We start from the raw sequence: 71,194 nt of genomic DNA, 5'->3' as shown, positions 1-71,194 counted from the left end.
CGAGCTACAGCAAGAGACATGCTCACGCCCACACACACTCATGTGCACGTGTGAAGTCAGTTGGTGGTATTTATTGAGCACCTACTGTCTGCAGAGCACTGTACTAAGCGCTTAAAAGAGCACACTATAACAATAAACAGAAACATTCCCTTCCCACAGTGAGTTTATAGTCTAGAGGGGCATGTACATGAGAAGCAGCGTGGCTCAGTGGAAAGAGCATGGGCTTTGGAGTGAGAGGTCATGCGTTCGAATCCCGGCTCTGCCACTTGTCAGCTGTATGACTGTGGGCAAGTCACTTAACTTCTCCGTGCCTCAGTTACCTCATCTGTAAAATGGGGATTAGGACTGTGAGCACCATGTGGGACAACCTGATTGCCCTGTGTCTACCCCGGCGCTTAGAACAGTGCTCTGCACATAGTAAGTGCTTAACAAATACAAACATTATTATGTACATGTTCATTTAATCGCATTTATTGAGCTCTTACAGTGTTCAAAGCACTGTACTAAGCATGTATTTACACCATGTCTCTGGTCTGTCTCTCTACCCCCACCTTCATTCCCATAAGTGTCTACATAGTTTGTCCATGTAGGCTGCGGGGAGATGAGACCGTAAGCCCCACGTGGAACAAGGAGAGTGTCCAATCTGATTTGCTTGTATCCACCCCGGTGCATAGTACAGTGTCTGGCCCATGGTAAGCGCTTAACAAAATACCATGATTATTATGCTGATGATGATGATGATGATGATGATGATGAGGTCCAGGGCTTGTCCCTGTGGCCCCGCTGTTTAAAGTAAAGAACTCTGCAAGCCGGTCTGGGGTCCCCTGTGTCTCCGCTGCCTTCCATGGCCTGGCCTGGGTCTTTCCTGCATCCAGAATTGGCGTCCCACAGCAGAGACAATTTATTCATCATCTTCCTGATAGGACTCTCCAGGCCTTCCTGTCTGGGTCTTCACAGAATCCTGACAGTCTCTCTGGGTCCCACTCCTTGCCGGACCCCCTGGTAGTCTAATGCCCCCACAGCCGTCCTAATAATCATGATATTTGTTAAGCGCTTTTTAGGTGCCAGGCACTGTACTAAGCGCTGGGGTGGATACAAGCAAATTGGGTCAGACCCAATCTCTGTCCTGCATGGGGCTCAATCTTAAACCCCATTTTGCAGATGAGGGAACTGAGGCACAGAGAAGTAAATTGACTTGCTCTAGATCACACAGCACACGAGTGGCAGAGCTGGGGTTAGAAGCCATGACCTTCTGACCCCCAGGCCTGTGCTCTATCCACTACACCATGCTGCTTCCCATCGATCCTGGGGGCAGGCCACCTCCATTTCCTGGGTGCGTCTTCCCTGACGCCGTCCGATCCAGTCCGAATGGGGCGTGCCCACCCCTGTAGCCCACACAGGTTCCCCATCATGGTGTCAGCCCCGGGCACAGGTTTTGAGGTGGGGATGCCTCAGGCGGGTGGTTCTTCCCCGGCGAACCCCCGGATCAATCAAGGTCCCAGCCCTCTGGCAGGGGAAGAAGTTTGAGATCAATCCAGGTGGGCTGCCCTCTGCCTGCAATCTGGTCTTCTACAGGGCTGCCCCATTCACTCCGGTCACCTGCTCCAGCTGCTCAGTAGCAGCCACCAGCTCTTCCTACACTTCCAGCCCCTGCTGCGGAAACTGCGTTAACTCGAGGAGGCCGAAGGTAAGAGTGCAGGGGTGGGATGGGATTGATGGGGTGAGACAGGGGGTGAGGGTGGGGGGAGGCAGGACAGTGGGAGTGGGCTCGACACGAGATTCCCAGCTCCAACATTTGTCTGCTAGGAGACCCTGGGTAAGTCGCTTCCCTTCTCTGGACCTTAGTTCCCTCATCTGGGATTAATACTGTGATTAATCCTCATTAGGATTAAGACAAACTCTGTTCCCCAACCTGATTAGTTTGTATCTACCCCTGTGCTTAGTACAGTGCCTGGCACTTAAGTCTTCTAGACTGTGAGCCTGTTGTTGGGTAGGGATTGTCTCTGTCTGTTGCTAAGTGCTTGGAAGAGCACAATAGAGATGGAAGACATGATACCTATGCTCAAGGAGGCTACAATCTAGAAGGGGAGACAGGCAATAAAATCAGTTTACAGATCAGTGGAAGTCGTCTGAGGGGAAGGGGATGGGATGAGTATCTAGCTGCTCAAGCGATGTGGACTCAAGTCCCTAGAGTCCCAGAAGGTGGGAAATAGGGTGGGAAGAAGAAAGACTAGTCAGGGAAAGCTTACTGGAGGAGATGGGATTGTGTGGCGGAAGGTGAGGAGAGCAGCGGTCTGCCAGATGTGTAATGGAAGGAAATTCCATGCAGGCGGGAGGGTGTGGAGCAAGGGGTTTGCATCAAAAGAGATGAGGGTGAGGCAGAGTGTGTTGTCCTGAGAGGAAAAAAGTGTGCGAGTTGGGATATATAGGGTGGGGAGCCAGGCTAAGTCAAGGGGAGAGAGCTGATTGAGTGCCTTAAAACCCCAGGGTCACAAGTCTCTGCTGGACAATAACAGGGACAGGCAACCATTGGTGGGTTTTGAAGAGCAGGAAGATATCATCATCATTAATGGTAGAAAACCAGCAAGGCCTAGTGGATAGAGCGCAGGCCTGGGAGTCAGAAGGACCTGGGTTCTTATTCCAGCTCCACCGTTTATCTGCTGGGTGACCTCAGGCAAGTATCTGGCCCTCTGTTCCCTCATCTGTAAAATGGGGAGTTAGGACTATGAGCCCCCGCTAGGACTGGGACTGAGTCCAACCTGATTATCTTGTATCTACCCCAGCACTTAGTACAGTACCTGACAACATAAAAAATGGTATTTATTGAGCACTTACTCTGTGTAGAACACTATATGAAGCATTTGAGAGAGTACAAGTCTTCTCTATCCTCACCGCCAGCTCTCTCATCTCCCTTCCTACTGTAGAAGCAGCACGGCGAGGTGGATTGAGCTTGGGTCTGGGAGTCTAGAGGATCAGGGTTCTAATCCCAACTCTTCCACTTGTCTACTGTGTGACCTTGCACAAGTCATTTTGTTTCTCTGGACCTCAGTTACCTCATCTGGAAGTGGGGAATAAGACTGTGAGCTCCATGTGGGACCATGTCCAAACCGATAAGTTGCATGTACCCCAAAATTTAGTACAGTGCCTGGTGTATAGTGCTTAACAAATACCTTTAAAAAAAAACAAACAGGGGTCACTGTAATAATCGGGGAGAAGAATGAGGCAGAAGAGAAGGAGCCATCAGAGAGAGATAAGGGTTGAAAATAGCAGCAAAAGCAGTAGGGGAGAAAAGGAGCATGTTATTAAGAGGGGAGAGTGTTCGCTTTAGCAGCACAGGAAGCGGAGATGGGTTGAGAGAAGAGGGGAGAGGCTTCTCGAGGGACATGGCTGTGCAACAAGAGGATGAGGAAGCAGAGCGTTGACAGGAGCGGTGGAGGGATGTGGAGATTCGGCCAAGTTCATGCCTGATGTTTTCTATTTCACCAAAAATATTTTGGAGAGAGTGGGTGGAGGGCTTCAGAAGAGGGTAAAAGGTTTGAAAGGGTTGGCAGTCATATCCATGAGGATCAGCGAGGGAGTTTCTGAAGAGAATTCAGCGCTGAGGTCCAGCCTAGCGGAGTGAGTCTGTGGTGGGTGAGGTCAGCCCTGGAGCTGGGTGTCGGCCAGCTGTGTCCCGCCACGCGGACGCCAGAGCTGAGGAAGCTAACGCTGGGAAGGAGGAGTGGATGTGAGGGAAGGCCAGCAGCGTTCTCCCCGGGCAGCTGGCCTCTTTTTGTAATATGCTCCAATTTGCAAAGGATTCTGGATCCTCCATTCGCTTCTGGGAGAGGAGGGGCGAGCAGTGCGGCTGGTCCGTGGTCCCTCTCTCCATCTCGGCCCACCTCCTCACCATGCTTCCTCTGCTCTCGTCCTGGGGCTTCAGGTGGAAATCCCGTCCTCAGGCTCACCTTGTCCAGCTCATACTTCCTCACCTGCTCCAAATTTGCCCTCTCTTCTGCTCAGCCTCATGGCTTCTGTGCTCTCCCTTGCTCACTGCCACATCCGTTCTCACTGCCACAGCCAGTTACCCCAGAACTTTAACTCGGTCGTGAAAGCCCCAAAGTCCTGACCTCCTCCTCCTGGTGACCTCGCCAGCTACTCTCTTGACAAAATGGACTTTGTTGGCGTGAGTTCCCCAGAGCGTCTCCCTCATCTCCCCTCCCCGCCCGCCGCGTCCCCTCTCTCTCATCCTTCTCAGTCACCCCTTGACATGTCTCCCAACTGGTTGTGACATCTTCCCCCTGCAATGATGCTGCTGACCTTCTCCCTTCTCACCATCTAAGCCTGGGGTCAGGGGACACATAACACAACTCACAACTCAGGTGCATCCAAGTTTGCAGGCTTGAGACGGAGGGTGAGGGTGTTGTCTACAGTGATGGGAAAGTGAGTGAGGAGGAGAGGGCTGTGGATGGGAACGTGAGTTCAGTTTGGACATGTCAGCTTTGAGGTGTCAGCAGGACATCCGGGTAGAGATGGCCTGAAAGCTGGAGGAAATGCGGGTCTGCAGAGGAGGGGAGAGGGCCGGGCTGGAGAGGTGGATTTGGGAATCATCTGCCTAGAGATGACAGCTGCAGCCGTGGGAGCAAATGACTTCTCCAAGGGTTCTAGTCCAGGCTGCCACTTACCCGCTGGGTGGTCTTGGGCAAGTTACTTGAATTGTCTGTGCCTCATTTTGCTGATTTGTAAAATGGGGATTACATATCCGTTCTCTCTCCATCTGAGGCTGTGAGCCCCGAGCGGGACAGGGACTGTGTCTGATGGGATTGTACCGTAACTACCCCCGGTGCTTAGCATACAGGAATTACTTAAAACAATGCCACAGCCATTAGTACTGACTAGTCGTGCAGGGTGAGGGTGTTTGTCGGCAGTCCTGCACAGCCTCCGCTCTGTCTCCAAACCTGCGGTTCCCTTGGAGCCTCCTCCAACCCAAATCTCCCCACAGAGAAGAAATACTACCAGGAGTGGTACATCAGCGACACACCGGACGGGGACCGATCCTCCCCGGACAGCATCAACAGCAGAGGGGCCGAGGGTGGTGGGCGGACGAGGAGGAGGAGAAGCAGGAGCCCCCTGCAGCTGGACTCGTGTCGAGGCTCTGCAGGCAGTCGCCGGTCCTCCGGGAGCGAGGTGGGCTCGGGGCAGCGGGCGTCCGGCGAGATGAGCGTGGACGGGCCCAGCTCCAGCAGCAACGGTGATGCCCTGGGGAGAGATGACGGGGTCCCCGACGGCCACAGTGAGTGGGTCGGGGCACCTTTGGGAAGGGGCTGCCGGCGGTGGCGAACCCCCCAGCCTGTCTCCCCGCCTGACCCTTTCCTCTCAGCTGCAGAGTTGGGGCCGGTGTCGGTTAAGCCTGGGGACACTGTCTGGAGATACCCCTGGGACTGGGGCCAGTGGGACGGGTCAGCTGACGGGCTATCTGTGGACGGCCCTGCCTTTGGCTATCTGAACAACTGTGGTGGTGAGGAGGGTCCGGGCCCAGGGGGTGGAGTCGGGCATCGGGGATCTGGGGTGGGAAGAGAGACGGGCAAGCAGACTTCCCGCCTCAGTGGAAAGAGCACGGGCTTTGGAGTCAGAGGTCATGGGTTCGAATCCCAGATCGGCCACTTGTCAGTTGTGTGAATTTGGGCAAGTCACTTAACTTCTCGGTGCCTCAGTTACCTCATCTGTAAAATGGGGATTAAGATTGTGAGCCCCAAGTGGGACAACCTGATTCCCCTGTGTCTACCCCAGCGCTTAGAACAGTGCTCGGCACATAGTAAGCGCTTAAAAAATACCAACATTTTATCTAAAGTGAAAGGCTCCAAGGGAGGGTGGATTCATTGTGCAGCATGATAGAGTGAAAAGAGCACAGTCCTGGGAGTTAGAAGGTCATGGGTTCTAATCCCCACCCTGCCACTCGTCTGCTCCGTGACCTAGGGCAAGTCACTTCACTTCTCTGGGCCTCAGTTACCTCATCTGGAAAATGGGGTTTGAGACTGTGAGCCTAATGTGAGACAGGGACTTTGTCCAACCTCATTTGATAACAATAATAATAAGAAGAAGAAGAATAATGATAATAACATTGGTATTTGTTATTTGGTATTTGCTGAGCACTGTTCTAAGCTCTGGGGTAGATATAGGGTAATCAGGTTGTCCCACATGGGGCTCACAGTCTTAATCCCCATTTTACAGATGTGGTAACTGAGGCACCATGAAATTAATTGACTTGCCCAAAGTCACACAGCTGAGAGGTGGCAGAACTGAGATTAGAACCCATGACCTCTGAATCCTAAGCCCGTACTTTTTCCATTGAGCCATGCTGCTTCTCTGCGTTTGCTTGTACCCACCACAGCGCTTAGTACAGTGCCTGGCACATAGTAAGTGCTTAACAAATACCAAATGCCTGCCCCCTCTGCTTTCATTCATCCCACTAGCTGCACAGGGACAGCTTCAGGGGAAAGTGGCCCAGTTGGTGAACTAGGCAGGGGCCAGTTGTACTGCCTGGGCGGGTCACAGGGTCGCAAGGAAGAGCCCGAGCAGGCCCTGCGTCGCAGATGCAGGTCCTGCCCTGAGGTGGGTAGAAGAAGGCCCTGCCCCACATGGACTAGGGCAGATGCAGGCCCCAGACTGAGGTGGGTGGACTCTGGCCCTGCCCCTTACAGAAGTGGGCAGTTGCAGACCTCGCTTGAAGTGCATGGTCACAGGCCCCACCCCAAGTGAAGGCCAGTGGACACAGGTCCGGCCTGCAGGAGTTCCCGGTCTGGATGGCACAGACCAGCCGTGTCCCGCAGAGGTCATTATGGACCCTCTGCCTCCAGCCGCCGCCAGCTTAGTGCTCCGTCCCGTTGCCCCAGACCGGAGCTTGGTCACCAGCACTGGGTGAGGGTCCTCTGTGCAGGTATGTTCTTGTGCTCTCATATCAAAGCAAACAATCAATCCATGGTAGTTATCGAGCACTCACTGTTTGCAGAGCACTGAACTAAGCACATTTTAATGGTATTTCTTAAGCACTTACTACGTCCCAGGCACCGTACTAAGCGCTGGAGTAGATGCAAGCTACCCAGGGTGGGCTCAGTCCATGTCCCCCATGGGCCTTGCGGTCTTTACAGTAGAGGTAACTGAGGCACAGAGAAGTGAAGTGAATTGCCCAAAGTCACTCAGCAGACTAGTGGCAGCGGGGGATTAGAACCCAGGTCCTTCTGGCACCCAGTCCTGTGCTAGATCCACTAGGTCATGCTGCTTATTGAGCATTTATTCTGTGCAGAGCACTGTACTAAATCCTTGGGACAATATAACAGAGTTGGTAGTCACGATTCCTGTCTACATTTCCTGCTTTCTAGATGGGAAGACAAACATTAAAATAAATGAATAAATCATTTATGGATATGTACATAGTGGATAGAGCATGGGCCTGGGAGTCAGGTCATGGATTCTAATCCTGGCTACTCCAACTTGTCTACTTTGTGACCTGGGGCAAGTCACTTCACTTCTTGGGGCCTCAGTTTCTGCATCTGTAAAGTGGGGATAGAGAGTGTGAGCCCCACATAGGACGGGGACTATATCCAACCTGTTTTGCTTATATCTGCCCCAGCACTTAGCAAAGTGCTTGACATATAGTAAGTGCTTAACAAATACTGTATTATTATTATTAAGTGTGGTAAGGCTGAGGATGAATAATATTAATAGTAATAGAAATAATTTTAATTTGTTCAGCGCTTATTCTGTTCCACGAACTGTACTAAGCACTGGGATAGATCCAAGATAATCAGGTCCCATGTAGGGCTCACATATTAAGTAGGAAGTCTAAGTAGTCTAAGCTGAGGGTGGGTGCCCAAAAGGTATAGATCCAACAAGGCAGGGAGCACGTGGCCACCTAAAATTCCTGGCTTAGTGGCACTTGGACCAGCCCACTGGCCTCCCTCTTCGTGCCAGCCTCCGGCTCACTTGGGGGCATCTGAGTGCCAGACACACGGACTCTTTCTGAGACTGGAGAAGTCAGGAGTGCCCAGCCCCCACCGCGCTCCTTGCAGTCTCCTGCCCCATTCTGGCCTCTGTGGGCCTCCATTCCAGCCAGCCCCATCCCTGGAGGGCACGCTGGAGACATCCTCCCTTCCTCACCTCAGTTGCACTGGCAGCCTGCTCTCTCACCTCCCATCCCCTAGCAGTGAGCAAGGTTGGATCTTGCTTCAGGGGTAGCTGGGAGCAGCAGGGGTCCAGAGGGAGGTCATGGGGCTTCCCTCGGGCCCCCCTCCCAGCCTCCTGTCTCTCTCCATTCCAGTCCACACTTCACTCTGCTCTCTGGATCATTTTCCTACAAAAACGTTCAGGCCATATTTCCCCTCTCCTCAAAAACTACAGTGTTTGCCCATCCACCTCCAAATCAAACAAAAACTCTCCTCACCAATAGTTTTAAAGCACTCTGTCTCCTCGCCCCCTTCTACTTCACCTCACTACTCTCCTACTACAACCAGCACACACACTTAGATCCTCTAATGCTAACCTCACTGTGCCTTGATCTCGTTTATCTGGCTTCCGACCCCTCACCCACATCCTGCCTCTGGCCTGGAATGCCCTCCTTTCTCAAATCTGACAGACAATGACTCTCCCCACTTTTGAAGTCTTATTGAAAGCACATTTCCTGCAAGAGACTTTCCCTGATTAAGCCCCTTTCCTCTTTTCCCACTGCCTTCTGTATCGCCCTGACTTGCTCCCTTTATTCATCCCCCATCCTACAGCACTTATGTACTTTTCTGTCATTTATTTTATGTTAATGTCAGCCTTCCCCTCTAAATGGTAAGCTCCTTGTGGGCAGGGAATGTGTCTGCTAATTGTTATAGTGTACTCTCCCAAGGACTTGGTACAGTGCTCTGTGCACAGCAAGTGCTCAATAAATATAATTGAATGAGTGAATGAATTAATTACCAATGGCCAAAAGGCTACCCGGCCTCCCCGTCCCCCTATCCCCACTGCATTCTGACCTCCACACCATGAGGGGAGAGAGGAAAGGGGACTCTGTAGGGCCGAAGCATGGATGGAGCAGGTGCCTGATCCTGGGGTGGGAGGATGGAGGGACACTGCCCGGGTAAATGCCCAGGTCGGTGCCCGGGTTAGCCCATTCTTGAAACTGGTATTCCCCTTTTCTGACACCATCTCCCTGCAGGCCCACTGCAGGACGCCATCGCTGTGGTTCAGATCACGCTGCTGAAAACCACGGGACAGAGTGCAGATGCTCTCCATCAGGTAGGATGGCCCGCCCGGGCGGGTGGGCTTCAGAGCGGCCCTGCTGGGAACCGGGCAGATACAGTTGGCATCACGCCTAGCATAGCCTAGTGATGACCTACCCATCACCAGGAGAAGCAGTGTGCCCTAGTGGATAGAGCACAGGCCTGGGAGTTAGAGGGACCTGGGATCTAATCCTGGCTCTGCCACTTGTCTGCTGGGTGACCTTGGGGAAATCATTTTACTTCTCTGGGCTTCAGTTCCCTCATCTGTAAAATGAGGATTAAGACTGTGAGGCCCACATGGGACAACTTGATTACCTTATATTTATCCCAGTGCTTAGAACAGTGCTTGACACATAGTAAACGCTTAACAAATACCATTATTATTATTATCATAGTTAACGATTATCATTATTACTTTCATTATTATAACCACTACCTTGCCGAGGTCTGCCCAGGACCAGAACTCAGAGCCTTTTTCCGAGGGGGAGATTTCAGGCCCTCCTCTCACTCCAGACATCTTGGGTTCCCCTCCCAGCCCCTCTAAACAGAGGTGGCACTCCTGAGCTGGCCCAGAGGACGGTTTGGTGCCAGAGCCGGAGGCATCCTGGGCCTCTGTGAAGGGGGCAGCGGATGGATTAGATTGCTGGAAACCAGGCTGTTTGAGCCCTGATGTTTGGTCACCCATGCCAGCCAACCTGGCTAGATGCAGATGGCAGAGCAGTCTGCAGGGCAGGGGCAGGGAATGGGATGGGACAGAGCGGAAAAGCAGCTGACCTGAGGCTGGGGCGATGAGCCGGTCAATCCTACTGGGAGCCTGTCCTCAGAGGACCCCAGAGCTGATGGAGGGTTGGGCTGGGGGACGCCGTAGTCCAGAGGGCTGGCCTTACTTGACTTCTGCCCCATCCTGCCCCCCTGCAGATCACCGCGGGAGGAAGCCGGGCCTGCTGGGACTCCCACAGCTGCAGTTTGGATGACGTCTGTCTTGGCCAGTGCCAGGGCCAACTCTCGCCCCCGGGCCCCTCCCTGGCCTCCCCCGCCTTCCACAGCTACACCTTCGGCTATGTCCCAGAGGGCAAAGCGCTGGCCTCCAGCCCTGCCCACCAGCTGGCGGGGGGTGGGACCCAGGGGGACCTGTACAGGAGTAGGTCTGGCCAATGCATATCCCTGAGCCTCCTGGGGGATGACAGAATTTGCCATGTAGGCAGGGAGGTGCTGGGGCCACCTCCTACTTTGTGCTGGCGTCCCTCTCTCTTCTTCCTCTCTGCCCCATGGGGATCCCACCAGGGCCCGGACGGACCCTACCCCATCTCCGGCCCGGTCACCCGCCTCCAGTCACTTTGCTGTGTGACATGGCCGGCGGGCCATTCCAGGGAGTTTGGTGGCCGGCAGGTTCATGTTTGGGTGTCACCTGTCACATCTGAGTGGGATGGAAGGACCCCATTATCCCAGACGCGCTTGACTGCTGCCTGAGTTTCTGCATCTTCTGTTGGGATAACCAGCCAGTTTCCGGCTGCTGAGCTGGATATGGGGAAGAATCCCAGAAATCCCTTCCGGCTGCACCTTTCGGGAAGGTGTTGTGGTGTGTTGGGGTGATGATGCGGGTTGTGGGGGGGGGGCTAGATTGGTGCTCGATATTGACCTCTCCCCTGCCTCTCCAGCAAGAACTCTAGGCCCATCCTGCCTTTTTTGGAGGGGGGTGGAGTTGCCCTTTCTAAGTGACATGCCCAGTTCTGCCATTCTGGAACAGGGGGTCATAGGGTCCCATTCCTAGCGGTGTATCTTCAGAATCTGGGGCTCGGGGGCCAGCAGAGATGCCCCCTCGGTCCTGAGAGCAGAGTGGTCTCCGGGGAGACACCAGAGTCCCATCTGGGCAGAGGAATTGGCTCTACTACCCTCCTTCCTCCAGGCTATTGACTTTTCCTCCCTCTTGGGACCCAGTGTTTCCTTTCCCAGTTGTTCCTAGGGCTGCCCAGGTATGGGGTTCCTGGTCTCGAACATTGCTGGCGGGCCAGTGTTGGGGGAGTACCCCCTTACTTTCCTCCCCACCCCAGGATGACGTCCTGGCCCACTAGGGCTGCCGAGAAAGCCAGCATAGTATGGGTGGGGCTGTGCTCTAGGGGTCTGGGGTTGCAGAGAGGGATGAGGAGGGAGGCTTCAGTCACCATCCCCATGTGATTCCCAGGACACCTTGGATGCAGAGAGGGAAGGGATGGACTCTGTCCTTGTGGACCCCTGCCGCTCCCTGCCCAAAGCAACCAACTTTCTGCTCACGAGGGTGCCCGAGTCCCACTCTAGAAAGTCTTGGCTCCTGCCCATAGTTACAAGCCCACACCTCATCCTCAATGCCCAGAGACGGGCAGGGGCAACGCTGCCCAGGCCTTTCCCCCTTTGCCCACTCCCTTGGCCATTTTCTACGGAATTATTTGAGCACCTCCTCCTCCCCCGAGAAAAGCCCACAGACCCCAAGCAGACCACCTTGCTTGCCAAAATGGCCACCAGCCCCCAGACCACCCTCACAGTCTCCCTGGATCAGGCCGGTAGGGTGGAGGGGCCAGCTGCCACCCTGATATTCGATCTCCCATCCCCTTGGGAAATGGTGGTCCAGGCTGGGGCCTCAGCGGTCCACGCTCTCTCCCTCAACCTCCAGTCGAAAGGTCACATGCCCCCAGAGCCTGAAGCTACTGGTGACGGCTTCGGTCAAACCTTGGCTTTGGCCGAAGGCTAGTGAAAGCCATCCCTCCCCCAGGCCAGCCGGCTTTCTTAACGGAGTGGTCCTGGGTGCTTGCTTGTGGAAAGGGGGAGAAGGGCTCCGGCCAGGTAAGGCCGTGACACCTGGGACCCTTTAGCTTCTGACATTTGCCTCGGCCCACGGGGCCGGCGACACCGCGAGTTGTAAGTGCCGTCCGGTTTCCCCAGGCTCCCTTCTCCGGCCACAGACTGAGGAGGAACTGGGCTCTGGCACTGGCAGGCCCAGAGGGGCCTAGGATGACTGCCTCCCCACACCCCACCCCACCCCAGAAGGCCAACGAGCTGCTTTGGGGCTAAGGCGGGCCCTGGGATGGCTTGGTGGGGATTTCATTCCTAAAAGAGCAGTTGGGCGCAGGAAAAAATCTTTGCTGCTACCTTTCTTTTGAAGGGTCCCACTTTCAGGGCCGGGGGATCCCAGATGTCTGGTGAAATGGTCTCTATGCTGGACACAAAGACTCCATCTCATGGACTGTGGGGGTTTGGTGGGGGGTGGGAGGGGTCTTGTGGGGCTGTGTCTCCTCCCCCTCGGGCCAGTACCGGACACCGGACCCAGTCAGACTGTGCGGTGGGCTCGTCTCTGCTGGACAAGACTGCCGAACTACTCTACCTTCGCCCGAATCAACCTCCTCTTCATGTTGGAAACTATAAAGACGGTATCGCTGTAAAACCATTATCATACCTACCTTTGAATCTCTGCAGGTTGATCAGGGGTGTACATGCTGAATTTTGTGCCAAGAGGTTCCTCTTTTTCCTAGAACATATCGCTTTGGAGGAACAGGCCGACAACAGGCCGCGGGGTTCCCTGGTGTCATTTCCCCTCTGAAGGACGTTCCTTTCTGTGAAAGGCAAGCTGGGAAAGGATCTGCATGCCCATAAAGAAGCTGCAAACAGCCTTTTTAGTCTGGTGACTCGTTTGCTGAACGTGGTGATAATAATTGTGGTATTTATTCAACGCTTACTGTGTGCCAGGCACTGTACTGAGCACTAAGGTGAATACAAGCAAATTGGGTTTGACACAGTCCCTGTCCCACATGGGGCTCACAGTCTCAACCCCCATTTTACAGATGAGGGAACTGTGGCCCAGTGAAGTGACTTTCCCAAAATCACACAGGAGACAATTGGTGTAGCTGGAATTGTAACCCGTGACCTTCTGACTCCCAGGCATGTGCTCTAACCACTAGGCCGTTCCATTTCCACAGTAGGAAGGGGGATGAGACAGCTGGTGGTGGGGATGGAGAAGCCACAGAGGTCACTGGTGGGATACCAGAGGTAAGAGACAGGGCTGGCCTGCGTGGTTATCTGATGCTTTCGTCTTGGTCTCCCCAAGGGTTCAGTTGCTGAAAACATTGGGTCCAAGACTGGCTTGATTGGGATGAAAACAAGAACAGTAGCAGCCTCCACAAGACCTGGGGAAGGTCATAGCAGCTGCTACTGGAGCCGTCCTGTGACTGCGGTGGTGACTGGGTTCTGAGCCACTGAGAGCCAGAAATTCTGCTCCTCTTGCCGAGGTACCCTCCCGATCTGGGGCCTCGTCTTTTAGGTGGCCTCAGTGTTTTGTTTCGTCTCTCCTACGTGTCTGTCATAAGTTCCCTCTCTCTGTTTCTATTTTTAGATAGTGAGTCCCCTGTGGGACAGGAACAGGGTTTAATTCCCACTTGTGTATTCTTTCCCAGCATTTGGTAGAGTGCTCTGTACTCAGTAAGCATTTAATAGCATTCCTACTGGGGCCCTAAGTGATGAGACTGTGGCAGAGGAGGATAAAATCAGGAGCCAGAGCACTTCCAAAACCACAGAAAATGTACAAGCTGAGTGGTGGGGAGACGCCACGGGCTGTGAAAAGCTCACAACGGTTGGGCAGAGGAGGAGATGAGGAATGGCTGCCTCGGTGACCCCCGCCAGAGGTCCCGCCAAGCCGCATCTCCCTGTCCCTCACACGATCAGTCGATCGTATTTAGTGAGCGTTTGCTGTAGGCAGAGCACTGTGATAGTAATAATTATGCTATTGGTTAAACACTTGGTTATGCTATGTGTCAAGCACTGTACTAAGCGCTAGGGTGGATGCAAGTTCATCGGGTTGGACACAGTCTCTGTCTCATGTGGGGTTCACAATCTCAAGAGGGAGAGCGAGAGCCGGGGGGGAGGGGGCACGGGGAGAGCACAGTCGGTCACTCTGACTGGCCCATCCACCTGCGGATCCCCTCCAGAGCTGGATGAGGTCTAGGCCCTGAGTCCCATAGCTTCAGTTGGTCACCCCTCCCCTCAACCCTGACCTGGAGGGACCCAGGCGCCCCCCTCAAGAAGCCAGGCGCCGAGCATGTGGCTGCCATCTTCAGCCATCTGCTTATTCCTCACGTTGTTGATGCTTTTTCTGTCAAGTCCTGATTATTATCCTGATGTTTGTTATGAGCTTTTTATATGTCCAGCACTATTCTAAGCACTGGGGTAGTTAATCCCGTTGGACACTGTCCCTGTCCTGCACTGGACTTGGTCTAAGTGATGATGATAACGATAAAGGTATTTGTTAAGCACTATGTGCAAAGAATTCTGCTAAGTGCTGGGGAAGAGAGAAAATGATCAGATAAGATAATCAGATAAGAGAGCAGCTTGGCCTGGTGGCAAGAGCACAGACTTGGGAGTCAGAGGTTGTGGGTTCTAATCCCTGCTCTGCCACTTCTCTGCTGTGTGACCTTGGGCAAGTCAATTAATCTCTCTGTTCCTCAGTTACCTCATCTGTAAAATGGGGATTAAGACTGTGAGCCACATGTGGTTCAGTGGAAAGAGCACAGGCTTGGTCAGAGTCCCTGGGTTCAAATCCCCACTCAGCCGCTTGTCAGCTGTGTGACTTTGGGCAAGTCACTTCACTTCTCTGTGCCTCAGTTACCTCATCTGTAAAATGAGGGTGAAGACTGTGAGCCCCACATGGTACAACCTGATCACCTTGTATCCTCCCCAGTGCTTAGAGCAGTGCTTTGCACATAGTAAGCGCTTAACAAATGCCATTCTTCTTCTTCTTCTTATCTTGTCACTGGCCCCGGCCCACATCCTGCATCTGGCCTGGAATACCCTCCCTCCTCAACTCTCCCCCGCCTCCAGAATCTTTTCGAAGGCCCATCTCCTCCAAGAGGCCTTTGCTGACTAAAGCCCTCTTTCCTCTTCTCGCACTCCCTTCTGGGTCACCCTGACTTGCTCCCTTTGTTCTTCCCCCTCCCAGCCCAAATAATAATTTTTTATTTATTTATATTAACGTTGCTTCCCCACCTCTAGACTGGAAGCTCTTTGTGGGCAGGGACTGTGACTGTTTATGTGTTGTATTGCACTCTACTAAGCATTTAGTACAGTGCTCTGCATGCAGTAAGCACACGGTAAATTCAACTGAATGAATGAAGTGGCGGGTCTGCGATTAGAACCCAGGTCCTCGGATTAGACTCCTAGGTGCTTCCCAGTGCCTTTCATTGTGACCCTCTACCTAAAGAGGATAGGGAAGCGGAGTTGCCTAGTGAAAAGAGCCCTGGCCTCGGAGTCGGAGAAGGTAGGTTCTTATCCCACCTCCTCCATGTACCTGTTATGTGACCGTGGGCAAGTCACTTGACTTCTCTGGGTCTCAGTTTCTTCAACTGAATATGCGTTCTCCCTTTCAGTTGGAGTGTGAGCTTCATGAAGAACTCGTGTGGGACCTGATTATCTTGTAACTCCCTCAGAGTTGAATAGGTTGCTCGACACAGAGTAAGCACTTAACAAATACCACTATAATTAGTCTTATTGTTATCATTACCACCTCTCCTCCTATCCTCAAAGCCTTTTTCTCTCCCTCCTCCTTCTTTCCCCCTCCTCCAGGATGCCTTTTTTGATTAATTCCCAACACCCTAAGTCATAGCATTCCCGGTAGCTCTTTTAGTATTTAAGTATGGTGCCCTAACTCCTGCATATAGGTATATACCCATGAATAGATTGGCATTACATGTAAACTACTCTTACTGCTCCTTTTTTCACTGGCCGTCTCCTGCTTCTGCTCTCCTCCTCTCGTCGAACAAATCCTCTTTGTTTCCCCTGTGACAATGTGGTGCTCTTCTGTGCCGAATAGTACTTTTCAAGCGCTTAGTACAGTGCTCTGCACACAGTAAGTGCTCAATAAATACGATTGAATGAATGAATTGAATCATAATAAATCTCTGTGCTGTTTAAATGGTTATTGTGAGCCAAGCACTGTCCTGAGCACTGGGGAACAGACAAAATGAGCAGGTCGGCCACAGTCCCTGGCTTGGCAGCTGTGTGACCTTGGGCCAGTAATTTAACTTCTCTGTGCCTCAGTAGCCTCATCTGTAAAATGGGCATGATGACTGTGAGTCCCAGGTGGGACATGGGCTTTGTCCAGCTTAATTACTTCGTAGCTATCCCACTGCTTAGACCAGTCCCTAGCACATAATAAAGGGTTCACCAGTGCCATAAAAAAGAAGGGAGAATGTGTATCAAATCCCTATTTTACAGTTGAAGAAACTGAGGCACAGAGCAGCACTTCACCCTAGGTCACACACCAGGCAAGTGGTGGAGACAGGATTAGAACCCACTTCTTCTGACTCCCAGATCAGCACTCTGTCCACTGGGTGACCTGGCTTTGTGCTATCTCTGACAGGAATGTTCTCCCTCAGATGAAATCTCAGCTTTCTGAGTCCAAGGGAGACAGACCAAGCCTCGGAGCCCCAAGTGGGGACGGAATCGGGCCTCAAAATCCCAAGGGGACAAAACCAGGCTTCAGAGTCCCGGCTCCATTGTTAGCATCTTAAAAAGATTTGGATTTCACAAGCTGGATCAGAACTCAAGACCATGGAGATGCTGAGCCAAAATCTTTAGCCCTTACTCCATCAGTAACCTTTAAAATTTTGTTTTACTCTTCCTTTACTGTTAATGAGGCTAATTAAGAACAACTGACATCAATTAAGACTAATAAGACAGGCTTAGAGCTAGTTCAGAATGATGGGAAAGATGCCTCTTCTCTCCTCTTCTCAGAAAGATGACAATTAAGGCTGAAAGGACTCCAGCTGGCAAGTTGCTGACCTGTTTGCCCTTTGAAGGCAGGGATTTTGTCTAATAACCCTAGCGGACTCTTCCAGTTACTTAATAAAGTGCTTGACAGTGCTCAGTAAATGCTGTTCACTGATTGACTGCTGATGGATTGAAGCCTGCCCCTTAAAATAATAATAATGATAATTGTGGTATATTAAAGCACTTAATAGATGCCAAGCCCAGCTGCTGTTGTGTATCAGCGGACTCACACTGCTTCCAGGTTAAAGGCCGTCACCGATGTTGCTGCTGAGTTGGTTTTTCTGGTGAAAGTCCATAGCCCATTTTTTATGGTATTTAAGTGCTTACTATGTGTCAGGCACTATACTAAGCACTGGGATAGATGCCATAATAAAAATAATAATTATTATTATTCTTAAGCAAACTAGCAGACCCATTCGCTGCTCATAACGAGCTTAGAGGCTCTCCTTTGATTCTACATTTTCTTCCTCAGTTTTCAGCCATCATCAGAGACATCTTTTAGCGACATCTCTAAGTTAAGAGAAACTTTGTGGCACTGATTTACAATATAGAGTCACCTCTTTATTTCCCAAGGTCAGGTTTACGCCATGTTTCAATACTTTCAATTTTCGGCTTTGCTTTCTTTGCTTTTCCATGGTCTCTGTACCCTCCTAGAAGACCCTTTCATCTAAAATTGGCCTGGTTTATTCAGAGTTAAATCTTTAACCACTTTGACCACAGCCGGTGAGCTGCCACTGCCCAGATCTTAGGTGCCTCCTGGGTGCTCTTCATCTTGAAGGAAGGTGGAAGATGATGTGATAAGCCTGAGATGGGTTTTGGCACGTTCAGTGAATAAAGGCTGAACCCCGCTGTTTAGACTGCTAATGATAATAATAAGAAGTGTGGTATTAGTTGAGAATTTACTAAGTGCCAAGCACTGTTCTAACCACTGGGGAAGGTATAAGGCAATGAGGCTGGATACAGAGGCTGTCCCACGTGGAGCTCAAAGTCTTAATCCCCTTTTACAGGTGAGGTAACTGAGACCCAGAGAATTATAGCTACTTACCCAAGGTCACACAGCAGACATGCGGCACCTCAATCCAATCTCTGCACCCTAAAACTGGAAACCTGTTCTAGGGTAAGTCCCGACGGACCCTGTTTGACTTGTTCCAACCCCAAAGCATTCTGGGAGGGGAGGCCGGAGAGCCCCATGGCAGACCTGCTGTGTGGCCTCGGTTGAGTCCCAGCCCCCCAGGAGAAGTGGCCGGTTGAACGGCCATCTGTCCGAGCTGACCCCTCCCCTAATCCAGCGTGGCTCAGTGGAAAGAGCCCGGGCTTGGGAGTCAGAGGTCATGGGTTCGGATCCCAGCTCTGCCACCTGTCAGCTGTGTGACTGTGGGCAAGTCACTTAACTTCTCTGTGCCTCAGTTACCTCATCTGTAAAATGGGGATTAACTGCGAGCCTCACGTGGGACAACCCGATGACCCTGGATCTCCCCCAGCACTTAGAACAGTGGCCTGCACATAGTAGGCGCTTAACAAATACCAACATTATTATTTTAATATTAATCCGATTTTCAGCCGACCCGGCCAGTATGGTACTGAGTTCCGCAGCTCGGAAGTGGTATGTGTGTGCTTCTGGAGAGGAGAACGGCGCTGGAGAAGCACCCAAGATTCAGACAGACTTCCGAGAAGCTGCGTGGCCTTCTGGAAATAGCCTGGGCCTGGGAGTCAAAGGACCTGAGTTCCAACCCCCGCTCTGCCAACTGCCTGCTATGTGACCTTGGGCAAGTCGCTCCGCTTCTCTGGGCCTCAGTTCTCCTGTTCTTCCTCCTACTTAAACTATGAGCCCCACACAGGAGAGGGACTGTGCCTGACCTAATTCACTTGTTGCTACCCCAGTGCTTAGAAGAGTGTTGAACACATAGTGAGTGCTTAACCAATAGCATAAAAAAGTGTTCAGTGAGACATGTGAAACCCTGGGCATCAGCACTTAGTACAGTGCTTGGCATGTAGGAAGTATTTAAAAAATACTATTATTATTATTGGTTGGTAGAAGGTCTACAAGGGCCATCAGTAGTCACCCCAGTGGCCAGCCTTAAAGCTGACTCGTCCTTCCTTTCTGTCTTCTCCACCCCTTCCCTGCCTTTTCCCTCGACTCTCCCCAGACTCCTGGCTTGAGCCCCCTCCCCCCGAAACTTGACCTCCTCTACCTACTTTTTATACCAACAGTCCTTTCCCCGGAAGCTGAAGGGGACAGAAGCAGGGAGGAGAGAAGCAGATGGGCCAAGTGGAAAGGGCCCAGGCCTGGGAGTCAAAGGACCAGGGTTCCAAGCCCGGCTCTGCCCCCCATCTGCTCTGTGACCCTGGGCAAGTCACTTCACTTCTCTGGGCCTCAGTCACCTCATCTGTCAAATGGGGGATCAAGAGTGCGAGCCCTACGTGGAACAGGGACCGTGTCCAACCCGACTATCTGCTATCCACCGCGGGGCCCAGCACAGTGCTTAACAAATACCATTGAAAAGGAAACAAAAAGGAAAAAAGAGAGACAGAGTGGAGGGGAGAGTGGGGCCTGGGAACTGAGGAGGCTTCAGTGAAGAGCTTGATTTCATTGATTAACTGATTCAGTCATTCATTCATTTGTTCTTAATTAGCCAACACCCTCCTGGGTGCAAAGCTCTATCTGAAGTGCTGGAAAAGCCCCAAAGGAGCATTAGACCCGCTCCTCAAGGAGCATTCATTCATTCAATAGTATTTATTGAGCGCTTACTATGTGCTTAGTACACTGTACTAAGTGCTTGGAATGTACAAATTGGCAAAAGAGAGAGGCAGTCCCTGTCCATTGTCGGGCTTACAGTCTAATGGGGGAGACTGTCTAATCGGGGCATGTGAATGGGTTGCAGGTGTCTATAATTAAGTCTGTTTTTCCAAATCCTTTTAACGATGGGTAGCTGCAAATCCCCTTCTCCTTAATCCCCTTCTGCCTCTTCCTTCCTGGATTCTACAGCCCCACCCACAGAAACCCAGTCTCTCTTCAATGGGGCAAGTGGAACTGTGCCTTTAAAGCCCCAGAGGTTGCTGGCCCTTTTCCTACCCTATAAAGGGTCCGGGGGGGGGGGGGAGGGGCGTTATTTCCTCTAGGCTGGCGAGAGAAGATGGCAGCTGTTCTCTGGGGGGTTTGGTGAGTGGGGCCTGGGATTATCTCTTGGTTATTTTATCTTTTGTTTATTCATTCAATTGTGTTTATTGAGAATTTATATTGTCCAAAGCCCTGTACTAAAGTGCTTGGCTGATAGTCAATGCCTATTGAAATGGTGATGCTAATAGGTTGATTTTGATGGTTCAGAACTGACTTGGGTCAATTTAAGGCTGGGCTCATTGATTTTGATTACATCTGTGAGGGGGTGGCTTGCAGCGGGCTTTGGTTTTCTCTGGAAGATTCAGAAATGACATTGGTCTGCTTAGGCTTATGATACCTGGTGACTGGACTGGTTTTGGTTTTTTGGTGTGGGAGATTAGGCAAGGATTGAGGAAGAGAAGTGTCAGGTTGATTGGGACAACAAAATTCCTCTGGAATAGAGGAAATTGGGTTGTGGTGCTACGAAGTCTTGATTTTATGCTCTGTGTCTAGAGATGACAGTTTACTTTGGCGGAGAAAGGGATGGGGCAAAAACCATGGGATGCATGGGGGGGTGGGGAGGTGCATGCTAATTGTCTCTGTGTGTGTCTGTCATTGTGTCCTGTTCCATGTGCTCTTGCCAGCCCCTAGGTAGCTAGGATTTCCCACTATAAAGTCACAAAGGCGAGTGTCCTTCCCCATATGGGACCCTGCGCCTGGAATGAGGTAGAAGGTGCTGGCTGCTTCTGCAAGGCTTGTGAGCCCCCTTATCATCCTCAAAGGGTTGCACATCCAGGTCCTCTCCACTGGAACACCCCCCCCCCCCCGCCCGGCCACCCGGCTCTCCACCATCCTCCTTGGACTCAGCGCCGAGCGTTGGTCGCGGAAGCGTCGGTATCGTAACATCAGACTGTAAGCCCCCATTTCGGGCAGGAACCGAGACCCGCCGGCTGGAGAGGAGTGGAGTGACAGTACCGTCCTGCGCCCCGCTAGGGCTTTTAAATGGGAAGCCCCTCTGAAGGCAGGATTGCGCCAACCTCAGCTGTCTAGGTGGGGACTCTCTCTCTGGGTTTCCCAATTCCTCTACCCCAAGATCCAACTTGCGCCTTCACCCTTGTGGGACTCCATTGCGACACTTGAAAAGCCCAATGCCGATTTGGGGTTCACTAGCCACACACGTGGAGTAGACTGGAAGCCCGCTTTGGGCAGGGGAATGTATCTGTCGTCGACTTGTACTCGCCCAAGTCTCTTAAAGAGCGCTCTGTGCTCAATAAACATGAGGGACTGATGCGGAGCACCACAAACACAAGCACTGTTGTAGCAGCAGAAGCTGAGTGGTCCCCTCCCCACGGCCCCCCAGCACCGCAAGTATTGATTGAGGCAGAGGACTGTACTGAGCGCCTGGGAAACTTAGTTCCAAAGTGTAAATCTCTCCTTGAGTTGGAAGCTAGTCTGCAGAATATTTCCAGATGACTCGTCATGGCTCCTACTTAAATGGGTGAAATTTATATCGATTATCTTCCTCCTCTAGATGGTAAACTCATAGTGGACAGGGAATCTATCTGTTGATGGTGATATTGTGCTCCGCCCACGGGAAGTGAGGGATGAATACGAGGGACTGACAGAAACGGTTGTCCTTAGGAATTGAGGCCTCTCACCCCATCCTCCTCCTCGTCTAGTGCTCTGTCAAATAGCGTTCAGTAAACACTATAGATGTCTTAATGCAATACTGCCATACTTCTCTCTATGTACTCATTTACTCTGTTTTTCATCTACTTGTACTGCCGATTCAAGCTTGGGTTCAGTGTGCGAAACTTCATGTACCGACCTTGTGTATGCCATTCCACCTGTGTGTACCTCAGTTTGAATGTCTGTCATAGACTCGATGCCTCTTAAGCACAGGGGCCACGTATGCTATGTAGTGTTGAACGCTTGGAAGCGTTCATACTGTGGTTTTTCCAAAGTCAATGTTTCCCCTTCTAGGCTTGTTATAGGTAGGGCTGGTGTCTGTTAAAATTTTTCTAATCTATGCTCCTAAGGATGTAGTACAGTGCTCTGCACAGAGGAAGACCTCAAATCCGATCACTTGACGGAACGAGTGACTTAGATTGTGAGCTCCCAGTGGGCAGGGACTGTGTCTCCTACACCCAGCTGGCCAAAGAGGGTGCTTAATGGGGGGGTGGTTTTGCCCAAGTCAGACCAAACTTGGAGCGGGAAGAAGGGCAAGCGTGACGGATCAGACTGGCACTCGGTAAGTGTTCGGGGCCTTGACTGCATGAAGAGAAAGGGCAGAAGCCCAGCTTCTTTCTGCTGCCATGGAGAAGTTTTCCAGACCATCCTGCTCAGAGGTAAGACTCTGGGGAAGTGGGTGTGGGTTGGGGAGGGGGTCTGCAGGGGCTAAGATTCTCTCAGGGGAAATCCAGGTTGTTCACTCCAAGGGTGGACCCCACCCAGGCTAAGCTAGCCAAGGCCTCCTCTGCAGGGAGTGTGAGTGGCAGCCACTTTGTCTCTGAGTCTCAAAGGGGGTCTCCCCTGTCTTTGTGTGTGTCTCTCTCCCTGCCTCCTATCTCGGTCTCCCTCTTCTCTCTGCTCTAACAGTGATCATGCAGGCATCAGTCCAGGTGAAGGATGAGGACACAGATGGAGCTGGGCCCAGGAGGCAGCACCCCTTGACCCGAGGAGGGAGGCAGAGTGAGATTGCCCTGAGTCCTGATTAGGTGTATACTTAAGGCCGTGGAAGGAGCCTGAGCCCCAGATGCATCACCGGAGACCTGGACCCCTCAGCCATCCCTGCGTCCCCAAGGACTGCGTGGTGGGGACAAGCTGGTGAGTGTTATGTCGTAGGTCTGGGGCTGTTGGGGCTCTGTTTAGTGCAAGTGGGAGAAACCGATGATATTGGACACTGTCCTGCGTGCTTGAGTGAAGGGATCCTTATCCCTCGCTATAATCCACTGCATCCTTATAGTCCACAACTCAATGCAGTGAACGAGTCCCACCTGGCCAAGGAGTGACTCCTGACCCAGGCAATGTAATACAATGTACAACTTCTTGATCTCGGACTGGAGCCCTGGGCTCTCCGTTGGAGACCCAGCCAAGCATTTTTCCCCTGCAACTGCCCAAACTGGCTGGCATTCTTCCCCAAGGGCGGGCTGTGGTACGCCTCATCATCCAATCAAAGGTCACATCTGTCCCCAGGAAGCCACAGCGCGGATCCGAAGCGGACCATCAGCCTACGTGGACAGTGGAGGACTAACTGGCCCCTCGTGGGATGCCGCGAGCACTGCACCGCCCCCGTGAGGGAGTCGGCCCCAGGCTCCTGCCCCCTGGACACCTCCTCCTGCCCCAAGCCCAAGATTGTATCCCTTTCCTCCAGACAATGCCATTTCCTTTGGGGGCAACGGTCAAGGGTCAAACACCGCATCATGGGTGCCACATGAATCTCTGGCAATTCCTAGAGGTGATGGATGTGCGTGTGTCTCTGGCGTGAGAATGAGGGCCGGGACCAGAGCAGGGAGAGAGGGACCATCCCTCTTTGGATGGAGAGCTGGGTGCTGGAAACAGGGGTCTAGAGTTCTGGACAGGTACTCCGAGGATGGACCTCAAGACCAGGTGTGAAGTTGCCTGGGGCCCTTAATTCTATAGTCAGCGTGGCTTCCTCCTGGCTTGGTCCACTGGGAGTTATCTGCCCAGCTCTGGCTTCAAGAGTACAGACTCGCTTTCCCGACCGAGGGGGGTGCCCCTGGGGGAGCGGGGTACAGGGACAGCAGTAGTTGAGGGTCTGTGGGTCTATCTGTGTGTATGTGTGTGTGATTGCCATGTGTCATCCATCCCTCCTGGAGGAGCCGAATGAGGGGTGGGGAGGATTAGGAGCAAATCCTAGAGTGGGAAGATGTGAAGTGGTTCTCCACCCCCCCCCGCCCCACTGCAGGAAATGGCACAGTCTGACCCCCTCCTACCCTCTCTGTCCCCTTGGCAGCTTGGCCTCTGTAAGGCCACATGCAAGTGTATGGAATAAAATATCTACGTTCTGCCTCACTCCTGAGCCGCTGTGAGCCAGTGGCAGCTGCCCCTGCTCCAAGGCAGTGTGTTAATGGGGGGGAGTATTAACTGTGTACGCAAAGCTGACGCACGCCACCAGCTTCTGACTTGTACTTTAGCAGGCTAGAAATCGCACTCGTCCTTCCCTCCCCTCAGGTCTCATTCCTTCTGTCTCAGCCAGGCAGGGTAAGGGGGGGCAGGAGTCTTGAGAGGTCAAACAGAGGGTGTGATGATACCTCTCGTTCTCTATCCCTCTCTGCCGCTCCAGCCTGAAGGTCTCTAGAGGAATGGACCAAAATACTATGACTCCCATTGGCTGGGAAGTCTCAGCTGCCTCCCTGACTCTATTGAGTTGGGTTGTGCTAGGCTGGGAGGCAGGACCCTCTGGGCCCAGGAGCCAGGGAGGGGGCAGCCCAGAGTGAGGGCTCAGGGTGGAGGTTGTCCCACATTCCCCTACCCAATCCCTGAGTCAATCAGTCATGTTTTAGAGACTTGAGTTGGTTTTCTCAATTGTATTTATTGAGCAATTACTATGTATAGAGCAATCTACTAAGCAGATGGGAAAGTAGAGTACAATAATAAACAGTGAAGTTCCCTGCCCACAATGAGCTTACAAGAGGGGAGATGGATATCAATAAAAATAAATAAAATGACAGGTATAGAAGTGCTGTGGGGCTGGGGGGGGGGGGGGGGAAGAGCAGGGCCATATGGAAGGGATTGGGAGATGAGAAGTGAGGTTTAAGCTGAGAAGGCCTCTTGGAGGAGACATGCCTTCAATAAGTCTTCGAAGGTGGGGGATAGGAATCTTCTGTCGGATAGGAGGAGGAAGGGTGGGCCAGGCCAGAGGCGAGACGTGGGCTAGGGGATGGTGGCAAGATGGGTGAGATGGAGGAAGAGTGGGAAGGTTAGCACCGGAGGAACAGAGTGTGTGGCCTGGGTTGTAGAAGGGGAGAAGTGAGGTAGGGTGGGGCAAGGTGGTGGACTGCTTTAAAGCTAAGGGTGAGGAACTTTAGTTTTGAAGCGGAGGAGGATGGGCAACTACTGGAGTTTTCTGAGGAGGTGGGTGGTGTGTTCTGAGTGTTTCTGTAGAAAAACGATCCAGGCAGCAGAATGAAGTAGGGAGTGGAGGTGGCGGGGAGACCAGAGGCTAGGAGGTCAGTGAGGAGGCTGATGCAGGAATCCAGGCAGGATGTTTTGTTGTTTGTCTCCCCCTTCTGGACTATGAGCCTATTGGTGGTTAGGGATTCTCTCTATCTGTTGCCAAATTGTATTTTCCAAGAGCTTAGTACAGTGCTCTGCACACAGTAAACACTCAATAAATACGACTGAACAAATGAATGAGTGAGGGAATTAACGTGGTATTAACTTGAACGGAGAGGGGAAAGGGTGGATTTTAGCGATGTTGCGAAGACGAGACCGACAGGATTTAGTGAGGGATCGAATACGTGGGTCAAACAACAGAGAGGAGGCAATGATAACTTCAAGGTGACGGGCTTGCGAGGCAGGAAGGATGGTGGTGCCCTCTACGGTGATAGGAAGGACAGGGTTTGGTTGGGGGGGGATAAAGAGCTCTGTTTTGGACATGCCAGGTTTGTGGTGACGGGAGGGCATCCAAGTAGAGATGTCTTGAAGGCGGGAGGAGATGCGAGACTGGAGAGAGGGGGGAGCGAATAGGGAGATGCGCGATATGAGTATCGATGGCATAGAGATGCTACTTGAAGTCATGGGAGTGAATGAGTTCTCCAAGAGAGTGGGTGCAGATGGAGAATAGAAGGGGACCCGGAACTGAACCTTGAGGGACCCCCGCAGTAAAGGGGTAGGAGACAGAAGAGGAGCCAGAGAATGAACGAGTGACTGTCTGTGTGACTTTAGGGATGTCCCTCAAACTCTCTGAGTTTCGACTTTCCCCTTCCCCTCTTTCTAGTAATAATCGCAATCATTGTGATATTAAACGCTTACTAAGTGCCAGGATCCCTTCTCAGGGTCACACCGGGGGAGTTTCCATTACTCTACCAGTCTCGACCACGGGAGGGAGAGTCGAGCAGAGGCCTGTCCATTGCATTTCTACCGTGGCCAGTGGCTAGGGAGCGGAATGCGATGTGCTACAAGTCAAAACCCACCTGCATTGGGCAGCAGCAACAGCGGGGGAGAGACACGACGGGGGGAGACTCAAATTTACCACTCGGAAGGAGGCGATGGTAAACCACATCTGTATTTTTACCAAGAAAACTCTACGGCTGCACGGCTGACGGAGGTGGGGCGTTCTGGGAGAGATGTGTCCGTGGCGTCGCTATGGGTCGGAGAAGACTCGACGGCATGAGGCAAGACGAGTGCCAAGGTAGCTGCCGTTTATTGATATTCATGTCTGTTCTCTCCCTCGAGTCTGTAAACTCTTTGTGGGCAGGAAATGTCTACTAACTCTGTTGTAATAGTAGCAATAATGATAACTGTGGGATCTGTAAAGCACTTACCGTGGGCCAGGCACGGCACCAAATGCTAGGGTAAATAGGAGGCAGTCGGTTTAGACGCGGTCCCTTTCTCACACAGGGTCCACATTCTCCATCCCCATTTGACAGTGAGGTAACTGAGGCCCGGAGAGGTTGTGTGACCTGCCCAAGGTCATCCAGCAGACAAGTGGCTGAACTGGGGTTAATCAGTCATGGTATCGGTTAAGCACCCCTAACCCAATGCTGCAGGAGAAGACGTTGGGCTCGCTGTCTTAATCTCCGTTTTACAGATGAGGTCACTGAGGCCCAGAGAGGTGAAGAGACTTGCCCAAGATCACAGAGCAGAAAAGTGGCAGAGGCACGGAGACACGCTACGTGGGTACGTACAACCACTTCAAGACAGACAACTCAAAATACATATTTACCCAGCCACGCACAGATAGCCCACGTGGACGCGCGTGTTTGTCCATGCAAATATATCTTGTGCCCCAGATATCCCCCCCGACCTGTAGGTTTGTTTTAGCATCTGCCTTCCCCAGTAGAACCTAAGACCCTTGAAGGCAGAGATTGTGTCTAGCAGCTTTGGTGACCGCTACCGAGCGCTAGGTAAAGCGGTCTGAGTAAAATAAACCCCGCTTTGGCATCGTGCAGACTGCTGAGCCAAATGACCGTCCTCTCCTTATCAAGGCGGGAGGAGGAGAGGACGGAAATCTGTTGAGAAACCTCCTGCCTCCCACCCCCTCCCACATAATGATGATAATAATCGTGATGGCGTTTTAAGTGCCCCTCACGTACTATGCCGTGGGTAGATTCAAGATGAACAGGTCAGACTCATTCTCCGTCCCTCATGGAACTCCCAGTACAAGCAGGAGGGAGGAACAAGTATTGAATTCCTATTTTATTATTAAAATAACTAATAATGGGATTTGTTGAGCACTTAGTATGTTCCTGGCACTGTACCAAGAACTGGGGTTGTCAAATCGAGTTGGACACAGTCCCCACCCCACATGGGGCTGATACTGTGAGTTCTGATGACTCTTTTTTTCTCTCCCCCAATCTGAATGGCAAAATCTCCCTATTGTAACCGCTTTTTTGGATGCTGGTCTTTCTGGATGCCGCATTGAGTCTATCCAAATCTTTGTGGAAGCGTCATAATTGTCATATAATAACGATAAGCTCATTAGTCAATCAGTGGGATTCATTGAGTGCTTACTGTGTGCGGACCACTGTACTAAGCACTTGGGAGAGTGCAATACTTTCGAGTCAGAGACCCGTTCCCTGCCCGCCATGAGCTTACGGACACACATTCATCTAAATTAGAGAGGGGGCCTATTGGAGTGGAAGCGTAATTGACTTGATGATCTTGTCCTCAAAGAAAAATCTCTTCCCACTCTCGCTTGGCAGACGGTTGGAGAGACGGATTGGCGAGTAGTTCAAATTGATGTGGTAGCCGAAGCCCTGCCATTCGTGTGGTATTGGTTAAGTGCTAAACGGCGAGGCCTCGTGGATAGGGCCTGGAAGTTGGAAGGATCTGGGTTCCGGTTCCATCTACACCACTTGTCTGCCGTTTGACCTTGGGTGAGTCGCTTCTCTTCTCCGGATCTCAGTTACCGCATCTGTAAAATGGGGATAAAGACTGTGAGCTCCATTTGGGACATGGACTGTGGACTGATTAGCTTGTATCCTCGGTGCTTAGAACAGTGCCTGGTACGTGGTAAGCACTTAACAAATACCATCGCAACTATGCTACTAAATGCTGGGGTACACAAAAGTTAATCCAGGCCCACATTTCCTGCCCCTGATGAGCTTAAAATTGGGGGGAAGGCCGTGAGCCCCACGTGGGACACGGACTGCGTCCGGGCTCGTCGGCTCGTATCTGCCCCGGCACTTAGAACGGTGCTTGGCACATAGTAGAGGGCTTAACAGAGAGCATTAAAACAAAGGGAGCGGTCAGAAAGGTCGAATGAGGGTCTTACTTCTCAGTGAAAAGAACTTCCAAGTAATGTCTCATCCTCTTTTTCATAAAAAAATATCTGGGTAAGCTCGTTGCGAGCAGGGATCATGTCTATCGACCCTGCTGTACCGTCCTCTGCCAAGCGCTCAGTCCAGTGCTCGGCACAAAGTAAGCGCTCAATAAATACCACTGATTGCCTTGAGACTGTCCCTCTGGACTGTAAGTTCGTCATAAGCATCCAACACTCTGCTGCCCGGACTATCTTTCTACAGAAACGCTCTGAGCAAGTCACCCCTCTCCTCACAAATCTCCAGTGGTTGCCTATCAACCTTTGCATGAAGCAAAAACTCCTCACTCTTGGCTTCCAAGGTCTTCCTCACCTTGCCCCCACCTACCTCACCTCCCTTCTCTCCTACAGCCTAGCCCGCATACTCCGCTCCTCTGCCACCACTCACCTCCTCGCTGGGCCTCGTTCTCACCTGTCCCTCTGTCGATCCCGGCTCTACCACTTGTTTGCTGTGTGACCTTGGGCAAGTCACTTCACTTCTCCGGGCCTCAGGTCCCTCATCTGTGAAATGGGGGATCGAGACGTTGAGTCCCACGTGGGACAGGGACTGTGTCCAACCCGATTTGCTCGTATCCACCCCAGGGCTTAGTACAGTGTCTGGAGCATAGTAAACACTCAACAAGTACCGTAATTATTATTATTATTATTACTGTTATTATTAGGTGACCACGGGCAAGTCATTTCCCTTCTCGGGGTCTCAGTTTCTTCAACTGTCAAATGGAGATTCATTGATTCATTGTCCTATTTATTGAGCGCTTACTGTGTGCAGAGTACTCATTCATTCAATAGTATTTATTGAATGTGCAGAGCACTGTACTAAGCGCTTGGACTGTACAAATGGGTAACAGATAGAGACAGTCCCTGTCCTTTGACGGGCTTACAGTCTGATCGGGGAGACAGACAGACAAGAACAATAGCAATAAGTAGACTCAAGGGGATGAACATCTCATTAAAACAATAGCAAATAAATAGAATCCAGGTGATGTACATCTCATTAACAAAATAAATAGGGTAATGAAAATATATACCGTTGAGCGGATGAGTACAGTGCTTTGGGGAGGGGAAGGGAGGGGGGAGGAGCAGAGGGAAAGGGGGGAAAAGAGGGCTTAGCTGAGGGGAGGTGAAGGGGGGGGTAGAGGGGGAGCAGAGGGAGCAGAGGGAAAAGGTGGAGCTCAGTCTGGGGTGGCCTCTTGGAGGAGGTGAGCTCTAAGTAGGGTTTTGAAGAGGAGAAGAGAATTAGTTGGGCGGAGATGAGGAGGGAGGGCATTCCGGGACCGCGGGAGGACGTGGCCCAGGGGTCGACGGCGGGATAGGCGAGAACGGGGGACGGTGAGGAGGTGGGCGGCAGGGGAGCGGAGGCGTGCGGGGTGGGCAGTGGAAAGAGAGAAGGGAGGAGAGGTAGGAGGGGGCAAGGTGATGGAGAGCTTTGAAGCCTAGAGTGAAAAGTTTTCGTTTCGTGCGGAGGTCGATAGGCAACCACTGGAGGTTTTTAAGAAGGGGAGTGACATGCCCAGAGCCTTTCTGCAGGAAGATGAGCCCGGCAGCGGAGTACTGTACTAAGTGCTTGGCAAGTACAAGTTGGCAACAGATAGAGACAATCCCTACCTTACAATGAGTCGATAAGTGTTCTCCCTCCTACTTGGACTGTGAGCCTCCTGTGGGACTTGACTACCTCGTATCTACCCAAGAGTTTAGTACACTGCTTGACCCCCATTAAGGACTTAACAGATACCACTACTATTAGTAATATTATTATGATCATTATCACATTTCCTCCCATCCTCAAAACCTCCTGAAACCCCTCCTCCTCCCCCTCCTCCCCGCTTCTCCAGGAAGCCTTTTCTCTTTAATTCCCAGCACCCTAAGTCGTAGCATTCCCAGTAATTCCATTAGCATTTAAACTTATCGCCATGACTCCTGCATGTAGATATATACCGATATATACTCTGGCGGTGTATGATAATCCACTTTTCCTGCTTACTTTTTCACGGGCCATCTTTTGTGCCTTCCTACTGCTCCTCCTTTTTTTGAATCCTTTGTGTCCCCCCTAGGATGAGGCAGTGACCTTTCCTTCATCAAATCATAATAAAGCTTTGTGCTCTCTAAATGGTCATTATGAGCCAAGTACTGTTCTGAGCACTGGGGGGTTGGGGGGAATTGAAATGATAAGGGCAACCACAGTCCCTGGCTAGTCTGCTCTGTGTCACCTTGGGCAAGTTATTTAACTTCTCTGTGCTTTAGTTACCTCATGTATAAAAAGGGGATGAATACTGAAGTCTGTCCAATTTGATTATCTTGTACAATAATGTTGGTATTTGTTAAGCGCTTACTATGTGCCGAGCACTGTTCTCAGCGCTGGGGTAGATACAGGGTAATCAGGTTGTCCCACATGAGGCTCACAGTTAATCCCCATTTGACAGATGAGGTAACTGAGGCACCGAGAAGTTAAGTGACTTGCCCACAGTCACACAGCTGACAAGTGGCAGAGCCGTGATTCGAACCCATGACCTCTGACTCCAAAGCCCGGTCTCTTTCCACTAAGCCTATCCCAGTACTCCATACAGTCCCTGGCACATAATGAAGTGCTTGGCAGATACAATGGAAAAAAAAGGGAGAACAGGTATTGAGTCGCCATCTTCTTAAAGATGAAGAAACTGAGGCACAGAGAGGCGTAAGGCACTTAACCCAAGCTCACACAAAGGCAAGTGGCAGAGGCAGGATTGGAACCCAGGTCTTCCAACTCCCAGATCAGCACCGTCTCCACTAGGTGACTTGGTTCTCTGCTATCTCTGGCAGGAATGGCCTCCCTCAGTTTTCTGAGCCCCAGGGGAACAGAACTGGGCTTCGGGCCTTCTTTTCCCAGCAGACTTGATTTCTGGACAGGATCCTAGTGGCCCCCGTGGGAGATGGGGCCCGGTCTCCCATTCCCCTTGGTGTCCCATTCCCCCCGGCGCCCCTTCCCAGTCATGACGCCGACCCTCACGGCTGTGGGAATTGACCAGGGAAACCAGGCTGCGGTGAAAATGGGGGGAATCTCTCCAGCCCGGGGCTTCTGGCTAGCAGCTAGCCTGTAAGGTCCTTGTGGGTGAGGAATGTATCTGTGGATTGTTATATTGTACTCTCCCAAGTGCTTTGTACAATGCTGTGCACACAGGAAGCCCTCAATCAGCATGATTGAATGAATGAATGAAAGTTGTGGGCAGGAAATCTGTGCACTCACTCTATAATGTGGTTCTCTCCCCAGCACTTAGTACAGTGGTCCGCATGCAGTAAGAACTCAAGAAATATGATTGCTGGAGAAAGACCCTCTGAGATAAACTCCAATGGAGAGTAATCAGGAGAGGGATAACAGGTATTTAACCCATGCCAGGGTGCAGAGAGGGTCTTTGGGGGCAGATCTGCTGTCTCCAGGCAAGGGTTAAGTGGCTGTGCTGGCTCAGAGGTGCCGCCTCTCTGAGGCTCCGCCCACTAGATGACCTGCAGGCCCTCAGCTGGGAGACTGAGGCTCAGCAAGGGGAAGCTGCTGCATTCCCTGAGGGGGCCCAGCCCCACCGAAAAGGTAAGCAGATACCGTGGCCCAACACCCAGTTTCTAGTTCCCAAACGCCCATTCTACCCACTCCAACCTCTTGGGCGGGTGACCCCCCCATACAGTGGGGGCCTTAGGAACCAACCGACAGGACCCTGAAAGTTTGGCTTGTTTTTCACAGGCAGCATTACTTATTGCACGATACTATATTGCCTGAGGGGCAAGGGGAGGACTGTTCTGTTTTGGCTTTGACCAAAAGCGATGTATTGAGTATCCTACCGCATTTTCCTAACAATGACCTCTCATTTTGTCCTCAGAATGTCCTTGCGAAGCTGAGAGTCAGCAGCTGAGAGCAGCTGTCTTAGTACTCAGTGGACAGCGGAGTGGGGGTGGGTGGGTGTGTATGCACACCCATGTTGAGGCCATCAATTTATTGAGAATTGCTTTTTAGATCCACAGTTTGTTGCCTTCAACTTTGTACCTCCATTTGGCAGATGAGATTGCACAAGTGGGCAAAGAATAGAAGCTTCTAAACTGTAATAATAATAATAATACTGTTGCTATTTGTTAAGCGCTTAGTATGTGCAGAGCACTGTTCTAAGCACTGGGGTAGATACAGGGTAATCAGGTTGTCCCACGTGAGGCTCACAGTTAAACCCCATTTGACAGATGAGGTAACTGAGGCACAGAGAAGTGAAGTGACTTGCCTACAGTCACACAGCTGACAAGTGGCAGAGCTGGGATTCGAACTCATGACCTCTGACTCCCAAACCTGTGCTCTTTGCCCTGAGCCACGCTGCTTCTCTGTAAGCTCACCTCTAGACAGTAAATTGGCTGTGGGCAGGGAACATGTCTACCAACTCTGTATTATACCCTCTCAAGTGCTTAGTACTCTGCTCTGCACAAAGTAAGCGACTCAGTAAATGCCAGGGATAGAAGAGAGTATTTGCTTGTCACCTAGCTGAGCTTACAGACCAAAGTATCCCCCTATTGTAGGGGTTAATAATGACTGTGGCATTTGTTAAATATTCACTGTGTTCATTCGGTCATATTTATTGAGCACTTACTGTGTGGAGAGCACTGTACTAAACACTTGGGAGAGTACAGTACAACCATAAAGAGTCACCTTCCCTGCCCACAATGAGTTTCCTCTGTGTCAAGCACTGTACTAAAGGCTTGGACAGGTACAGGGTTATTGAGTTGGACACAGTCCCTGTCCCACATAAAGCTCATGGTCTTCATTCCAATTTTACGGATGAGGTGACTGAGGCCCAGAGAAGTTAAGTGAGTTGCCCAGGGTCACGCAGCAGACAAGTGGGGGAGCTGCAATTTGAACCCAGGTCCTTCTGATTCCTGATCTGGTGCTCCATCTACTAGGCCACGCTGCTTCTCCGTTTCTTCTTGCCCTGCAGGCGGAAGGGTCTCGCCAACTATGTCCACCGGTCCCGGATAGGATGCTAGCGCAAATGGCTGAGGTTCCGGTCCGGAGGCACAGTTGTCAAATGCGCTACCCTCCCCTCTGTGTCCCCTGCTAGACCAACAGCTCCTTGAGAGCAGGGATTGAGTCTTATGGCTCTCTCGTACTCCCCTAGGTGATCGGTACAGTGCCCTGCCCGTAGTAGACGGTAAGGTCCTTGAGGCTGGTGTTAACGTTTACCAACTATTGTGGCTTCTCAAGTGTTTATTTCAGTGCAGACTCAGCTCCTCAAGGACAGGATCGAGGACCAAGGGCATCTAGTTTAATGTACTCTCCGAAGTGCTCAGTATGCTGTTTTGCACACATTGAGCTCCTTCGGGGCTTGGATTAGATCTACCTGCTCTCTCGTGCTTAGAGGAGTGCCCGGCACACAGTGAAGCACTCATGTACTATTGCTGGATCGATCGTCAGTGGCTCCGTTTTTACCTTGAAAGTTCACTGGGCAGGTGTGAATATAAATATCTATTCATAACTAAGCATGTCCAAAACTGAGCTCCTTATCTTCCCTCCCAAGCCCTGTCCTCTTCCTGACTTCCCCATCACTGTGGATGGTACAACCATCCTTCCCGTCTCTCAAGCCCGCAACCTCGGTGTCATCTTTGACTCGGCTCTCTCATTCACCCAACACATCCCATCCTTCACCAAAACCTGCCGGTCTCACCTTTATAATATCGCCAAGATCCGCCCTTTCCTCTCCACCCAAACGGCTACCTTACTGCTACGGGCTCACATAATATCCTGGCTAGATTACTGTGTCAGCCTTCTCTCTGATCTCCCTTCCTCCTCTCTCTCCCCTCTCCAGTCTATTTTTCACTCTGCTGCCCGGCTCATCTTCCCGCAGAAACGCTCTGGGCATGTCACTCCCCTTCTTAAAAACCTTCAGTGGTTGCCTATCGAACTCCACACGAAACAAAAACTTCTCACTCTAGGATTCAGGGCTCTCCATCACCTTGCCCCTCCCTACCTCTCCTCCCTTCTGTCTTTCTACTGCCCACCCCGCACACTCCGCTCCTACGCCGCCCATCTCCTCGCCGTCCCCCGTTCTGGCCTATCCCGCCGTCGACCCCTGGAATGCCCTCCCTCCTCACCTCTGCCAACCTAATTCTCTTCCCCTCTTCAAAGCCCTACTTAGAGCTCACCTCCTCCAAGAGGCCTTCCCAGACTGAGCTTCCCCTTTTCCTTCTGCTCCCTCTGCTCCCCCTCTACCCGCCCCCTTTCACCTCCCCTCAGCTAAGCCCTCTTTTCCCCCCTTTCCCTCTGTACCTCCCCCTCTCCTTTCCCCTCCTGTCAGCACTGTGCTCGTCCGCTCAATTGTATATATTTTTATTACCCTATTTATTTTGTTAATGAGATGTACATCACCTTGATTCTATTTATTGCTATTGTTTTTGTCTGTCTTTCTCCCCCAGTTAGACTGTAAGCCCGTCAATGGGCAGGGACTGTCTCTGTCTGTTGCCAATTTAGTTGCCATTGTTTTTACGAGATGTTCTTCCCCTTGACTCTATTTATTGCCATTGTTCTTGTCTGTCCGTCTCCCCCGATTAGACTGTAAGCCCGTCAAAGGGCAGGGACTGTCTCTATCTGTTGATGACTTGTTCATCCCAAGCGCTTAGTACAGTGCTCTGCACATAGTAAGCGCTCAATAAATACTATTGAATGAATGAATGAACAATTTGTACATTCCAAGCGCTTAGTACAGTGCTCTGCACATAGTAAGCGCTCAGTAAATGCTATTGAATGAAAGAATGAATGAATTGTCATGGTGAACCTCCTTTATTTGGAATGGGACTGAACAAACTGAACTCTGGGCTTGAGCCAGACCCTTGAAAATGAATATCGTAGGAAGGAAATTTTTCAAACCGTATTCTCCTGCCCGCCTCCTCTCTGGGGTATGCCAAGCCCAGCCTTCACCCAAGGAAGGGAGCTTGGAATTCTGGATAAGCAAGTGAGAGGACTCTGGGTTGCTTCCTTCCCATCTCCTCGCCCTCCTCTCTGCATCCCCCCCAAAGACACAGCCTTTGCATGATGTTCAGAGTCCAGCAGCCTGGGGAATGCAGTTGAGAGGCCTCTGGCTTCCTGCCTTCCCCTCTCCTTGCCCTCCTTCTCTCACTGTCCCTCGAATACAGCCTGATCCTGAAGTACAGAGCCAAGAATTCTGGACAAGCAGTTGAAATCTCTGGATGGCCACCTTCCTTTCTTCTTGCCCTCCCTTCTTCATCCCCTGAAAGGTTTCTGTGTTTTTTGGGTTTTTTCTGTGAGGTGCTTCCGTTTGTGGGCACAGCGGGGATTGACTCCGTCGCCCGCCGCCTCATGAGAACGTTTTGTCGCTGTGGCCGAGCGGTGAGCCTACTGGCTGTCAAGTGAGGCCAGGTCTCGCTCGCTTCCGACGTTTGGAAAGCCAGCTTGTCGGAAGAAGGTAAGCGCAGGCTCGGGGCTAGACTCCCAACCTCTGCTCGGGTGCCTGCTGCCGCATCTGGAGCGTGTGCTAACCCCATGAAGAGGAAACCCATTCAGCTGAAAGCTTCGGCATAAAAATGGAGAAGAGTGCCCCGGGCACCCTTTAGCTTGGATGCTCCAGACCCTCGCCTTGAGGGTCTTTAGAAGCAGTGGGGCCTAGTAGAAAGAGCCCGGGTTTGGGAGTCAAAGGACCGGAGTTCTAACTGAGGCTCTGCCATTGTTCTGCTGTGCGATCTTTCTTGGGCAAGCTACTTGGCTTCTCTGGGCCACCTTTTCCTCCTCCATAAGATGAGGATTAAATCCTACTCCCTCCAACTTCGACTTTTGGGACAGGGACTGTTTTCCACCTGTTTATCTGATATCCACCCCTCTTGGTTACTTTGCTGTTTGCCGCTTAGTATTTAACAAATGCTGCCATTATGATTATTACCTAAGTGGTGAATAAATGCTATCATTATTATTATTTGAGTGTTTGAACAAATATTATTATCATTATTAGCCTTGCTCTTCAAAAGGAAAGAATTTCCCTCAAGGGCACAGATCAGAAAGACTGCATGAAGACCACCCACCTCATGGAGTTGTAAGGAACAACTGTGCTCCAGTGGAAAAGGCGTGGTGAACTTTGGAGTGTAAATTACCAGCTAATAGTAAGTGCTTAACAAATACCATTAAAAAGCCAACCTGAAAAAAAACTCCCTGGCTTGACCAAATGCACCCACAGACTAGGGATTGGCTTACTAGGCCCCAGTCCCCCCAGGGCTCGCACCGGGGCCAGAGGGGAGTCGGATAGCGGCAAACCTCAGGAGCCGACACCGTGCTCCCTGGGCCGGCTCTTTGCTGGCTGGGAGTGGCTCGCCCCTGGCATGGGGAGCCAGAAGAGACCTCCAGACTCAAGGGTCAATTGGCAGTGAGGGGAAAGAACAGGGATCTGGGATCGATGGATGAATCTGTCGATCGTCCACATCGGGAGCATTAGAGAAGCGGCGTGGCCTAGTGGGAAGAGCGTGGGCCTGGGAGTCAGAGGATCTGGGCTCTAACCCCGACTCTGCAAATCGCTTGCTGCCTGATCTTGGGCAAGCCACTTTAACTTCTCCGTGCCTCAGTCCTCCTGTTCTCCTTCCTCCTTGGACTGTGAACCCCACGAGCGCCAGGGCCTGCATCTAACCTAATTGACTTGTAACTACCCCAGCACTGAGAACAGTGTTTGACCCATAGAAAGAGCTGAACAAGTACCCTGAAGGAAACAAAAACGAACCTGGGTTCTAGCCCTGTAAAGCTCGTTATGGGCGGGGGATGTATCCAATTCTGTAGTATTGTCCCCTCCCGAGTCCTTGGTACAGGGCTCTGCGCAGAATAAGTACTCAGTAAATACCATTGATGGATTGATTGATTGATAACCCCAGCTCTGCCCCTGGCCTGCCGTTTCAATTTGAGCAAGTCACTTAACCTCTCTGGGCCTCAGTTTCCTTCCTCATCTGTAAAATAGTAAGCGCTTAACAAATACCACCATTATTATTGTTAAAATGGGTCAGTATAACTTTTCTCCTTCCTTTGACTGTGAGCTCCCTGTGAGACACTGACTCTATCCAACAGGAAAGCCTTGCTTCAGCTATTGTGCTTCGAGCAGAGGAAGCCCTGATGATTACTCACGATAATCGTAGTGCTTTTTTTATGTTTGTAGAGCATCATCTCGGTAGAAGGAATGAGGGCTGGAAGTTTGGGCGTCTGGGTTCTCTTCCCACCTCCATTTTGCCCTCTACTCTCTGCTCTCCTGTTAGACGTTGGCGATCCTGGGGCTATCAGTAATCATTGTGATATTTGTGATGGGCTTACTGTGTGCCAACCACTGTGCTTAGATCTGGGTTAGATAGAAGAGTGTCACCCGAGGGACTCACAATCTAAGTAGGAGGGAAACAGGTCTTTATTTCTTCGAAATATTGCCACTAATTAAATAGAGGATATTGGTGAATGGGAGATTAAAAAAAAAAGTAGGTAAACGGAAGTTTAGCTCAATTAAATCCCGAAACGTTTCTTGTAATAAGTGATTGTGAATTTTAAAGTTACCTTCTCCGACTCCTAGGTTTGGATGTCTGTTCTGGGCTTTCGATCCACTTGTAGAGGGAGAAAAAAAATCCTTTCACTGCCCTTCATTCACTAGGACCTATTGAGCACCTTATCTTGTGCAGGGCACCGTGATGAAGCAACTGCTAAACGCAGAAAGTACTGTGAAGTACTGTTGGGTTTTTTTTTTTTTTCTATTCTGCTGTGAACCAAATTCAGGAACAATTCATGAATGATTTTCTGAGAAATCTGTTTTGCAGATCTAAGTGTTTCACCCATTTCAAGAGTATGACTACATGGCTAGAGTTAAAAACAAAAAACCAAACTCAACCCATTTGACAGATGTTGAAATAGCCCTTCAGGTAAAATGCTGACTACGATATCAGATTTCTCTCCCAGATCTCACCCAATCAGAGCGGTCGGCTCCCAGGAATTTTGGCTCAATCGAGCCATCGGTAGTATGGATCGAGCAGCTAATGTCTTCGGAGCTCTGAATGCTGGAGAGAGTACGGCCACGGGGCCTTGAATGGAGAGAACCGTTGCTTTCCTTAACTTTCTTTCTAAACAGTTATTCTTTTATTCATCCCATTTCTCCAGGGCAGAGGGTCCGGAGTTGAAAGGTCCGTGTGTTCGATCAGAGTCCCCGCTGTGAACAATTCCCCCCGTGATTGGAAGAAGCAGTTCTTTGAAACATCGTGATCCTTCCGTAGTAAGCACTTAATAAATACCCTTTTTTTTTTTTTTTTTAAGAAAAGAGGCCAATCAGATAGGAAACAGTCCCTGTCCCATGTGGTCTCCATGATTTAAGGGGAGGGAGAAGTGGAGTCATATCCCCATTTTACAGAGGAGGAAAGAGAGGCACAGAGAGCTTAACTCGCCCCTCGCCATCTGGCAGAGAAGTGACAGAGTCAGGCTTAGAACCCAGGTCGCCCGACTCTCAGGACTGGGCTTTTTCTGCGAGACCACCCCACTGTCCTCCGCCACCAGAGTTTCCTGCATCCTGGTCTAGTCCCCCCAGCATGTTATTTGGGCAAATAATAAGAATAATAATTATGGTATTTGTTAATCCCTTAGTTTGTGCCGGTACTGTTGGAAGCGCTGGGGTCGGGTTGGACACTGTCCCTGTCCCAAGTGGGGCTCACTGTTTCCATCCCCATTTTGCAGATGAGGAAACAGAGGCACAGAGAAGTGACGTGACTTGTCCAAGGTCACACAGCAGACAAGTGGCAGAGCTCGCGCCCCACTCAAATGTCCCATGGCTTCTTGATCTTTGCCCGCTGTGGATGAGTAGTCAAAATATTGTGGTCCCTTTGAAAGTCTGCTTTCAAGGATGTTACGTACTGAGTGGGCAGATCTGGGCACGAATCATTATCGTTTTCATTCTCATTCTCATCGTCATCATGGGGAACTCTTTGTTTATCTTAAAATATGGTCCTCTGTCCACAAAACAGGAGATAGAATCATTATAGGGTAGTCTAAGGGACCTGGGTTCTAATCTCCGCTCTACCGCTCGACTGAGAGGTAACCTGGGGAGGTCAGTGATCTGTGCTTTTCAGTGACCTTATCTGTCAAACGAGGATTAAGACCGTGAGCCCCGTGGACTGTATCCGACCTGACCGTACCTATGCCGGTGTTTATTTTGGTGCCGGCACTTTGCGCGTGCTTCACGATACCATAAAAAAAAAAAATCATCTCTTTGGGCCTCAGTTTCTACACCTGGAAATGGGGACTTAGTATCTGTTGTCCTTCCGGCTGAGATTGTAAGTCCCATGTGGGAGGGGGACTGTGTGTGGTCTGATTATCGTGGATCTCTCGCCGCAATTAGTATAGCCCTTGGCGGTAAACGCTTAACAAATATATCAGTTGTTATTACTTGTCCTCGGGCTAGAGGGTCCTGACCATAAGACCGCCCTCTACCACCACCACCCCTCCGCATTCAACATTCATTCATTCATATTTAGTGAGCGCTCACTGTGTGCAAAGCACAGTAGGAAGCGCAAGAGACCCTGGGCGGCCCTCCGTCGGCCAGCCGGTAGAAGACGGGTGTCCCGTTGGATATGTTCTGTCGGTGACAGCTTCATAAGTCCGAAGATGGTGGTGGTAATTATTGTGCTATTCAAGGGCTTACTGTATACCAAGCTTTGTACTAAGCTCTGGGACGGATACCAGCTAATCAAGTAGGATCCAGCCCCTGTCCCACACGGGGCTCAGCCTTAGGGTGAAATCCTATCCGTTACCAAGACCTGCCGGTTTCACCTTTACAGTATCGCCAAGATCCGCCCTTTCCTCTCCACCCAAACAGCTACCTTACTGCTACCGGCTCTCGTTGTATCCCGGCTAGACTACTGTGTCAGCCTTCTCTCTGACCTCCCTTCCACCTCTCTCGCCCCGCTCCAGTCTATTCTTCACTCCGCTGCCCGGCTCATCTTCCTGCAGAAACGATCTGGGCATGTCACTCCCCTTCTTAAACAACTCCAGTGGTTGCCTATCGACCTCCGCTCCAAACCAAAACTCCTCACTCTAGGCTTCAAGGCTCTCCATCACCTTGCCCCTTCCTACCTCTCCTCCCTTCTCTCTTTCTACCGCCCACCCCGCACGCTCCGCTCCTCCGCCGCCCACCTCCTCACCGTCCCTCGGTCTCGCCTATCCCGCCGTCGACCCCTGGGCCACGTCCTCCCGCGGTCCTGGAACGCCCTCCCTCCTCACCTCCGCCAAACCGATTCTCTTCCCCTCTTCAAAACCCTACTTTCATGCATTCATTCAATAGTATTTATTGAGCGCTTACTATGTGCAGAGCACTGTACTAAGCACTTGGGATGAACAAGTCAGCAACAAGATAGAGACAGTCCCTGCCGTTTGACGGGCTTACAGTCTAATCGGGGGAGACGGACAGACAAGAACAAGGGCAATAAACAGCGTCAAGGGGAAGAACATCTCGTAAAAACAATGGCAACTAAATAGAATCAAGGCGATGTACAATTCATTAACAAAATAAATAGGGTAACGAAAATATATACAGTTGAGCGGACGAGTACAGTGCTGTAGGGATGGGAAGGGAGAGGTGGAGGAGCAGAGGGAAAAGGGGAAAATGAGGCTTTAGCTGCGGAGAGGTAAAGGGGAGATGGCAGAGGGAGTAGAGGGGGAAGAGGAGCTCAGTCTGGGAACGCCTCTCGGAGGAGGTGATTTTTAAGTAGGGTTTTGAAGAGGGAAAGAGAATCAGTTTGGCGGAGGTGAGGAGGGAGGGCGTTCCAGGACCGTGGGAGGACGTGACCCAGGGGTCGACGGGGGGATAGGCGAGACCGAGGGACGGTGAGGAGGTGGGCGGCAGAGGAGCGGAGCGTGCGGGGTGGGCGGTAGAAAGAGAGAAGGGAGGAGAGGTAGGAAGGGGCAAGGTGATGGAGAGCCTTGAAGCCTAGAGTGAGGAGTTTTGGTTTGGAGCGGAGGTCGATAGGCAACCACTGGAGTTGTTTAAGAAGGGGAGTGACATGCCCAGATCGTTTCTGCAGGAAGATGAGCCGGGCAGCGGAGTGAAGAATAGACCGGAGCGGGGCGAGAGAGGAGGAAGGGAGGTCAGAGAGAAGGCTGACACAGTAGTCTAGGCGGGATATAATGGAAAACTCACCTCCTCCAAGAGGCCTTCCCAGACTGAGCTCCTCTTCTCCCTCTACTCCCTCTACCACCCCCCCTTCACTTCTCCGCAGCTTAACCCTCTTTCCCTCCGTTTCCCTCTGCTCCTCCTCCTCTCCCCATCCCCTCAGCACTGTACTCATCTGCTCAACTGTATATATTTATTACCCTATTCATTTTGTTAATGAAATGTACATCGCCTTGATTCTATTTAGTTGCCATTGTTTTTACGAGATGTTCTTCCCCTTGACTCTATTTATTGCCATTGTTCTTGTCTGTCCGTCTCCCCCGATTAGACTGTAAGCCCGTCAAAGGGCAGGGACTGTCTCTATCTGTTGCCGACTTGTTCATTCCAAGCGCTTAGTACAGTGCTCTGCACATAGTAAGCACTCAATAAATACTATTGAATGAAAGAAAGGAAGTATTGAACCCCCGTTGTACAGAAGAGGAAACTGAGGCCCAGAGAAATTAAGTGAGGCGCCTAAGGACCCGCAGCAGGTGAGCAGCAGAGATGGAGTTAGAATTCACATTCCCCGGCCCCCAGGCTCCGTGATCTTTTCACTAGGCCAAGCTACTTCCCTGGAGTCACGGTTCCAACCGAATCGTCCACTCACCTGGCCTCGACGGAATCGCTACCGGCTCATAGAGTCTGGCGACCGATCCCCAGGTGGAGTCTTTTAAACCACGTTGTTTCTGGATTTCTGCAACTCTGTGAGGTCCCTACTGTTGGGAGAGAAGGCTCTAAATTCATACATTGCACTGCAGACCCTTCTCATAATCTGATAATTAAAAAATCTTCGAGGTCTATGTTCCTACATAAAGATCTCTGAAGGGGGAGATGGACTTTTTAGTTTCCACCTATAAATTAGCCTTTGGATTGAGTGACTGATTCAGCCAGAAAAAAATATCTGTTTTCAGACCCTTTCCCCTACTGAACAGCGGAGTGTATTAAGCCTGGGCTTGGGAGTCAGAGGGCGTGGGTTCTAATCCCGACTCCGCCGCTTGTCTGCTGTGTGACCTTGGGCAAATCACTTAACTTCTCTTTGCCTCAGTTACCCCTTCTGTAAAAATGGGGATTCAGAAATGTGAGCCCCACGTGGGACAATCTGATTACCCTGTATCTTCCCCAGCGCTTAGAACCGTGCTCTGCACATAGTAAGTGCTTAGGAATACCATAATTATGATGATGATTATTAAAATGTGCAAAGTTCCTTGGGCAAATTTGAATATAAATGTTATTTCTTATGGTGCACCTCCTTTATTTTAGATGGGACTGAGCAAGCTAAACTGTGGCCTTTAGCCAGACCCTTGAAAATGGCTATTGTAGGAAGGAAATTGTTCAAACCTTGTTCTTCTTCTGCCGACCGCCTCTCTGGGGTAATAATGCTGTTGGTATTTGTTAAGCGCTTACTATGTGCAGAGCACTGTTCTAAGTGCTGGGGTAGATACAGGGTAATCAAGTTGTCCCACATGAGGCTCACAGTCTTAATCCCTATTATAATAATAATGTTGGCATTTGTTAAGCGCTTCCTGTGTGCCGAGCACTGTTCTAAGGGCTGGGGTAGACACAAGGGAATCAGGTTGTCCCACATGGGGCTCACAGTCTTATACAGATTATACAGGCTCACAGTATTATACAGATGAGGGAACTGAGGCACAGAGAAGTTAAGTGACTTGCCCACAATCACACAGCTGACAAGTGGCAGAGCGGGGATTCGAACTCAAGCTCTCTGTCTCCCAAACCCATGCCCTTTCCATGCCGGACTCAGCCCGAGATACGGACCCAGGAATTCTGGGTAAGCAGGCGAGAGGACTCTGGGTTGCTGCCTTCCCCTCTCCTCACCCTCTTCTGACCATCCCCTGAACGTACGGCCTTCACCTGAAGACAGAGCCAAGCATCCTCGGGAAAGTGGATGAGAGGACTCTGGCTTCCTGCCTTTCCTCTCCTTGCACTTCTCTCACCTTACTTGGAATGCAGCCTGTGCCCCAAGTACAGAGCCAGGAAATCTGGGGAAGCAGGTGAGAGAACTCTGGGCAGGGTGTCGTCGTCTCCCTTCACCCACCTCTCTCCGTTTCCCCGAGCACGGTTTTGGCCGGAAGTACGGAGCCAGGAACGCTGGGAAAGCAGTTGGGAGCTCTCTGGGTTGTTGCTTTCCTTTACCCTTCCCCTCCTCTCTCGGTCCCCTGAACGGTTTCTGTGTTTTTTGGAGGTGTTCCCGTTTGCAGGCGCGGCAGAGGTTGGCTCTGTCACCCGCCTCCTGCCGAGAACAGTTCATCATGGTGGCTGAGCGGAGAGAGGCCAGGCTTCACTCGTTTCCAACGTTTGGGAAACCGGCTCGTTGGAAGAAAATGAGCTCAGGCTCGGGACAGGACTCCCATCTTCCGCTACTGCAGTTGGAGTGCGTGCTCACCCCACGAGAAGGGAACCCCGTTCAGGTCAGGTCATCCCCCTTCCGAGACCCTTCGGCTTGAGGGTCTCTGCGAGCCCTGGGGCCTAGGGGAAAGAGCCCGGGCTTGGAAGTCAAAGGACCTGAGTTCTCACTGAGGCTTTGCCATTTGTGTGCCATGTGATCTTTCTTGGGCAGGTCATTTCACTTCTCTGGGCCACCTCCTCCTCTGTAATAGGATTAAATCCAACTCCCCCGCTGCTTCGACAACATGGGACGGGAACTGTGTTCCACCTGTTTATCTGATATCTATTCCTCTTGCTTAGTTCGGTGTTTGGCACCTAATAAGTGTTTAACCAATGCTTCCATTATGATGATTATTATGTAAGTGTTTAACAAATGCTATCGTCATTATTACGTGAAGATTTTAACAAATATTATTATTATCATTATTAGCTTCACTCTTCCAAAGGAAAGAATCTCCATCGCGGGCACAGGTCAGAAGGCAGCAGGCAGACCACCAACCTCATGGAGCCGTAGGGAACGTGCTCAAGGGGAAAAGATGTGGTGAGTGTAAACTCTGAAGTGTCAATGCGTGGCTCACAGTAAGAGCTTAACAAATACCATTGAAAAGCACATGAGAAAAACCTCCCTCGCTCGGCCCAAACACACCTGCGGATTAGGGATCGGCTTACTAGACCCAAGCCCCCCACGGCTCACGTCGGGGCCGGAGGGAAGTCCGATGGCAGCGAGAGTCGGGAGCTGACCGCCCTCCCTGGACCGGCGCAGCGCTGGCTGGGCCTGGCTCTCCCCTGGCACGGGGGGCCAGAAGGGGCCTCCGGATTCAGGGGTCGATCGGCTTTGAAGAGGTGAAGGCGGGAGGAAAGAACAGGGATCTGGGATCGATCCATCGGTCGATCTATCGCTTCACATCAGGAGCAATTAAGAAGTAGCATGGGGCCTAGTGGAAAGAGGTGGGCCGGGGAGTTGGAGGACCCGGGTTCTAATCCCAGCTCTGCCAGTTGCCTGCTGCGTGATCTTGGGAGAGCCACTTAAGCAGCGTGGCTCAGTGGAAAGAGCTCGGGCTTGGGAGTCAAAGGTCACGGGTTCAAATACCGGCTTTGCCACTTGTCAGCTGTGTGACTGTGGGCAAGTCACTTAACTTCTCTGTGTCTCAGTTCCCGCATCTGTAAAATGGGGATTACGACTGTGAGCCTCACGTGGGACAACCTGATTACCCTGTATCTATCCCAGTGCTTAGCACAGTGCTCTGGCCATAGTAAGCGCTTAACAAATACCAGCATTATTATTATCATTATTAACTTCTCTATGCCTCAGCTCTCCTGTTCTCCCTCCTCCTCGGACTGTGACCCCCCATGAGGGCCAGGGTCGACATCCAACCAGATTGACTTGTATCTACCCCAGCGCATAGAACAGTGTTCGACGCATAGAAAGGGCTTAACAAATGCCACAAAACAAACCGTAACGAGAATCGAACCTGGGTTCTAGCCCCATAGAGCTCATGATGGGCAGGGGATGTATGGAATTCTGTTGTATTGTTCACTTCCCAGGGCTTAATAGAGTGCTCTGTCCATAAGAAATTCTCAGTAAATACCACTGATTGATTGATTGATTGATAGTCCCAGCTCTGCCATTGGCCTGCTGTTTCAATTTGAGCAAGTCACTTAACCTCTCTGAGCCTCACTTTCCTCCCCTGTAACTGTATCACTTTTCTCCTGCCTTGGACTGAGAGCTCTATGTGCGACACTGCCTCTCTCCATTACGAAAGCCTTGCTTCAGCCCTTGTGCTTGGTAGTCACTGGCCAAGCTGGGAATGGAATAGGTAGGTCTCTACTTGACTCTCCTTCCCATAGTTGTGACTGGTAGAGTGCTGGAAAGTTTCCATGTGTGACCCTGGGAGGATGTCATACCCGTAGTTCACCCCAACCACAATCAATCAAGAATTCCCTCGATCAGGTCATCCTGCGTTAAATTATAAATAGGTCGTCATCGAGGATTGATGTCCACTTTACAGATGAGGTGATTGAGGCCCAGAGAAGTAAAGTGACTTATCCAAGAACACCCAGCAGACCTGGGACGAAGCTGGAATTAGAACTCGGGGCCTTCTGAATTCCTGGACTGGGCTGTAGCCGCTAGGCCTCGCCGCTTCTCCCGGTAGAGTATTCCCCCTTCCTCCCTCTAGCCCCGAGGGTAGCTGGCCAGACTGGAGACGGAGCTCAGTTCCTCTTCAGCCTGGCTTCTCCTCTCCTTTTTCTATTTTTTTGAAATGGCTTTTCTTCAGCGCTGACTATTTGACAAGAACTGTTCTAAGCACTAGAGTAGATACAGCTTAGCTGATTAAGATGTAGGACAGTCATCTTGATTGAGCGCTTACTGGGTGCAGAGCACTGTACTAAGTGCTTGGGGAAGTGCAATTCAACAATAGACAGTGACCTTCCCGGCTGACAATGAGCTTACAGTCTAGAAAATTGTTGTATTGTCCTCTCAAGCGCTTAGTACAGTGCTCTGTACACAGTAAGATCTCAATAAATAGGATTGAGTGAATGAATGTAGATAAATGATTTCTAATCCCGTCCGTCTCCCCTCCCCGTAGACCGTAAATTCATTCCGGGCAGGGACCGGGCCTACTGACTCTTGTATCGTACCCTTTCACGTGCTTAGTACAGTGCTTGGCATGCAGCAAGGGTCTCCTTGCCTGCTATGTGACTTTGGACAAGTCACCTATCCTCTCTGTGCCTCTGTTCCCTCACCTGCCCATTGGGGGGGTCAAGTGCTCTGTGACCTCGGGCAAGTCATTTCACTTCCCTCAGCTTCTCTTTCCCCCCTCTGAAAACAGGGGTTCAGTACCCATTCTCCATCTTCTTTGGATCGGGACCTCCTTCCGGCCCTTCTGAAGAACCGGTACGGCTTAGCGGATAGAGCACGGGCTTGGGAGTCAGAGGACGTAGGTTCTAGTTCCAACCTAAGGCACTTGTCTGCTGTGTGACCTTGGGCGAGCCACTTAACTTCTCTGCGCCTCAGTGACCTCATCTGTAAAATGGGGATGAAGATTATGAGCCCCATTATGGGACAACCGGATGAACCTGTCTCTACCCCAATGCTTAGAATAGTGCTTGACGCCTACTAAGCGCTTAACAAATACCATTTTTCATTTTTAGTATCGTTATGATTCTCTCTCCTACTTAGACCATGCCTGCCACGTGGGACAGGGATTCCGTCCGACCCGATGAACTCGTACCCCCCACGGCACCCGGTACCTTGCTTGACACGTAGCGCGCGTGCTTAGTAGATGCCGTTACTTCCACCGTCATTATTACCAGAACTAGTAACTGTAGTGTGTCGCACTCTCCCAGGTGCTCAGCACCGTGCTCTGCACTCAGGAAGCGCTCAGTCGATACCATGGAACGATCGAACGATCGAAGCTGCCGCCGCGGATGGGTCCGGCTCAGATCCCTAAATCTTTCAGCCCCAAGGTGACCCCAGGTGAGCGGCCCCAGGACGACCAGACACCCGCGAGCGCCGCCCCCGCAGAAGCCGCCGAGCCGAGCCACGGAAAGCTGGCCCCGCAGCACCCACCGACGGAGGGCCGGGCCTTCCTCCTCTTCTCAGCGTCCGCCGGCCCTCCCCTCTCCGTCGATCGATACCTGGCATTTATCCAGCACCAGCTGCGTGCGGAGCGCTCTACCGAGCCCTCGGGAGAGTCCGATCCGAGAGAATCGGCAGCCGCGTTCCCTGCCTGAGAGTGGGGAGACAGACTTTAAGAAAAATAAATAAAGGGTGGAGGTGTTCCCTGCCCATCTAAAGGGCAAAGGGGCCTAAGGGCTTACTGAGCGCAGAGCGCTGTATTAAGCTCCGTGGGACAGGATGACACGAGAACAGACAGACGTGTTCCCGGCCCACGACAGGCGGGCCCTCCCCGCCGGACCGAGAGGGGAGGCAAATGGGCCCTTATCGTGCAAATGGGCCCAAGGTCAAAGACCCACCCCGCCCCAGCCCCCCAGCCGCCACGCTTCGGTGGTCTTCCGTTGCCAGCCGCGGGGAGGTGTGAATGACAAGGCTGATGAAAACTGTTTATTCATTCAACTGTAGTTGAGAAGCAGCGTGGCTCAGTGGAAAGAGCACGGGCTGGGGAGTCAGAGATCATGGGTTCAAATACCAGCTCTGCCACTTGTCAGCTGTGTGACTTGGGGCAAGTCACTTAACTCCTCCGGGCCCGTTACCTCATCTGCAAAATGGGCATTAAGACTGTGAGCCCCATGTGGGACAGCCTGATCACCTTGTATCCTCCCCAGTGCTTAGAACCGTGCTTTGCGCATAGTAAGCGCTTAACAAATGTCATCCTTATTATTGTATTTATCGAGCGCTGTCCGTGCGTAGAGCCCTGTGCTAAGCGGTTGGGAGAGTGCAACGCTCCAATATGACGGACACATTCCCTGCCCACAAGGAGCTCACAGGCTAGAGGGGGAGACAGACGTGACTAGAAATAAAGGAATGAATTAAATTCCAGCTATCTGGCCCGCGTGGTGCCGACCGCCTCCGGTCGGAGCCGATCCCCCAGACTCACGGGACTCTCGGGCCGGCCGGGAGGGCCCACCTGTCGTGGGCAGGGAACATGCCTGTCTATCCTGTCCCACGGTGCTCAATGCAGCACTCTGCACACGGTAAGCACTCAATAAATACCAATGTCCGACCGACTGTCTCTGGCAGACTGGAGGTTCTTGAGGAGCGGGGAGATGGAGACTAAATGTTTTTGTGGAAAAATCCTCTCTGTAATTAAGCCTATATATTCGGGATGTCCCCGGATCCTGTCCGTTCAACCTTCAGGCCCTCAATAAAATCTGCTCTATCTTCTCTACCCTAAGCCGAGCACGCGTCCTTCTCCGCCTCGACGGCTTTTTCGGCCTCCCGCCTCTCCCCGCCTGGGCCCTCGCTTCACTCGGCTGCCCGGATGACTCTTGTACCGAAACATTCAGTTCCCATCTCCCCACTCCTCAAAAGCCTCCAGCGGTTGCCTGTCCACCTCCGCAAGGAGCGGAAACCCCTTACCGTTGGCTTTAAAGCGCTCGGTGACCTTGCCCGCTTCTTCCTTCACCTCGCCGCCCTACCGCTACAACCCGGAACACCCTTCCTCTTCCCGTCGGACAGACGATGGCTCTCCACACCGTCAGAGATTTCCCGAAGGCACGTCTCCTCCAAGAAGCCGTAGCGGACTAAGTCCTCATCTGTTCTCCCAATCTGTTCTGCGTCATCCCGATTTGCTCCCTTTATTCACCTCACCCACTCGGCAGCTATCTCCATTTTGGTAATCTACTGATTGATTGACATTAACACCCCTCTCCCCCTCTGGACCGTAAGCTCATCGCGGGCAGAGGACGAGTCTACTGTATTGTCCCAACCGCTCGGTGCCGTGCTCTACGCACAGTAAGCACACGGCCTGCGCTCGATAAGCGTGTCCGTTGGATCGATAGGCATCGAATCCCCGTTTTACAACTTGAGGAGACAGAGCCCCGGAGAAGCGAGGTGACTCACTCGAGGTGCCACGGTAGGGCGAGTGTCGGAACGGGGGCGAGAACCCGGGTCCCGTGACTCGGCAGGCCGGCCCTCTCGTCGGGACGCGGACGGACGAGCCGTGCGGGGGTCCGCGAGGAAGGGTCCCCGTGGACGTGTTTTTCTCCGGTCCCAGCCCGGACCCCTCGATGGTGGTGGACGGTTTATCTACCCCCCAGGAAGCCACCAGGCCCCCCTCTCGCCCGGGCGGCCACGAAACCTCATCCTACTTAATCCCACCCTCGACAGAGCCTCGGAGCGATTCCGTTTGCAGAGGCCCGGCTCGGGGACCGCTCCACAGATGCTCCCCCGCCCGGTTTCTCGGCTCCGGATCACCCAGGGGGCTCGGCCCCCTTATCGCGTCGGGCGCGTAGGGTACATGGTAGCCTCGGGACGGCGCCGGGGACTCGGCGAGCACTCGATGGATCGGACTGTGCCCGGCCTGATGATCTCGTACCTACCCCAGTGCTTACCGTAGTGTTGGGCTGATCTTAATATGTCCGGGGGCGGGGTCTGTGGCGCCTAGGGCGGGCCCGGGCTGACGCAGCTCACAGTCCGGGGTCTCCGTCCCGCCGGTCCCTCTAGGTGCCCCCTCGGCCAGAGGTCCCCCCGGCCGTGAGGACGGGAACCCTAAAGAAGCAACGTGGCCCAGAGGATAGAGCATGGGGCCCGGGTTGCCGTGTGACCCCGGGCAAGTTACCTTCCTTCTCTGCACCTCGGTGACCTCATCGGTAAAATGAGAATTAGCAGGTGCAGCCCTAGGTGGGACAGGGACTACGTCCCACTTAACTATCTTGTAGGTACCTCAGCACTTAGAACGGTGCCCTACACCTAGTAAGCGCTGAACAGATACCATCAATCAGCAACCAAAAACCCTTTGGGGACTTTTTTTCCTCAATCAATCGATCGTATTTATCGAGAGTTCATCGTGTGCAGAGAATTCGTTCGTTCAGTCGTATTTACTGAAAGCTTACGGTGTGCAGAGCACTGTAAGGAGCGCTTGGAAGAGTACCGTATAAGGACAGACAGACACATTCCTGCCCACCACAAGCTCACAGTCTAAAGGGGGAGACGGTAATATCAACCAATAAATAAATTACAGGCACATATTAGTCTGACGCCCTCGCGGAGTGTCCCGTCCGTAGCGACGCCGGGGATGCACCGCTCCCAGAATGACCCACTTGCGCCTGCAGTCACTCCGGTAGCGTATCCAAGAGTCCTCTCGGTAAAAATAGGGAAACGGTCTCCCGTGTCCTCCCTCCGCACAGTCGACTCACGGGTCCGCCTTCGACTCTCTACTACGCGGTGGCCCCCCGGCCCGATACGGACACGTACCTGTATGCCGTGGGGATGGGAGGCAGGATGAATGAAGGAGCAAGTGAGAAGGGCACAGAAAGGAGAGGGAGAGAGGGAGAGGAGAGCTTAGTCAGAGAAGGCTTCTTGGAGGAGACGTCCCTTTGATAAGGTTTTGAAAGGGGGGAGAGTGATCACCTCTCTGAATTCTCCTAAGCCCCTGGGAGAGCCCAGTACAAGAGAGCCGGGAGGCACCTCCCCCGCCCCCAAGGAGCTCAAGGTCGAGAGGGGGAGACAGAGGTGGATATAAATGAATGAACCGCAGATATCCCTCCTCACGGAGTGCGGAAGATGGCGAGGAGCGCACGATCCACGCATTTGGGAAGTTGGCAGCGAAAATGCAGAGCGCCGGGGAGAGGGTGTTAGAGTTAATCGACAGGATCGCCCTCTCGAAGGAGCGTACGGTCATTGGTTCAATCGTGTTTATTGAGCGCTTACCGTGTGCAGAGCCCTGTACTAAGCGCTCGGGAAGTACAATTTGGCAATCAAGACAGACGATCGTCGCCCGCACCGGGCTGACGGTCGAGAAGGTGGGAGACAAACATCAAAGCAAGTAAACAGCCATCGATATAAATCAAGAGAATTACGGATATCAACACGTCAAAGCCAGCAGGCGGTCCGCGGAGCCATCCGCCAGTGGTATTTACTGAGCGCTCACCGTGGGCAGAGCACCATAATAAGCGCTTAGGGGGTTAGAGTCGCTGGACAGGGTCCCCCCCCCCCGACCGAGAGCTTACAAGTCTAGAGGGAGAAACGGACATCGAAAAAGATATCCGAGGGCTATGAACATCACCGGTTCGGAGGGCAGGGGGAGGTGGATAGCAAGCGCTTCAAGGGTACGGAGCCGAGCACATAGACGGCGCAGAAGGGAGAGGGAGTAGAGCCTACAAAGTGCTCAGCTGGGGAAGCCCTGTCCGAGGAGATGGGATTTTTGTCAGGATTTGAATCCGGGGAGGGCGGCGGTCGGTCAGCTACGGCGGGGGAGGCCGTCGCAGGCCAGAGGCGGGACGTCGGAGCCGGGTAGGCGGCGAGATAGATGAGACGGAAGGGCGGCGGGCGGGTCGACATCGGAGGAGCGAAGCGTGCCGATGGGGTCGGAGTGGGGGTGGGGGGGGGTGCGGGGACGAGTCGCGGGGTGGGGGGTAGGAGGGGACGAATCTTTAAAGGCAGCGGTAAGGAGTTTTCTGGATGCGGAGGGGGACGGGCGGCTCCCGGAGGTTTGTTTATTACCGAATGGTACTTTCTAAGTGCCCAATACAGTGCTCTGCACCCGGTAGGCACTCGATGAAAACGGGGGAATGCACGAATGGCCGGAGTGTGAACAGCAGGAGGAAGCGAGGTTAGCGAGGAGCTCAGCACGCTAGAGAGGGAGATGATAAGCTTTGGGATCATCACGGTAGGTGTCAGCGGTTAGTTTTTGTTGGTATTTTTAAGGTGAAGCACTCAGTCCATGCCGGGCACCGTAGCAAGTTCCGGGCACCGTACAGGTACCGATCCCCGGTTTGGACGGAGAAGCCCAGGGGGATTCTAGAGACGTCACGAAGGTAGAACCGACGGGTCCGGGCGACGGATCGGGTCGGGCGAGCACGCCCGAGCGGAGATCACGCCCCGGTGATGGCGCTCGGGTGACTAAGCCCTCGGGAGAGCGCGATCTCACGGAGTCATCGGCCGTGTCGCCCATCCTCTTCCTCCAGAACCGCCCCCCGGCCTTCCGTCCATCTCTTCTCGCGCTCCGTGGCTTCTCTAGAAACCTCACTGGGAAAAACTGAAATCATCCAGCTCGATCGCCTTAACACATCCCTCCCACACCCGTCCAGGCTCATCTTCCTCCCCTCTTCAGTTCTCCCGTCCTCATGAGCGTTGTGTCCAGAAGAGGTCTCCCTCCGCCTCCCCCAAATCTCTCTCCCCTCCGCACCCCCGACCCCATCCCCGCACTCCTCGTGGAAACACCCATCTCCTCCTCTCTTCCCTTTCAGACAGCAATCCTTAACGGATGCATCGTCCCATCATCTCGACGGGGCCAAGTCGAGCAGGCAGCTGATGTGAAACGGCTCGTGGCACAGAGGTAAGCGGTCCATCTCTGAATGCAGGGGTCGTCGGTTCAATCCCGTGGATCGGCATGTAAATGCAACATGAGCGCTCACCCCGTGCAGTCGGGTGTACTAAGTAATCAGGGTAGCGGTAGCGGTTCAGCGCTCGCTATGGGCGAGTCCGGCGGAATCATCGGGGACCGCGTCTCCGGCCCGAGGCAGGCAGGTGGATGGCGATGTCGCGGTTCTAGCTCGCGGTCTTTCTCGCGGGCTCAGTACGGGGAGGGCCCCGTCCGAACCTCTAGTGACGTCCGTGGTCCGAGGGGAACGGAGAAGGGATTTTGAGCATCTGTTTTACAGATGAAGAAAGTGTCTGAGCAGCAGCGTGGCTCAGTGGCAAGAGCCCGGGCTTGGGAATCAGATGTCTTGGGTTGGAATCCTGGCTCTGCCACTTGTCAGCTGTGTGACTGTGGGCAAGTCACTTCACTTCTCTGTGCCTCAGTTACCTCATCTGGAAAATGGGGATTAAGACTGTGAGCCTCCTGTGGGACAACCTGACTGCCCTGTATCTACCCCAGCACTTAGAACAGGGCTCGGCACATAGTAAGCGCTTAACAAATACCAACATTATTATTATTATTATTACCGTCAATCGATTTGAGCCGTTCTCAGCGACCGTCATTAACTCTCAAGAAAAAGAGGAAACCCCATTTTGGAGACGGCCGACCCAACGGAGCTAAGTCTTTCACCCGAGCGGCTCGATGCGGAGCGTCTTCAACCCTCCCGCGTACGAGACGACGGTAATGGTGACCGAGCTCGGTTCTAAGGGCCGAGCACCGTCCTAAGAGCTGGCGCCGTTCCCCGACAGCATCGACCAGTCGGGGTCCAGGGCGAAGACGATAAGGCTCTAAGGGAGCCGAAACGGGCCCCCGGACCCAGCCCTCGGGAGAGTCCGGCGGAATCGGGGACGCGTCCCCGGCCCAGGGCGACCTTGGGCCTCGAGGCAGGTAAGAGGGTGGCGACGTTGGGTTTCTAGCTCCGCACGCGTGGTCTTTCTCCAGGGCGTAGCACGGGGCGGGCCCCGTACTCACCTCTAGTGGCGTCCGTGGTCCGAGGGGAACGGAGAGGGGGTTTTGAGTGTTCATCCCCATTTTTGGAGATGAGGGAACTGAGGCACAGAAAAGCTACGTGGCTCACTTCACAGCGACGCACCGTGGGAGTCACACGACGGACAGGTGGCCGAGATGTCCGCGTCCACACGGGGAAAGCGCCACGGAAACCGTAACACGTCGAGATCCCGCCCGCTTCACCCGGTAAGCACTCGATAAATACTGGACACGGACAGAGGGCAAGCCGGTTTTCTGATGTCTTTATTAGTACTTAGCGATTATCCCATTAAAAAAACCAGAAAAGAGAGAGAGAAAGACGTATTTCTTTTTAATTTTTGCAATTTAGCTCCTATCCTAATGCTCTGCAAGAACCACCTTATTCAGGTTAAGACAGACAGGGAAAGGACATTTACAACCTTATTTTACTTTATGCAGACGCTTAGACATACCACCTTATATTACTTTATGCAGACACATATACACATTCTCTTATTATCACACCTTAGTACTTATCTCTATACAGGCGCACGTATACAGACACATCACATTTACAGACCGACCCACAGGATTGAACCACCAACCTTTGGATTGAGAGACGAACCACTTACCTCAGTACTACGAGCTGCTTCACATCAGCTACCTGCTCGGCCTGGCCCCATAAGGTTTTCTTCTAAGAGAAAACAGGTGATGAGGAGAGGTTCGTTGGTGGTTTTTTTTTTTTTTTAACCTACCCAACTAGCCCATCTGCTTGAAATAGGATGAACGAGGAGCTCCTTGGGTGAGGCCCGGGGTGGCTCAGAGGAAAAGTAACAGGCCTGGAAAGGCTAGATACCAGGGTTCAAATCCTCTCCAACTAGAAAAAATTCAAAAAAGGATTTAAAATGCCCAGAAGATTTAGAACAACTCCACTGAGAATGTAGAAATGAAATTTTTAACAGCAGCCTACCGGGAATGTCTAAAATTTGATTTTTTTTTTTTCCTCTTTGAAGCTTAACAATGATACCTGAGAACAGCTTGAAACAATCAAGAGTAACACCACGATAGTAACAGGAACAATACCCTTGCTAAACACAAATGATGACACTCATAACGGCAAATATATTAACATAAATATTAACATCGATGATTAAGAATGATAGGGAACACTCTACTCTACTCTACTCTACTCTACTCTACTCTACTCTACTCTACTCTACTCTACTCTACTCTACTCTACTCTACTCTACTCTACTCTACTCTACTCTACTCTACTCTACTCTACTCTACTCTACTCTACTCTACTCTACTCTACTCTACTCTACTCTACTCTACTCTACTCTACTCTACTCTACTCTACTCTACTCTACTCTACTTCTACTCTACTCTACTCTACTCTACTCTACTCTACTCTACTCTACTCTACTCTACTCTACTCTACTCTACTCTACTCTACTCTACTCTACTCTACTCTACTCTACTCTACTCTACTCTACTCTACTCTACTCTACTCTACTCTACTCTACTCTACTCTACTCTACTCTACTCTACTCTACTCTACTCTACTCTACTCTACTCTACTCTACTCTACTCTACTCTACTCTACTCTACTCTACTCTACTCTACTCTACTCTACTCTACTCTACTCTACTCTACTCTACTCTACTCTACTCTACTCTACTCTACTCTACTCTACTCTACTCTACTCTACTCTACTCTACTCTACTCTACTCTACTCTACTCTACTCTACTCTACTCTACTCTACTCTACTCTACTCTACTCTACTCTACTCTACTCTACTCTACTCTACTCTACTCTACTCTACTCTACTCTACTCTACTCTACTCTACTCTACTCTACTCTACTCTACTCTACTCTACTCTACTCTACTCTACTCTACTCTACTCTACTCTACTCTACTCTACTCTACTCTACTCTACTACTCTACTCTACTCTACTCTACTCTACTCTACTCTACTCTACTCTACTCTACTCTACTCTACTCTACTCTACTCTACTCTACTCTACTCTACTCTACTCTACTCTACTCTTACTCTACTCTACTCTACTCTACTCTACTCTACTCTACTCTACTCTACTCTACTCTACTCTACTCTACTCTACTCTACTCTACTCTACTCTACTCTACTCTACTCTACTCTCTACTCTACTCTACTCTACTCTACTCTACTCTACTCTACTCTACTCTACTCTACTCTACTCTACTCTACTCTACTCTACTCTACTCTACTCTACTCTACTCTACTCTACTCTACTCTACTCTACTCTACTCTACTCTACTCTACTCTACTCTACTCTACTCTACTCTACTCTACTCTACTACTCTACTCTACTCTACTCTACTCTACTCTACTCTACTCTACTCTACTCTACTCTACTCTACTCTACTCTACTCTACTCTACTCTACTCTACTCTACTCTACTCTACTCTACTCTACTCTACTCTACTCTACTCTACTCTACTCTACTCTACTCTACTCTACTCTACTCTACTCTACTCTACTCTACTCTACTCTACTCTACTCTACTCTACTCTACTCTACTCTACTCTACTCTACTCTACTCTACTCTACTCTACTCTACTCTACTCTACTCTACTCTACTCTACTCTACTCTACTCTACTCTACTCTACTCTACTCTACTCTACTCTACTCTACTCTACTCTACTCTACTCTACTCTACTCTACTCTACTCTACTCTACTCTACTCTACTCTACTCTACTCTACTCTACTCTACTCTACTCTACTCTTCTCTACTCTACTCTACTCTACTCTACTCTACTCTACTCTACTCTACTCTACTCTACTCTACTCTACTCTACTCTACTCTACTCTACTCTACTCTACTCTACTCTACTCTACTCTACTCTACTCTACTCTACTCTACTCTACTCTACTCTACTCTACTCTACTCTACTCTACTCTACTCTACTCTACTCTACTCTACTCTACTCTACTCTACTCTATACTCTACTTTACTCTACTCTACTCTACTCTACTCTACTCTACTCTACTCTACTCTACTCTACTCTACTCTACTCTACTCTACTCTACTCTACTCTACTCTACTCTACTCTACTCTACTCTACTCTATTCTACTCTACTCTACTCTACTCTACTCTACTCTACTCTACTCTACTCTACTCTACTCTACTCTACTCTACTCTACTCTACTCTACTCTACTCTACTCTACTCTACTCTACTCTACTCTACTCTACTCTACTCTACTCTACTCTACTCTACTCTACTCTACTCTACTCTACTCTACTCTACTCTACTCTACTCTACTCTACTCTACTCTACTCTACTCTACTCTACTCTACTCTACTCTACTCTACTCTACTCTACTCTACTCTACTCTACTCTTACTCTACTCTACTCTACTCTACTCTACTCTACTCTACTCTACTCTACTCTACTCTACTCTACTCTACTCTACTCTACTCTACTCTACTCTACTCTACTCTACTCTACTCTACTCTACTCTACTCTACTCTACTCTACTCTACTCTACTCTACTCTACTCTACTCTACTCTACTCTACTCTACTCTACTCTACTCTACTCTACTCTACTCTACTCTACTCTACTCTACTCTACTCTACTCTACTCTACTCTACTCTACTCTACTCTACTCTACTCTACTCTACTCTACTCTACTCTACTCTACTCTACTCTACTCTACTCTACTCTACTCTACTCTACTCTACTCTACTCTACTCTACTCTACTCTACTCTACTCTACTCTACTCTACTCTACTCTACTCTACTCTACTCTACTCTACTCTACTCTACTCTACTCTACTCTACTCTACTCTACTCTACTCTACTCTACTCTACTCTACTCTACTCTACTCTACTCTACTCTACTCTACCTACTCTACTCTAACTCTACTCTACTCTACTCTACTCTACTCTACTCTACTCTACTCTACTCTACTCTACTCTACTCTACTCTACTCTACTCTACTCTACTCTACTCTACTCTACTCTACTCTACTCTACTCTACTCTACTCTACTCTACTCTACTCTACTCTACTCTACTCTACTCTACTCTACTCTACCTCTACTCTACTCTACTCTACTCTACTCTACTCTACTCTACTCTACTCTACTCTACCTCTACTCTACTCTACTCTACTCTACTCTACTCTACTCTACTCTACTCTACTCTACTCTACTCTACTCTACTCTACTCTACTCTACTCTACTCTACTCTACTCTACTCTACTCTACTCTACTCTACTCTACCTCTACTCTACTCTACTCTACTCTACCTCTACTCTACTCTACTCTACCTCTACTCTACTCTACTCTACTCTACGTCTACTCTACTCTACTCTACTCTACTCTACTCTACTCTACTCTATCTACTCTACTCTACTCCTACTCTACTCTACTCTACTCTTCCTCTACTCTACTCTACTTCTACTCTACTTCTACTCTACTCTACTCTACTTCTACTCTTACTTTCTAATCTACTCTACTCTACTCTACTCTACTCTACTCTACTCTACTCTACTCTACTCTACTCTACTCTACTCTACTCTACTCTACTCTACTCTACTCTACTCTACTCTACTCTACTCTACTCTACTCTACTCTACTCTACTCTACTCTACTCTACTCTACTCTACTCTACTCTACTCTACTCTACTCTACCTCTACTCTACCTCTACTCTACTCTACCTCTACTCTACCTCTACTCTACCTCTACTCTACTCTACTCTACTCTACTCTACTCTACTCTACTCTACTCCTTACTCTACTCTACTCTACTCTACTCTACTCTACTCTACTCTACTCTACTCTACTCTACTCTACTCTACTCTACTCTACTCTACTCTACTCTACTCTACTCTACTCTACTCTACTCTACTCTACTCTACTCTACTCTACTCTACTCTACTCTACTACTCTACTCTACTCTACTCTACTCTACTCTACTCTACTCTACTCTACTCTACTCTACTCTACTCTACTCTACTCTACTCTACTCTACTCTACTCTACTCTACTCTACTTCTACTCTACTCTACTCTTACTCTACTCTACTCTACTTCTACTCTACTCTACTCTACTCTACTCTACTCTACTCTACTCTACTCTACTCTACTCTACTCTACTCTACTCTACTCTACTCTACTCTACTCTACTCTACTCTACTCTACTCTACTCTACTCTACTCTACTCTACTCTACTCTACTCTACTCTACTCTACTCTACTCTACTCTACTCTACTCTACTCTACTCTACTCTACTCTACTCTACTCTACTCTACTCTACTCTACTCTACTCTACTCTACTCTACTCTACTCTACTCTACTCTACTCTACTCTACTCTACTCTACTCTACTCTACTCTACTCTACTCTACTTTTTCTCCTTCTCCTTCTTCCCCCCTTCCTCCTCCTCCTCCTCCTCCTCCTCCTCCTCCTCTCTCCAGTTGCTGCTCCACCACTGCTGCTGCTGCTGCTGCTGCTACGGCTGCACCTGTAGAGAGACACACACACACACACACACACAGAGAGAGAGAGACACACAGAGACAATTGCAATTACATGGCACAACCGAGACTTGAACCGACAACCTTAGCATACAGAGTCAGAGACCTTACCTCTACTCCACTTACCTTGGCACATCACAACTTTGAATTCTATCACCCTTAAACCTCAAAAACAGAATACGTTTTACAGACAAACCACTTACTGACACGAATGAAAGAGAAAAACCCCTTCTAAACTGCACCCGAATGATCCATGTTGCGCAAAAGCACACTGACGCTGAAAAACGCCCGAATGAGCCCCCAAAGCCCTATCTGAGGCCCCGACGCACACCGCAACGACACGACGGTGGCACCCCGTTGCCCCGACCCCCACGATTCGATTCCTTGTCACGTTTCAAAGCTACGAATATTCGGAGAAATTCCCTACTGTGGCCATTTACCGGAGGCCTTTAAGAGAGGCCGTGTAGCTCGGCCGGTGAGGAACTGGCCTGGGAAGGAGAAGGTGGTAGGTTCTGATCCCCCCTCCGCCGCTTGACTCCTAAATTCGCTACTTTGTTGGCCCACTGGAGAGACACAGTTGAAGTCGAATTCGATGACCTTCGGTTGCCTTTAAGCTGGTTTTTTATATGAAATCTCTACGGATAAATTGTCATCCTGGCCATTCCCCGCTTGCCCTCAGAATCACTGATTCACAAAGTGCTCGGCGACCCCATCGAAGGGGATGGATGTGATGGTGACTTGACAGAGTCGATCCAGTGAGCATGATGACAATGATGACTATTAGAATCCAAATATTATTTTTATTAGGATACAAACCCTCTTACTAGGTTACTCAACCCCGACCGCTACACCGTGGAGAAGAGAAATCAAGCTCTCTGACCAGAATAGGGGCAAGGCTCAAAGTTCCACGAGGGACATTTCTGGAGTGACCGAGTGACCTTTCCTCCCGGGCGGCCTTGAGCGACGCGTCTTGGACGTAACGGATCTCTTCTGGAAAGATGGCGACGCCATGACGCTCACCTCGCGGACGTCGGGCTTCCACCCACAGCGGAACCGGATCGACTCTCTCCTCGGATGGCATTCTGAAACGGACGACCCACCCGACGGAGGTGAGCGGACGGTGAGTCCCGTCCGTGTCCTCCCGCATCGGGACCGTGTGGGAAGGTCCGCGGTGATGGGGACGGGATCCGACGTTAGACCGGCCGACGGGCCGAGCCGGCGCGGCGGAACCGAACGGAAGGAATGTACCCGTTGCAGGGGAGCGCCGGCTCTCGGACGAGAAGGACCTTGGCCAAGAGGACAGGGATCGGAGGACGGGCCGTGGATTTCGGGACGCTTCGGAGGAATCCGTCGACGGATGGTGGTGGCGGATTGGGGACTGTGCGGATGCCGCGTGGGACTCGAGCGGGATCGGACGCTTTCCCCACCCACGGTGACTGCGGGCTCTGGACAGGAACACGGTCGATAACATGGATGCACAGAAGAACGCGGAGGTGACACGGACTGACCGGGGTACCGTGGGGTATGCCGCTACGCCGGCGGCTCCAAAGGCTATGATCCGTGATTGCGACGTGCATTGCTTGCTCGTCACCGTCTGGTGATCTAGCGGTGGAGACAGAGGTGAACGCAAAGGAAGCTGTCTTTGATAGGGCATCATTTATTCATTCATTCGTTCATTAGTATTTATTGAGCGCTTACTATGTGCGGAGCACTGTACTAAGCGCTTGGAATGTACAGGTCGGCAACAGATAGAGACGGTCCCCGCCCTCTGACGGGCTTACAGTCTAATCGGGGGAGTTGGGCAGACAAGAACAATGGCAATAAATAGAGTCGAGGGGAAGAACATCTCATAAAAACAATGGCAACTAAATAGAATCAGGATGATGTTCATCTCATTAAACAAAATAAACAAAATAAATAGGGTGATAAAGATATATACAGTTGAGCGGGCGAGTACAGTGCTGAGGGGGTGGGACCGGAGAGGGAAAGCGGGGAGAAGAGGGTTTAGCTCATTCATTAGGAGCGACTGAGCGCTGACTATGTTCACGGCACAGTACTAAGTGCTTGGAAAGTACAATTTGGCAACAGATAGACACGATCCCTGCCCGATGCCGGGCTCGCACGCGAATCGTTCCGAGAAGTTGACGGGGGAGAAAGGGGAAGCGATAAAAGATCTGCCCTACCACTTGCCAAGGAGCTCCGTACGCCATCTACATCACGACTCTACCCGGCACGCCGACCTACAAACGCCGTGCCGGACTTCGGTACGGAGGATGCTTTCGGGTGTCCCACGTGTCCCCGGCTTCGGACTTGGCCGCTTCTCTGTTTCGTGACCCCGGCTGATTCCCGTTGCTTCTCCGGGCCGTGGTTTAGTCGCCTAGAAAATAGCGATGGGCGCCGGGAATCTCGTAGGGGATGTTGTCTGGGCTCGTCCTGATTACCCGGGAACTTACTCCCCAAAAACTTACCACGGTACCCGAAACACATGAACCGCTTCACCGGGAAAAACTGAACAGATAACGCTCGGGACGCTTCTCGGCGTGAGCCGAGCGTCGGAGATGGACGGTCCGTCGATCCTCACCTCCGAAACCCACCGACTCCGCGGCTCCCTTCGGCCCGGCTTCTCTAGGGCCAACGACTCTCCTCCGGGCCCGGACCGCCATCCGCGACCGCCGATGGCCAGATGAGTTCCCTGCTTGGATTTGCTCGAGATGGTGACCTCGCGACAGTCGAGTGAGGTTGCTAGTGACGCTGTAAAACGTGCATGGCACGCCCACCCGAGCGGTTAGGATGGCGCTCGTCCGGTGCCGGCCTCTCCGGAAAAGAAGATGATCGGGATGACGGTCCATGTGGCTCAGTGGAAACAGCACGGGCTTTGGAGTCAGAGGATATGGGTTCGAATCCCGGCTCTGCCACTTGTCAGCTTTGTGACTCTGGGCAAGTCACTTAACTTCTCTGGGCCTCGGTTACCTCATCTGTAAAATGGGGATTAAGACTGTGAGCCCCACGTGGGACAACCTGATTTCCCTGTGTCTACCCCAGGGCTTAGAACAGTGCTCTGCACATAGTAAGCGCTTAAGAGATACCAACATTATCATCATTATTATTATTGTTATTATGGTATCTGTGAAGTGCTTTTACGAGGTGTCGGGCACAGTTCGAAGCACTGGGGTACAAATAAACTACTCACAGTTTCCTACATGGGGCTCACGTTCTCACAGCCCCATGATATACATGAAGTCACTGAGACCCAGGGAAGTTCACTGACTTGCCCAGAAACACATACTCGACAAGTGACAGAGGCGGGATAAGAACCCAGGGTGTCCGACTCCCAACCCCGTGCTCCTTCTGTGGAGCGACGAAGGGACGGACCCCTCCTGCGACCACCCTCGGGCCAAAACGTCCCACTTCCCGGAGCGCAGCGCCGAGGATAGATCCGCGGGTGAGATCCGGGCGGTTGTGGAGAGGGGACCCCGGTTGTCCATGCCGGGGGTGGTTTTGTCAAATTCGGGAGCCGTGCCGAAGCGGGAGCTGAGCGACGCCACCCGCCTCTCTCGGCTCACGCGGTGACGGTGGACCCGTGGGAATGGGGAAACGGGGAGGAGGTCTCGTCGACGGGACGGTCCGCGGCGTCGGAGCCGACGGAACTGTGCGGAAAGACCTCGTGGAATAGCGTTCTGACCGATTTAGGGAGGAAGAGATGATAATAATAATAATAATAATAATAATAATAACGGCGTTTTTGAAGGGCTTCCTATGTGCCAAGCACTGTTCTAAGCGCTGGGGAGGATACAAGGGGATCGGGTTGTCCCACGTGGGGCTCACGGTCTTCCTCCCCATTTTCCGGGTGAGGTCACCGAGGCACAGAGAAGTTAAGTGACTTGCCCAAGGACACACAGCTGACAAGGGGCGGAGTCGTGATTAGAACTCGTGACCTCTGACTCCCAAGCCCGGGCTCTTGCCACTGAGCCGCACTGCTTCTCACATGCAGAATGGACGCAGATATGGATGGAAACCGTCGGTCTCAAAGGAGACCGCTCCGTTGTAGAAGAACCGAGGAGGGGCTGGGACTTAGAAAACCCCCGTATTGAGGGGACCGAGGGGGATGGGAAAATGGAGCAAGTGGGACTGTAGACGGACGGAGGAACGACCCATCTAAAGACCTAGATCTCCCTTCCTCCTCTCTCTCCCCTCTCCAGTCTATTCTTCACTCCGCTCCTGATCTTCTGAGCTCCTCATCTTCCCTCCCGAGCCCTGTCCTCTTCCTGACTTCCTTATCACCGGGGATGGTTCGACCATCCTTCCCGTCTCTCAGGCCTGCAACCTCGGTGTCATCTTTGACTCGGCTCTCTCGTTCGCCCCACGCATCCGATCCGTCACCGAAACCTGCCGGTCTCGCCTTCATAATATCGCCAAGATCCGCCCTTTCCTCTCCACCCAAACGGCTGTCTTCTCCGTACGGGCTCTCGTAATATCCCGGCTGGATTATTTTGTCAGCCTTCTCTCTGATCTCCCTTCTTCCTCTCTCTCCCCGCTCCAGGCTATTCTTTACTCCGCTGCTGCCCAGCTCATCTTCCTGCAGAAACCCTCTGGGCATATCACTCCCCTTCTTAAAAACCTCCAGCGGCTGCCTTTCGACCTCCGCACGAAACAAAAACCTCTCACTCTAGGCTTCGAGCCTCTCCATCACCTTGCCCCCTCCTACCTCTCCTCCCTTCTCTCTTTCTACCACCCACCCGGCACGCTCCGCTCCTTTGCCGCCCGCCTCCTCGCCGTCCCCCGTTCTCGCCTATCCTGCCGTCGAACCCCGGGCCGCGTCCTCCCGCGGTCCTGGAATGCCCTCCCTCCTCACCTCCGACAAACTGATTCTCTTCCCCTCTTCGAAACCCTATTTAGAGCTCAACTCCTCCAAGAGGCCTTTCCAGACTGAGCTCCCCTTTTCCCTCTGCTCCCTCTGCTCCCCCTCTACCCCCCCCATCACCTCTCCTCAGCTAAGCCCTCTCTTCTCCCCTTTCCCTCTGCTCCTCCCCCTCTCCCTTCCCCTCCCCTCAGCACTGTACTCGTCCACTCAACTGTATATATTTTCATTACCCTATTTATTTGGTGAATGAGATGTACATCACCTTGATTCTATTATTTTGTTAATGAGATGTACATCACCTTGATTCTACTTATTTGCTATTGTTCTAATGAGATGTTCATCCCCTTGATTCTATTTATTGCTATTGTTTTTGTCTGTCTGTCTCCCCCGATTAAACTATAAGCCCATCAAAGGGCAGGGACTATCGCTGTTACCGATTTGTACATTCCAAGCGCTTAGTCCAGTGCTCTGCACATAGTAAGTGCTCAATCAATACTATTGAATGAATAAATGCATGAATGAATCAATCAATCAATGAATAAAGGCCCCCGGGGCTCAGGTCCCACAGTTCACTCCGACTAAGCCGGTGTCCCACACAGAGCCCCAGATCCCATTTCCATAACTGGCATCCAAGTCGACGACACCATCCTCTTCTGTGCTGTGCCCTCTATGGCCCCCACCCTTCTCTCTCTCTCTCTCTTTCTCTTTCTCTTTCTCTCTCTCTCACACACACACACACACACACACACACACACACACACCAACCTCCCTCCCTCAGCAGTACCACGGCAGCCCCTACCTTCACCTCGATAACGGGTCGAATCTGAAAATCGACCTGATCATCCCGACTGCAGAGGGAGGGTCCTTGAGGCTGGAGAGATGTCTGAAAATGCCCCCGTAGAGACAGAGTCGAACCTACTCAGAGCCGCCCTCGGGGCAGCCCGCCCCGACCTGTGCATCATCGACTTTGGAGGCCGTGGGGATTCCTTCCGGATGCCAGGCTCGTCTGGACGCACGACCGCGGTGACTTGACGCCGAGGCCTCTGTCGGCGACGCCGAATGTGAGGTCGGTCCCTTACGGGCAGGGTGCGCTCGGAACTTCTCTGGGATTTCCGGTCGCTGCGTGTGGGAAACCTCGGTGTGGACCCCCGAATGGCGGAATGAAAAGCCTGGGGTCTCTCCCCAGGCCCTCTGTCCACAGACGCCTCTCGCCGGACTCCGAGGTCTCCGGGACGATCGTCGGTCTCAAAGCGGGGGTACCGCTCTCCTGCTCGTTTCGACCCGTAAGCTCTGGACTGTGGAAGCGTCTGTTCTCAAAGCTGGAAACGGAGAGATAGGAAATTGCAGACCGTCCGATTTGGCAAGTTGCTTTTGGGGGACAGGTAAGGGACGGACGCTGTATTCGACTCCCCTGGGGGCCACGCAACTCTGACCGCCACAGCAAAGATGACTGCAACGCTCTGCCGTATCGACGCTCGGCTACCCCCTTCTCAGAATCCCACGAGGGGCTCATTCATTCTCCGGCGACCCGACACCCGGACGACGTCTAGCACGATGGTCGGCGGTCTCGGACGGGAGTCCGCACGACCCGTCCGCTTCTCCGAGAGGGATGGGGTGTATACGTGTGACCCGCCCTTTTCCGGTCCTGACCCTACCCTCCCGGAATGCTCCCCTGGTGGGCCCCGAGCTTTTCCTGCTCCGGGAGTTAAGCACACACTGCTCCGTCCCGCGGACGGGGTCGTGGGCGCACGGGTGTCCGACCCGTCGACGGAATCGAGGGCCCCGGCTATCCTGGGCCCCGGCTATCCTGGGCCTCGTGGCCGAGTCGGATGGGACCCGCTCCCCGCACGGAGCCTCGGACGGTACGGATCCCTTGACCCGAGAGAGGCGGCCGCTTCTTCTCTCACTTCCCCGGCAGCTGACCCCTCTGCCCGACTGACCCATGGCGACACTAGATCTTGCCTTTGGTGTAGCGATGGATTCTAGGAATTCATCTCTCAACGTCCAGCGAGCGTGAGAATCGATTCGACAGACCCCACGCTGCAGAGGGATGATCCCCCGGGCCGAGGTGATGCCCTGAATGGCCTCTTCTTGGAGTGTGATACTCTATCAGATGTTTCCTCGACTCATCCTACCCTGATCCGTGCACTGCCGAGATTGGCGCGGGGCCCCTTTCGGCGTGTGATCCGACGGCTTTGACGCGCGCCTCCCCTTCTCCCCTTCCGCCCCGTTCTAAAACCCGAGACTCGCTGTAGGAACCTCCGCTGGGTAGGAGGTGGTAGAGCATGGGTAGGATGGAAGAATGATGGGACTGAAGCTTTCTTACCGGTCCCGACCGAAGCCCGGTGAGCCCGAGTGGCCGCTCTCCTTCGCCCCGTCTTCTGAGGCTCTCCTCTGTGGCCAAACTCTCCGGTCTCCGGGACAACCCGTCGTCTCATAGCCGGAGAGGGACCGGTAAGGGAGTTCGGAAAACAGAGGTTTCTTTCGCGCACACCGTTCTCCCTCTCCCCGACGCAACTTCGAACCTATCGTCGAGACAGATGAGGCCTGTAGACGGGCCACGTCGGCTGAGCTGACTGCAACTCTCTGCCCTTTTGACGCTTAATGGCCGTCTCCAAAGACGGGGACGCTGGACTTCCGGAAGACACGTCTGGCCCACGGTGTGAGGTCCTTTCTCCGGGAACCGAGCAGGTGTGGGGAGAACCCGCAAACGGGACGGCGGATGCGGTGGGGTTGACCCCTCTGTGGAATCGAGGGCCCCGGGCCTGCTCGGTCCCACGGTCGAGTCCGACGGAGCCTCGGCTTCCGAAACCGGCCCGGGTGGTCTGGGGGCGGTCCCGTCCCCCCCTCCCCCGTCCTTTCCCGAGTCTAATGGATGACCGGGTCTTTACACGACGTGAATATCCAGCCGGGGGGCGCGGGGAGGAGAACGGACAAGAAAGGTGAACCGCAGGCCGCCTCCTGGAGAAGATGTCATCTGACGGGATCCTTAAAGGTGCGGGTCAAGGATCTTCCATGGGGAAAGGGTGGAGGTCCAAGAAGAAAGGGAAAGCGAGACCATATTAAGAGATGAGAGAAAAACATAGAACATGAAGAGAGGCAGGCTCGACCATTAGCTCACCTCAAGAGTGAAGTGTAAGGGCTAAGTTGTAGAGGAAGTAGGGAGGCTAGGTAGTAAGAGGCTGGGAGACTAACTGAAACCTAAAAAGACTGGGGATAGCGTCAGAGCTGAAGAGTAATCATTAGATTGTATTTATGGAGCAATTAGTGTGTGCACAGCTTGGTACTCACTCCTCCGGAGGATACGCAGACACGTTCCCTGCTCACGATGACTCATCGCCCTCCCCGCCCCCCCCAACCCCTATACCCCCATCGTCCCCGACGCCGTCGTCCCGGCCGATGCCCCGGTCCTCGCTCTCTGGGTCGACCCACGGCCCGCGTTCGATTCTTATACCGGACCCGATGCTTCCCCTCTCGGGGTCATACCTGGAAAGTTTCCAGGGCTCTACCGATCTCGACGACAGAATGGAGACTCGAGGCGTATCCGTTCGGTTCCTAGCGTGCCGGCTGGCGACCGCCAGGCGATCCGCTTAAAGTCAAAACTCCCCCGAGCCCGGCGGGCCGGGAGAGAGTCGAGGGCAGGGACTCGGGTTTACGGTGCAGAAGGAAGCGAAGGTAGACCGCTTTCGCATTTTGACCGAGAATACTCTAGGGATACGCTAACGGAATGATGGCGTTGGGGCATTCCCAGGAAAGATGCTTCTGCGGCAACACCGTGGGTGAGACAGGACTCGGTGGCGTAAAACAAGACGAGACACGGCACTCGAGAGAGGACGAAAGAACGATCGACAGCCACGCCTTTTGCCCTTTATGAGCTTAGGGGCTGCGGTAGGAGACAGACATTGTCATATGCGAACATATTACAGAAACACACAGCGTTGGAGTTGAAAGGCAAACGATTTCGTTTGAGACAGATCGAGCCACAGCGACGCCGCGGATGAGGGAGATGTATGTCAGAGGTGACCGGAGATGCACGTTGCGTGAGCAAGTTCCTCACGGCCCCGGCGACTCCACGTGGTCTGCGCCGAACGGAACGGCCGGCGGTCGGCCGGTCGCGACCTCATCCGCGCTTTGGGCGCCGTCCCTCTCATCTTGGCTCCCCCGGGAAAGCGGGCGGACGTCTGTCAGTCGAAAAGGACGGCCCCGGTGACGAGCGTGCTATGAGGGTGGACTGCTTAGGACTCTCTCTCCTGCCTCCTCTGTACCGAGAAAGTCAAGACAAGTCCTTGGGGGAGCAGACTTTTCATCCCAGATAAGCCTCAAGATTCCCCTGGGCTCACTGGGCCTCCTCTGGAGATGTGGGTGGAGACACACAGGCACGCGCGCACACACACACACACACACACACACGGGGTCTCCGCCTTGATACTGACCTCCCACTCTCCCGGGAGCAACCCGTAACAGAGAATGGAAAGGTCCCTTCTTTAGGAGCTTTCTAGAAATGGGCCAGGTGGTACCAATAAAAGAACTCTTCACTACTCTGCTCTACCTATCTTTTCATACTGGACCCCTCTCTTCAACAGAAACCAATGCCCTCGCCCCCTGTCCCCCCCGCCCCCAACCACCAAATATCAGGCCAGGAGGCTGGCATTCCTGAGGCCAGACATCCCCGGTACGTTTGCACATTGGGCACAAGTCAGTGTCTAATACTGGGCCTGCATTTTCAGCTCCAGGGCCTACGTGCTTGACTCTCAAGGAAATGTATCTACTGCACCTCACTGAGTCTCTTTACATTGACACGCATGTCCTACCAGATGTTCTAGAACTCAATTTCTCAGGAAAGGATAAGCTAGACAGTGACAATCCCTGTCTTCCTCCAGACAAAGTACCACCTACCTTGCTTCCTCAGAAACCGTCGTCACACATGGAAGAGTCCCTTCTTTGGGGACTGTGGATGTGCCAGGTGAATCGGAAGTCACGGGGAGGTCCGATCCGTCGACGGAGGCGAGGGGCCCGGGCCTTGGGGCCTATGGCCGAGTCAAACGGAACCGGACCCCGTTTCCGCGACCGGCTGGCGCATCCACGGCCGTGTCCTCCTCCTCGCCGTCTATCTTCCCAACCCCCACCAGCTTCACACGCACACGCTCGACACCTTCCCTCGGATGGAGCGGTATGGACCGTGGCTCCTTCTCAATAACGGGGCAAGTCTGAGAATTGACCTGACAGTCCAAAGTGCAGAGGGATGATCCTCAAGGCTACAGAAATGCAAGGGACAGCCTCTGGATTTTCATAGAGTCATATTTCTGGAGAATTGACTGTACTAAGCACTCGTGAGAGTACGACGCAAACGACAGACAGACATTCCCTGCTCATAGAGCTCACAGTCTAGAAGGGGTGGGGGGAGCGGGGCAGACAGGCATTTACATACACGAATCACTAAATAAATAAATTACAGCTAGGTAGATAGATAGACATACACACATGGGCTGTGGGGATGGGAGGGAGAATGAATAAAGACCCTAAGTCAGGGTGATGCATAAGGGAGCGGAAGAAGAGGGCTCAGGTGAGGCTTCTTAGTGGAGATACATCTTCGGTGAGGCTCCGAAATGGCGGACAGGAATCATCAGTCCGACGGGGGGAAGGAGGATGTTGGAACGGGTCGGCGGGGAGATAGGTGACGTCATGAGGGTTGGCGTTAGAGGAACAGAGTGTGTGGGCTGGGTGGTACTTGGAGAATAGCGATGTGACAGAGCAGTAGGGGTGAGTTTTGTTTGTTGCAGAGGTGGATGGTCAACTGCTGGAGTTTTTCGGACAGCAGGGAAACTTGGTATGAACGTTTTTGTAAGAAAACTGTCCGGGGAGCAGACCGGAGCATGGCCCGGACGGAAGGTCGGCGAGGAGGCTGATAGGATCGTCGGGGCGGATAGGATGAGTGCTTGCATTAATGGGGTAGCGGTTTGAATGGAGACCAAGGGGCAGATTTTAACCATGGAAAGAGACCGAAGAGAAAGTACCGTACTCTCTGTAGAGAAAGTAATAGCTAGTCCGGGTCTCCCCTCTCCCATTCCACTCCAAACCGTGGACGGTGGGGACTCGAGGCCGCGAAACTTCCCACCGAGTATCGGAGCCGTTTGAATGAACGACTCCGGAGACTTGCCGCCGAGGCCTCCTCTGGCAACACGGTACCGGACCCCGGAGCGTCGGTCCGATCAAGGTGGGGGACCATCCATCGGAGTCGCGCCGCAAGTCCTGGCCGACGGGCATCCGAAACCTCGGCGGGAACGTGTCCCTCTGCGATCCCCAGGTTTGTCCCTCTCGGCCTGCCCTCAGTCCTCAGGCGAGAACCGCTTCCGAATCACCAGATGCTGATGTCTCCGGGACAGTCGGGGGCCTCCAAGCTGGGGAGAGAAGGGTAGGGGTTTCAGATGACTCTTTTCCTTAGCAAGCATTCAATTCTACCACCTGCCAAAAACCTCGACGCCGTGAGAGGGCAGCTCTCCACAAACAGAGCGAGCACACTTGAGCCGAAGGCAAAACTCTGCCCGACTGATACTTGACCACCCACTCCGAATCTTTTGGGCCAGAGAGCGCTCATATTC

The 71,194-nt window shown here is 52.0% G+C and overlaps 3 long non-coding RNA genes across 3 annotated transcripts in view; 1 reads left to right on the top strand and 2 right to left on the bottom strand.

Annotated features, from left to right (window-relative positions):
• Positions 1-36,549: 36,549 nt before the first annotated feature.
• Positions 36,550-48,324, top strand: LOC114806554. Its single transcript, XR_003754589.2, has 4 exons — positions 36,550-36,742; positions 38,754-38,865; positions 44,627-44,737; positions 47,378-48,324. It is a non-coding gene; the product is annotated as an uncharacterized LOC114806554 (long non-coding RNA).
• Positions 48,325-68,418: 20,094 nt separating this feature from the next.
• LOC120638224 lies at positions 68,419-69,689 on the bottom strand. The gene is made up of 2 exons (XR_005659774.1): positions 69,492-69,689; positions 68,419-68,776 (listed from the first exon to the last, which is right to left on the bottom strand). It is a non-coding gene; the product is annotated as an uncharacterized LOC120638224 (long non-coding RNA).
• A 186-nt stretch (positions 69,690-69,875) lies between these two features.
• LOC120638223 overlaps positions 69,876-71,194 on the bottom strand; it is a 2,237-nt gene continuing 918 nt past the window's right edge. The window contains exon 2 of the long non-coding RNA XR_005659773.1: positions 69,876-70,993. This is a non-coding gene — a long non-coding RNA (uncharacterized LOC120638223). The remainder of the gene's footprint in view (positions 70,994-71,194) is intronic.

This window comes from Ornithorhynchus anatinus, chromosome 2 (assembly GCF_004115215.2).
Source record: "Ornithorhynchus anatinus isolate Pmale09 chromosome 2, mOrnAna1.pri.v4, whole genome shotgun sequence".
In the NCBI taxonomy this organism is placed as follows: Eukaryota; Metazoa; Chordata; class Mammalia; order Monotremata; family Ornithorhynchidae; genus Ornithorhynchus; species Ornithorhynchus anatinus.
The sequence above is the reverse complement of the archived record's forward strand: the minus strand, read 5'-3'. Positions and strand labels throughout refer to the sequence as shown.